This window comes from Ochotona princeps, chromosome 2 (genome assembly GCF_030435755.1).
Source record: "Ochotona princeps isolate mOchPri1 chromosome 2, mOchPri1.hap1, whole genome shotgun sequence".
Classification (NCBI taxonomy): domain Eukaryota; kingdom Metazoa; phylum Chordata; class Mammalia; order Lagomorpha; family Ochotonidae; genus Ochotona; species Ochotona princeps.
In genome coordinates, this window is record NC_080833.1 from 26,022,944 (window position 1) to 26,083,891 (window position 60,948).

The 60,948-nt window shown below is 44.6% G+C and overlaps 2 protein-coding genes and 1 long non-coding RNA gene across 3 annotated transcripts; 1 reads left to right on the forward strand and 2 right to left on the reverse strand.

Moving 5' to 3' along the window:
* Nucleotides 1–3,531: 3,531 nt before the first annotated feature.
* On the forward strand, nucleotides 3,532–31,762 carry ZMYM1 (zinc finger MYM-type containing 1). Its single transcript, XM_058678678.1, has 10 exons — nucleotides 3,532–3,554; nucleotides 11,078–11,246; nucleotides 14,289–14,358; nucleotides 14,904–15,135; nucleotides 22,265–22,439; nucleotides 22,543–22,755; nucleotides 25,684–25,837; nucleotides 28,625–28,762; nucleotides 28,927–28,964; nucleotides 29,341–31,762. Exons 2-10 carry the CDS (start codon nucleotides 11,151–11,153, stop codon nucleotides 31,651–31,653), a joined length of 3,429 nt encoding a protein of 1,142 aa, XP_058534661.1. The 5' UTR covers nucleotides 3,532–3,554; nucleotides 11,078–11,150; the 3' UTR covers nucleotides 31,654–31,762.
* Nucleotides 31,763–40,174: 8,412 nt separating this feature from the next.
* Nucleotides 40,175–41,032, reverse strand: LOC105942168 (uncharacterized). Its single transcript, XR_001168351.3, has 3 exons — nucleotides 41,020–41,032; nucleotides 40,471–40,557; nucleotides 40,175–40,250 (listed from the first exon to the last, which is right to left on the reverse strand). It is a non-coding gene; the product is annotated as an uncharacterized LOC105942168 (long non-coding RNA).
* A 4,991-nt stretch (nucleotides 41,033–46,023) lies between these two features.
* SFPQ (splicing factor proline and glutamine rich) lies at nucleotides 46,024–55,354 on the reverse strand. Its single transcript, XM_058678689.1, has 10 exons — nucleotides 54,401–55,354; nucleotides 53,629–53,817; nucleotides 53,094–53,395; nucleotides 52,901–52,996; nucleotides 51,964–52,160; nucleotides 51,799–51,883; nucleotides 49,989–50,106; nucleotides 49,480–49,528; nucleotides 49,278–49,399; nucleotides 46,024–47,010 (listed from the first exon to the last, which is right to left on the reverse strand). Exons 1-10 carry the CDS (start codon nucleotides 55,235–55,237, stop codon nucleotides 46,873–46,875), a joined length of 2,133 nt encoding a protein of 710 aa, XP_058534672.1. The 5' UTR covers nucleotides 55,238–55,354; the 3' UTR covers nucleotides 46,024–46,872.
* Between the last annotated feature and the right edge of the window lie 5,594 nt (nucleotides 55,355–60,948).

A 60,948-nucleotide genomic window follows, 5' to 3' on the forward strand; every position in this document is an offset into this window, starting at 1 on the left:
TCAGGAGCAGACCAGGCTGAATCAGTCCGTATCACCCACTGGCAAATCCGATCACCAGATCAGAGTGCGGGATGAGCCGGGTTTGGTCGCGACAAAACCAGTACACATTATGGAATGCCAGGGTGAGGTTGCCTGTACTGGATATGAATGCAGCACCCAACCAGCACGTGTGAGATCCAGGAAGGAAGGGAGGGGCAGAACTGGCGGGGGGATTAAGGGGCTGGTTCCCGCGCCGGACAGCTACTCCCAATGGAGAGCGTGGGCTGGGATAGAGACAGACTAGACTATGCAAGGCTACAACACCTGTGCACTGCATGTGGACTAGATCAGGGAAAAGCCAGGCTGGGCTGATTATTCATGCTGGTGCAAGCATAAATTAGAGAGGGTGAGGGATGTTTGGGCATAGCCGCAGAAGCTGGCACTGGGGACTAATTCTGTCAAGTCAAATCACAGAACCACCTAAAGAGTGCATAAACCGGGACAGAGAGACCTGGGAGGGAAAAAGTGGGTTCCCCCTTCTTGGGTCACTATTCCCGTGGGAGGGCATGAAGACTGGGACGGGGGCTGGGATGGCTAGATAGAGAGGCACTCAACAACACCCGTGAGGGCTGGATGGTTGAGTTGGTTAGATAGAACTAAGCTTTAATACCCATTGACACGTACAAGAGCCAAATGGGATGGGGGACAGACTGGTCTTCTGCTACACATACTGGCAAACCAGGGTAGGGGGCGGGCCTGGTGGGGGTTATTGTGGGTCGCCCCGACTAGGCTGCAGCTCCCACTGGTTTGTGTGAGGGCCAAGTACGTGCTGGGCAGAACCAGACTGGACTGCAACACCCATTGGTTCCAGTGCAACTCGGGACTGAAAACAGACCCAACCCAGCAATTGCAACCACCAGCTGATCGGGGTGATGGACTGTGCCGGGCCCTGTGCTTGCTAGAACATACAAGAAACTAGTCTGGGAATACCTCAAAGTTTCTTTGGAGATCTCCCTAATCAAACTGCTGGACTCAGAACTCTAATCAAGAAAAGACAGAAGACAGAGCAGATCAATCATTCATCTCAGCTATATGTTGGCAGCGAAATACTGGGCAAACGGAGACTTTATGATGGAGCATATCAATCAGTGGACGACCTCATCGAGCGAAACTGGCAGCGATTCATAACCGGAGAACTATTAACACCACTCGAGCACATATCTTAAAGCATGCCCCACATCCGGGACTCGGGGTGGGCGGGAAACCGGGTGGGGCTTCCCCCTCAATATCTCCATTTACCTCAGATACAAGATGGAAACAATGTGGACATAATAGTATTACCCACTTCCCTATCCCCCTGAACCTTTTTTTTTTCTTTTCTTTTTCTTTCTTTAACTGTAATGAACTATGTAAAGATTGTCAACAACACAATAAAATAGATTATAAAAAAAATAGCAAATCAGTTTTCATTCAGATAGGTTATTGTTTTTCCTCTGTAAAAAAAAAAAAAAAAAAAAGAATTTATGTTCAGGGCTGGCACTGTGACAGTAACATCGCTGCCAGCTCCGCTTCCCATCCAGCTCCCTGCAAATGGCCTGTGCAAGCAGAAGGCCCAAGCCCTGGGGCCCCTCGCCCAGGTGGGAGACCAGGAAGACACTCCTAGCACCTCGGCTTCCCACCTGGCCTAGCCATGGCTGTGGCAACCATGAGGGCAGTGAAGCAGTGGATCAAAGATCTTTCTCTGTAACTCTACCTTTCAGCTAACTCAATATGTATGTTTTAAATTTTATGTTCAATGACAAGACTACAATAAACTCACGGTGTAACAACATATGTACTTTACAAAGAGCTGCAAAACAACTAAAATGTCAAAACAAACAAGCCACTCAAGAAATGGGCACGGGAAATGCGCAGACACTTCACAAAGGAACAAACCCAAATGGCAAATAAACATATGAAAAAATGCTCAAGTTCCCTGGCAATAAGGGAAATCCAAATTAAAACATCAATGAGGTACCACCTAACGCCAGTAAGACTGGCCCACATGCATAAAAGCACCAACAACACTTGTTGGCGAGGTTGCGGGGAAAAGGGAACCCTACTCCACTGCTGGTGGGGCTGCAGGCTGGTACAGCCTCTATGAAATCAGTATGGAGAACATTCAAACAACTCAAATTCAACATACCGTATGATCCAGCAATAGCACTCCTAGGAATATATCCAGAACAATTGTTTTATGAAAAACCAACATGCACTCCTATGTTCATAGCAGCACAATCAGTAATTACAAAAACATGGAAGCAGCCAAAATGCCCATCAACAGAGGATTGGATAAGAAAGCTATGGTTCATCTACTCCATGGAATACTACTCAGCTATTAAAAAAAACAAAATGCAGTTCTTTGTGGCCAAATGGGCCAAACTGGAAACCATAATGCTAAGGGAAATGAGCCAATCCCAAAAGGTTAAATACCACATGTTCGCCTTAATTTAAGATGATATGATGTTATGTATAACATGTTATGTTATGTAATATGTTGTGTATAAACTAAAATTGAAATGTCAATGAGGTGGTCACAGAAGGTGGTTAAGAACTCGCATTTACTTTTAACATATTGGTTACTCATTACTATGTCAATTAATTCCAAAATGATGTAAATTTTTGCTGATTGTATGTTGGAGCTTTTAATTGATCGGGATGCTACTCTGCTGGCTCTGTCTTCAGACCAGAGAGGGTATACCTAAGAAGCCGTTGAACTTGACTGGACAATAAGATGCTGGACTCTATGTTTGGTATATGCTTGCAATGGGGGAATCTCAACTGAACTTGAACTGTGGTTATGCAACAAGGTGGAGGAATCCACCATGGTGGGAGGGTTTGGGGAGGGGTGGGGGGAATCCCAGTACCTATGAAACTGTGTCACATAATACAATGAAATTCATGAATTAAAAAAAACGAATTAAAAAAACAACATATGTACTTTAATCTTATGATGACTTTGTGGACTAGCACGATTACTTGATCTTTCTGTAGCTTTTCAAAGTGTTCATATGTAAAATATGCTAGCATTTTTACCACACAGTTTTGGGTGTTTTGGGTGTTACCTTAATTTTAATGTATTAAGAGCTCTCCTACATGAATGATACTCCTATTTGGGCAGACCATTTAGCCTGCCCTTAGAACTTGACTAAAATGCCCCAATCTTCCCAAATGGTTTATGAAGATACACTATTCCTAATCATTCCTACGTCATAGAAAAGTGAGGATTCACAGAAGCCACATCACTCAGCCGTTCACGGCTACTAAGCCCTAGAGACAGAGCTAGATACCCAGACACTCTGAGGTATCTATCTGCGGGCGGCCGGTCTGACGGCAGACCCGGGGCGCACAGCCGCTCCTACTCCAACCCCTCCCCCGCGGCCGCGAGGTCCGACAACGCCGCGCCGGCCGCACTGCGCAGGCTCGGCCGCGGAGCACGGCGGGAAAGGGGCGGGGCCAGAGGCTCCGTTCGCATCGATGGTCTTTTGAGAAGCTGCGCGCGGGGAACGCGCGGGGAGCGTCCGGCAGAGAAACCCGTAAGCGTCTCGGTGCGGCTGCGGGTCCTACCCACTCGTGCGCGTTGGCGGAAGGCGGCCGGGGCAGGCGGTTTCTCCTCAGCGGGAGGTTGACGCGCCGGGTGGCGCCGGGCTCCCGGGGCTGGGTCTCCGAGCGCGGCGTTGGGGCCGGGGGCTTGGGGCCAAGCCCGGTCCGGGATGAGGATGGAGTTTGGCGCCTCCTTCCTCAGCACTGAGGGACTCACTGCCCGCCCCAGCCCCCGCGTTGTCGCCGTTGGGTTAAACACCCGTTGCTCTCCTTCCAAGTAAAGGGAATTTTTCTTTTGCAAATCAAAGAACGATGAACTTATTTGGCAAATGAAACTGGACGTGGGGTCCCTAAATAGTCTGCCTTGCTAGTTTCGGGTGTGAAGTCGAGATCATTGGAGGGTGCGGGGTTTTTTTGCATTCGTGGACGGGATTGAGTGTCTTGGTTTACCTGGAGTGGTGCTTGCAAACGGCGACTTAACCCTTTTCCCCAGGGTTAGCATGACTCTATGTTACATTAAAACCGTCTGGCAGTAACTTGTATTCACCAGACGTGTGAGATGGGGAGCCTCCCTGACATTTGCAACAAGAATTTTCCTGCAGAATCTCAGATTGAGCCAGGAGCCTTCTAAGGAGTAGATTTTTTTTTTTTTTGCCTAATGAGTATATCTGCTCTTGGGTTTGTATACAAGCCCAAATACCCAAAAAAAGATCAGTGCAAATGGGAAGCCTTTCCCCAGATGGTAGAAAAAGCTGTTTGCTGACATCTGTGTTCATGTAATGCAAAGAATAGGTTTTGGACCATGAATAGGCAGAAGACAGAACAAGTCAGTCAACTACATCAGTCATATGTTGGCAGTGAAAAACTGGGCAAACGGAGACTCTAAGATGGATTATATCAATCGGTGGATTCTTCAGCGACCTCATCATGCTTGGAACAGCGAGATTGGCAGCAATTCATAATTGTTGAACTATCAAAGCCACTTGAGCAAGACTCTCAGAGCATGCCCCACATCAGGGACCTGGGATGGGTGGGAGACTTCTCCCTTTACCTCCCCTTTCACCCCAGATACAGGAAAAATACAGTGTGGAGATGATAGTCTTGCCCACTTTCCTGTAGCCCTTGAACCTTTTTGCCCTAACTGTATAAAGATTGCAAAAAAAAAAAAAAAATAGGTTTTGGAGGGTTCCGTTAACCCCTGGTATACATAGTATAGTGGAATGTAGCTACCGATTTTTTTTGTGTGTGTTTTTTTAGTAACCATTAGTATTGAAATAGAAATGAAATGTTTGCTGAACCCCAGAAGCACGATTTGAACACGACCAAGTTCAAGTGTTTGGTGTTGAGGGCTCCACTGATGGCAGCCCTGTCTGCGTTCCGGGCACCCTGTCCTTCCCCTAGCATTCTTGTTTTTGTATTCCATGATAACTTTACTCCTCATACTTCTCAAAGATGTGTTTTTTTTGTTTTATCTTAAGACTATTTATTCTTTTATTGGAAAGGCAGATTTACAGAGAGCGAGACCGAGAGATCTTCCATCCTTTGGTTCACCCTCCATATGGTCCTAACGGCCTGAGCTGAGCCGCTCCAAAGTCAGGAGCCACCTCCGGGTCTCCCGCACTAGTACAGGGTTCCAAAGGTTTCCCAGGCCACAAGCAGGGAACTGAATCTGAAATGGAGCTGGAATTCATATGGGATCCTAGCAACCACAGGGGGAGGATTAGCCAAAATTGAACCATTGAAGCAGCCTCTGTCATTGGGCTTTTTTGCATGCGGTCAATATACTAGAAATTTGCTCCTCATTGCCTGGTAGATAGCGACTTTAAAAGCTACTTCAGGGCCCAACGCAGTAGCCTAGCGGGTAAAGTCCTTGCCTTGCACGCACTGGGATGCCATTTGGGGTCCGGTTATAATCGTGACAGCCCCGCTTCCCATCTAGCTCCCTGCTTGTGGTCTGGAAAGGCAGTCAAGGACAGCTTAGAGCCATGGGACCCTGCACCTGTGTGGGAGACCAGGAAGAGGTTCCAGGCTCCTGGCTTCCGATGGGTTCAGCTCTGGCCATTGAGGCTGCTTGGGGAGTGAATCAACGGACAGAAAATCTTCCTTTCTGTCTCTCCTCTGTATATCTGCCTTTCCAATAAATGAATCTTTTTTTTTTTTTTTTTTAAACAAAGTCAGATATACAGAGAGGAGGAGAGACAGAGAGGAAGATCTTCTGTCCATTGATTCACTCCCCAAGTGAGCAGCAACGGCCGGTGCTGCGCCGATCCAATGCCCGGAACCAGGAACCTCTTCCAGGTCTCCCACACGGGTGCAGGGTCCCAAAGCCTTGGGCCATCCTCGACTGCTTTCTCAGGCCACAAGCAGGGAGCTGGATGGGAAGTGGAGCTGCCGGGATTAGAACTGGAGCCTATATGGTATCCCGGGGCGTTCAAGGCGAGGACTTTAGCCACTAGGCCACGCTGCTGGGCCCTTTTTTTTTTTTTTAAAGACTACGGATTTTTTCTGACAGTGGATTTTGACCAGCTGGCTTCTCGGCTTTTTTTGTGCTTTGTGCCTTGTTTGTGTTTGCTGTGAGGGTGAGAAGACCCTGGCTTCTCCCGGGTCCTTCAGGAGTGATGGCTTCCCATTGCCTGTAGAATCCTATGTGAGCATGTAGATTTAATCTAAGAAGCATTTTGCCTTTTGCCTCCACCTCCCTGGGGAGCCGTCAGACATCTTACGGTATTGAACTGAGTCAAACCAATTTTTGCAAATGTTAAAATATAAACAACAGAAAAACATGCAAAGAAGTAACATGTGGGGCCCGGCGGCGTGGCCTAGTGGCTAAAGTCCTCGCCTTGAAAGCCCCGGGATCCTATATGGGCTCCGGTTCTAATCCCGGCAGCTCCACTTCCCATCCAGCTCCCTGCTTGTGGCCTGGGAAAGCAGTCGAGGACGGCCCAGTGCATTGGGACCCTGTACCCATGTGGGAGACCCGGAAGAGGTTCCAGGTTCCCGGCATCGGATCGGCGCGTACCGGCCCGTTGTGGCTCACTTGGGGAGTGAATCATCGGACGGAAGATCTTCCTCTCTGTCTCTCCTCCTCTGTGTATATCTGGCTGTAATAAAATGAATAAATCTTTAAAAAAAAAATAAAAAAGAAGTAACATGTAGGAACAGATCTGCTTCTGAACTCTGCTTAATTTACTCATTAGCTTTTGCTTTCATCCAAATAACACTATATTTAAAAGCCCGCTTTTTTTTTTTTTAATTGTCTTGGTTAGTATAGCTTCTGCATACATTCTTCACATGTTAAGATTATCTCCTGCAGGTTTAGGTTCTACTAAAAACGCTTATTGGGTTTTGATCCTCAGCTCGAGTCTGTGAGTGAGCATCCGGTCTGTTCCTGGGTACTTAGGTTATCTTTATTGTCTCTGAGGAATGTTGTCAGTGGAGAGGGTCTGTCTCTTTCATTAGAATTATTCCTGACTCGTGTTGATTATGCTGTAGCAATTGATTAGTTTTGTCTGTTTTCTGATTTTAATGTAAAGGGATATAATTGATTTTTTTAAATATTTACCTTGCAAAGCTTACTTAGCAATTTGGACAGCTTTTTTTTAAGATTTATTTTATTTTTATTGGAAAGGCAGATTCACAGAGGAGGGAGAGAGAAAGATCTTCCATCCCTTGCATTCCAAGGGAGCAGAGCCTATCTGAAGCCAGGAGCCAGTAGTTTCTTCCGGGTCTCCCACGTGGGTACAGGGTTCCAAGACCTTGAGCCATCCCCGAAAAAAAAAAAGCAGCTTTTTTGGCTTCTCTCTGGCATATCTGAATTGCCAACATTTTTTTAAAGATTTATTTATTTTTATTACAAAGTCAGATATACAGACAGGAGGAGAGACAGAGAGGAAGATCTTCCGTCCGATGATTCACTCCCCAAGTGAGCCGCAATGGGCCGATGCGCGCCGATCTGAAGCCGGGAACCTGGAACCTCTTCCGGGTCTCCCACGCGGGTGCAGGATCCCAAGGCTTTGGGCCATCCTCTCCTGCTTTCCCAGGCCACAAGCAGGGAGCTGGATGGGAAGTGGAGCTGCTGGGATTAGAACTGGCACCCATATGGGATCCCGGGGCTTTCAAGGCGAGGACTTTAGCCACTAGGCCACGCTGCTAGCCCATGGGTGCTTTTTTTTTTTTAATTTAATTTTTGTTGGAAAGTCAGATATACAAAGAGGAGGAAAGGCAGAGAGGAAGATCTTCCATCCACTAGTTCACTCCCCAAGTGAGCTGCAACAGCCAGCTGAGCTGATCCAAAGCCAGAAGCCTCTTCCAGGTCTCCCACATAGGTGCAGGGTCCAAGGGTTTGGGCCATCCTCTGCTGCTTTCCCAGACCACAAGCAGGGAGCTGAATGGGAGGCCGGGTTGCTGGGATTAGAACTGGTGCCCATATGGGATCTCAGTGTGTACAAGATGAGGACTTCAGTCACTAGGCTACCTCGCTGAGCCCTCTGGATGCTTTCTGTTATGTTCCCACTTGTGATGGGGTTAATGCAGCCCCAGAATTCCTAAGCTCCTGAGGCATTGTCTGTCTGTCTTTCTTTCTTTCTTTCTTTCTTTCTTTCTTTCTTTCTTTCTTTCTTTCTTTCTTTCTTTCTTTCTTAATTGGGAAGTGAAATATACAGAGAGGAAGAGAGACTAAGAGGAAGATCTTCGTCTGGTGATTCACTCCCTAAGTGGCCGCAACAGCCAGTACTGAGCCTGTCTGAAGCCGGGAACCAGGAACCTCTTCCAGGTCTCCCACGCTGGTGCAGGGTCCCAAGGGTTTAGCCATTCCTCTTCAACTGCTTTCTCAGGCCATACCGCGCCTGGCCAGAGGTGTTGTCTTTGATTAAAGGTGTTTGGATTTGCACAGCATTCTTCTGCTGATGGGAATCTGCAAAATGGCAATAGTTAATCTCTAGTGAATTTTGCTCTTCTGGTTGTAGCTAAGGCTCTAATGGGCTGGATTAGTGACCATAAGAACTATTCTGTACGTCATCATTAGACCTTATTTAGTTATATTGAATTTTCTGGTTTGGAATAAAAGCTTTAATTACAGTTGAATTGAAGATGGGGATGAGTGTGTTTGACCCCCATCCTCACATATAGGAGGCACTGGGAGGAGCACTTGGGTGTGTCATGTACTAATTCAAACTAAAACCACAGCCCTGAGATCATTTCTGTAAGAACTTTAACTGGAATGTACTTGGTGTTAATTAACTCCAGCCTGCTGTAATGATTAGTTCTTAGGCCATTTGAGAATTTAAAAAGGATAATCTGTTTGGAAGGGAGGATTAAAAAAAAAAAGCAACACAGCCCAGGATAGCACTAGATTTGCAGTGTGCCAGGATAAAGGACTTAGAATCAGAGTTGGTCACCGCAAGCAAGGTAGAGAAGAGGTCTCCAGCAGGGACAGAGCAGTGCGCTGGCTACTCCTAGATTTCTGAATTGGGAACGTTTACACATGACAGTGCCATTTACTAAGGAGAGGCATATGTGTAGAGCTAGTGTGGACTATAATATGAGAATGTATTGCAAATCTCTTGTGCTGGATTAGACCTGCAGAATAGTTAAGAGGCATTTGAAGTATCTAGACTCAGGAATGTGGGGAGAATCAGCCTTAATTTGGGTGGTCTTTGAATCTAATGTGCCTGTAAAGCAAGCTAGAATACTGAGTAATTGCTTTGAAAAAAAAAAAAAAATACAGATCTTTGTGGCCCAGCACGATAGCATAATAGTTAAGGTCCTCGCCTTGAATGTGCCGGGATCGCATGTGGGTGCCAGTTCTAAACCCGGCAGCTCCACTTCCCATCCAGCTCCCTGCTTGTGGCCTGGGAAAGCAGTCAAGGACAGCCCAAAGCCTTGGGACCCTGCACCTATATGGGAGACGCGGAAAGAAGTTCCTGGCTCCTGGCTTCAGATCGGCGCAGCACCGGCCATTGCGGCCATTTAGGGAGTGAATCATCGGATGGAAGATCTTCCTCTCTGTCTCTCCTCCTCTCTGTATATCTGCCTGTCCAATAAAAATAAATGAATCTTTTTAAAAAGAAAAATACGGATCTTTTGTTCTTTTAAAAGATCTATTTGTTTTATTTGAAAGACAGAGTAACAAAGGGACAGAGAGGGAAAAACAGATATTCTCTCTGCTGATTTATGCCCCAGAATTGGTACCATGGCTGGGTATGGTCTGAGCCAAAGTCAGGAGCATAGAACTGCATCCAGGTCTCCTGCGTGGGTGGCTGTGGCCCAAACACTTCAACCATCATCTGTTGCTTCTAACATGCATTAGCAGGGAGCTGAATAGGAAGCAAAACTTCGGGACTTGAGCTGCTACTAGGATATGGGATGCTAGTGCTTCAAGCAGCTCCTGTGCCACAGAGCCGGCCCACACAGATATTTTAGAAGCAGATAGGAAAAAAATTTTGAAAAGTCTGCCAAAAAGAAGTAGAAAGTCTTGGAGTGCTAGAATTTAAAGAAAGAGTGAATTTCAAGGAAGGAAGGAAGGAATGGCTTTGGCCCTGGGTTGGGTTGGTCTATCTGTGTGCATGTGTAACTTGGCCTTTCAAATAAATAAGCGTAAAAAAAAAAAAGATTTGATTTTGTTGGAAAGGCAGATTTACAGAAAGAAGGAGAGACAGAAAGATCTTCCATCTGCTGGTTCACTCCCCATATGTCTGCAATAGCCAGAGCTGAGCTGAACTGAGCCAAGATGATCCTATCCAAACCAAAGCCAGAAACCAAGAGATTCTTGTGGGTTTCCCATGTGGTTTCGGGGTCCTAAGACTTTGGGCCATCCTCTGTTGCTTTCCTAGGCCAAAAGCAGGGAGCTGGCTGGGAAGTAGAGCAGCTAGTACACAAACTGGTGCCTATATGGGGTCCCAGTGCTTGCAAAGGGAGGATTTAGCCATTGAGCCATCACAGTGGGCCCGCAAATAAATAAATCTCAATGAGGATAAAACTAAATTATGTTGAGGGTTAGTGGATGAAGGAAAGGAAACCAGTGTTGATGTTGTGGAAAAGCATTGATGCCAAGTTACTGAAAATTTTTGTGGTACTAGAGAATTAGCATATTTTAAAAGACTAATCTTTATTTTTTAAAAGTTTATTATATATTTATTAGAAAGGAGAGACAGATCTTCCATGTGCTGGTTTGCCTCTCAGATTGTTGCAACAGCTAGGACTGGTCCAGGCCAAAGCCAGGAGCCTTGAACTCCAAGTCTCCCATATGGATGGCAGGGACCTATCCAAAGAAAAGCTAAACCAAGAGCTCCTTGCAGGTCTCTGACATGGGTGCAGGGTCCCCAGGCTTTGGGCCATCTCTGCTGCTTTCCCAGGCACATGAGCAAGGAGCCGGATCAGAAGTGAAGCAATTGGAACTTGAACTCACACTCCAGCTGGGTCCACTGGCATCACAGTCGGTGTCTTAACATGCTGCGCTGTAACGCTGGCTCCAAAAAGATCAAGTTTAAAATTAGACTCTGCCAATATTTTATTTTAGGAATCAGGAAGCTGTTCCCCAGGAAGAAACTATTACTTTGGAACCTGAGGACCCCTTTGCATCAGGCAAGAAGATGAAAGAACCACCGTTAAATGGTGAATGTGATAAGGCCGTGGCACCACAGCTGGGACGCCTGGATGAAATTAAGACAGAACCCGACAATGCTCAAGTAAATATTTTCTAAATTTTCGTTTTTCTAAAACAACATTTAATTATACATTTTACTTATGATGGTACTAATTTATTTTTTTTAGAAATAATACATATTTATTAAAAATTCAAATACAGAAATAAAAGCACAATATCCCACCCAGTATACAGACAGCCACATAAATCCTCTTCCCTCTAATCCCATTCCCCAGAGGTTATCACTGTGAACAAGTTAAAAAGTACGTCCTTTGAAACATTTTCCTTTGTATATACAAGTATATATAAACACACATAAATGCACTTTTGCCTTTTACAAAAATGAAATCATATAAATGTACATATTAATCTTCAATTTCTATCTTCATTCATTCAACATACAGAAAATTCACAACAAATATTATCAGTCCTCTTGGGTTCGTTTTCCATTATATAAAATTCATATTCAAGCATTAATTACAAAACTCTTGATAATATACTTCCTGCCATCTTTGAGTCTCATCTCTAACCACTCCGCTTTGAAAAGACTGGAACATAAATTACCTTAAATTCTTCCTGAAACAAAGGCAGTACAATCAAACAAACAAACAAACTAGGAACACACTCTGTCATTCCTAGATTTTGGCCTTTTCACTTTGTGTTACATTCTGCCTGGACTTTTCCATCTGGCAAGTCCCTAATTCTTCCAACAATCAGCTTAAAAATGATCTCTAGAAGACAAGACTTCCCAACTTTTTTCAAGACATAATCACTTCTCTGTTTACCCCTATACTTTATAGCTAGCTTCTTAATTGTACTTATCTCACAGTACTGCAGTAATTCATTTACATATTTTGAGTTACCTTTCCATCCAAAGGATCTGATGGAGTGTTTATCTTGGAGCAGGTACTCAGTAATTTAACTGTTGAGGAACCAATGCTTTAGGAACATTTGCTGAGTACCTACTATGCACAGAACCATATCCCAAGCATGAAAAGAAACTTACCATTTTGTCCTAAGGAACTTACCATTTTCCTATTATTTCCCCTGGGTGGATGGGGGAGGGATAGAACACATTTATTTTAAGATGATGGTACTAATTTAAACTTGCATGTTTAACTTAAAGCAGTGGATTAAATAATGCAAAGTATTCCATGTTGCATGCCAATCATATACTAGAAAATAATTGTAGAGATAAATGTATTATTGGGATATGGCTTGAATTGCTTAGGATTATTTCACTTATTCAAAATGCCTGTAACAGCCAGGGCGGAAGCAAGCCAAATCCAGAAGCCCAAAACCCTAGATGGGTTTCCCCCATGTATTGCAAGGCCCCCAGAACTCTGGCCTCTCGGGGTTTGCTAAGGCAGGAAGCTGGAGGTGGATCCAGGATTAAAAGCCAGGCACTAACATGGAATATGGATATCCTAAGTAGAACCTTTTTTTTTTTTTAAGATTTATTTATTTGAAAAGTAGGGTTTAATGGAGAGCTCTCATTCACTAGTTTTTTCCCCCAAATCGCACAGTGGCTTAGAATGGGCCAGGCCAGAAGCTTCGTCCAGGCTTTCCCATATGATTGCAGGGGCCCAAGGACTGCAACCATCTTCTGCTGCTTTCTCAGGCGCATTCGCAGGGAGCTGGGTTGAAAGTAAAGTACTCTAGGACCCAGCGCAGTAGCATAGCAGCTTAAAGTCCTCACCTTGAATGCACCAGGATCCCATATGGACATCAGTTCTAATCCTAGCAGCCCTGCTTCCCATCCAGCTCCCTGCTTGTGGCCTGGAAATGAAGTCGAGGATGGCCCAAAGCCTTGGGACCCTGCAGTCGCATGGGAGACCCAGAAGAGCTCCTGACTCCTGGCTTTGGATTGGCACAGCTCCAGCCATTGAGGCTACTTGGGGAGTGAATCAACAGAGGGAAGATCTTCCTCGCTGTCTCTCCTCTCTGTATATCTGACTTTACAATAAAAATGAATAAATCTTTAAGAATACATTGACTAGAGCTGTGTTTTGTAAGGAGGATTGAATTTCCTCAAGAGTGCTTTCATATGCACCACCTGCAGATTTCTAGGAAAACAAAAATTGGAGAATTGTGTTATCTAGTACTTGTATAAAGTACTTTAGTAATCAAGTAATTAAAGAAAGGTGTGTCACTGGGAAAAAGTATTCGTGTGGGAATTATCTCTCTTGTTTTTTCAGCACCTGGATATTTATACACATAGATTACTTTCAGATCTGTGGTGGCCTGGAGATGGCTTGCTGCTCTGAAAGAAAAAAAGCCTCCTCTGTGAGACTTATCAGCTCCACCAAGTAATTCTCGGTTTAATGAAGACAGCCACTGATATGACCAGGTAGCAAAGTAGTCTCTGCGCATACCTGCTCTCTTTTGGGAGTGGCAATTCTTAAGTGAAAGGTTACTGCAAGCCACTGTTTTGGACTAAGCTCCTGCACTAGGCCCCAGCAGCCCAGACTGAAAACCACAGTGGAGTTCCATATCGGCCAGTTGAAGGGGAGCTGTTGATTTTACTTGTAAACATCCGGGTCAGAGGATTAACAGCCAAATTTCCCAAATTGCAGACTTCGATTGGGGTGATAGTGGAGTTGGCTCAACCTTAATCCTGCCACAGAAAAATGGTGACCTGATGTTAGGCTCTTGGTTGTGTTTCTGTCCTTCTGCCTCCTTGCCAGCCTTACAAAGAGATTAACTTGTTTATTTTTTGTGGGAGTTTTTGAGTTTTGTTGTGTTTCCTTCAGTCTTTTTCTGTCAAACCAATCCCTTCTACTCTTGCTCATCAGAAGACTTACTCTGTTTTAATCCATTGCAGTAATTCCTATTTCTGGAATAAAAAATAAAGCCATGTTGTCCTTTAAACTCTAGAAAGAATGTGTTGAGAGATTTAGAGTTGCATTTGTTCCTGCAGAGAGAAAATGCGGTTGAGTGAGTCCCCAGGCCAGGGACATGAAGAGGGCCGTGCTGGCCTCCGCTCCTTGGCCAGCGTGAACTTCATTTACCACATGCTGGTGACTGACTTGTTGTCATAAATACTTGACATTTATCAGATTTATTGTTTTCAACTTTTCTTTAGGAATATTCTCAAGCCCAGCAGCCCAGACCTCAGGAGAATGAACTGAAAATGAACACCACATTTTCTCACAGTGGTAATGAAATTATTTAAGTCCGTTGTTTATTTGAACCAGTATAGTAATTTATTTTACTTTCGAAAATATCCTTCACTTTATTTGTATCTGATGTTGAGTCCAAAAGAAAGAATCTCTTTTATTTTTTTAAAGATTTATTTATTTTTATTACAAAGTCAGATATACAGAGAGGAGGAGAGACAGAGAGGAAGAACTTCCGTCCAATGATTCACTCCCCAAGTGAGCCGCAACTGTCGGTGCTGCGCCAAACCGAAGCCAGGAACCTGGAACCTCCTCCAGGTCTCCCACACGGGTGCAGGAGCCCAAGGCTTTGGGCCGTCCTCTCCTGCTTTCCCAGGCCACAAGCAGGGAGCTGGATGGGAAGTGGAGCTGCCAGGATTAGAACCGGCGCCCATATGGGATCCCGGGCGTTCATGGCGAGGACTTTAGCCGTTAGGCCACGCCGCCAGGCCCAGAAAGAATCTCTAAAATGAAGGGATGTATACTTAAATTGATGAAAATACTGATACATTTTTTTTTTTGTGGTGTTTTGTTGACCACAGGCCTTCCACTTTCTCTGGCATCGTCCGGCATGAATAAAATGCTTCCTTCAATTTCAACCACAGCTGTTCGAGTTTCCTGTTCTGGTTGTAAGAAAACTCTCCAGAAGGGGCAGACTGCGTATCAGAGGAAGGGGTCTACTCAGCTCTTCTGCTCCATCGACTGCATCACCGAGTACATCTCGTCGGCCAACTGCGCGGCTCCCGCCAAGAGGACTTGTTCTAACTGCTCCAAGTACATCATTCCAAATTATGCCTTTTACTTCCCATGCAGATCCTAGGCAGAGTTTTGGTTATAATTTTCTACACTTTTCACTTTTTGTTTTAAGATGTGTCACCTTGGTTTAGTGAAAAGAAACTGGTTCTGCCTTTATTCCCTCTAGTAGATCTTCAGAAATAGGGTGTTGTTTTAAGGAAAAGACTTTTTGGAAATTTTCATGGGAGGAGTTCTGTTTCTCTTCAGCTGTAAATAATGTGACTTTCAAAACTTACTTTCCTACTCTTTCATTGGAAATCCTTCGTAAGAAAGATTCTTATGTCCATTCTGTTCTGTCGTTGACTTGCGTAGGGAGCAGGTGACCGGAAGTAATCATATAACCATAATTTCTAGTAGTTGAAGATGTAGAAAGGTACTGTTTGTCTTACAGTGGTAAATGAACTTATTTAATTCATTTGAGTAAGTAGTAACCATAGATAAACAGGCATGAATAAATGTCATCTCAGACGTCTCTTAGGGTAAGGGAGAGTCTGTGGCATTTTGGCTGTGAGCGTCCCCAGGCGTTCCTGGGTTGGTAGCATTGACCATATGTTCATGACAAGATTTTAGCGTTTCAGAATGAAAAAACAGACCCTAACCACATTGGCTTCTACATATAAATTACTTTTACATGTTGTCTTGGAATCAGAATCCCATAGTTGGAGATTAGCTTCCTGAATTTTCAGGTGACTTTGTTGCTACTCCCAATACAATCCCTGGGCGGCTGTTCTCATCGCCATCCAAATTTGTTAGAACCATGGCCGCTCCAACTTCACGCAGACCCAGTGCGGCGGGACAGCATTCGTGCCAGGGACTCATGGACATGCTGGTGTCTGAGAGGCACTGTGAAGTTGTTTCTGACACTGCCATCTGTTTTGATACATGTTTGTAAGAATCATGAGCTTGAGGTGCCATCTGAACCGTCCTTAACATGTAATAAGCAGCCATCGTGAATTCTCTCTGTTAGTAATAAGCTCTTAACTCCTGGACAGCCGTGGTGGGGGGCGTCAGCTCCTGAGTTGGCTGCTGCTTTATGTGTCGTCAGGTGTTTCAGAGCCTACTCCCTGGAGCTCTGCTCGCCCTGTTTGCTTGTGCTTGCAGCCCTGCAGTGCCGGCTGCTGTGGTGTCTCGTGTGGTTTCTGCCTCGGGCTGTGTGCACTGTCTTCAGGCTGCTTTCTCTCCCTGCAGAATAAGGGACCGTAGGCATTATCCAAATTATCCAGTACAAACCTTTTCTTTTGGTTTTGAGAAAACTGAGGCTGGAGGAAGTGAAGGTATCTGTTGCTGTGTTTCTAGTATACTTGTTAAACTTAAACAAAAAATTATGTAAAAAGCACTTAGGTTGGGAGAGGTAGATATTCTCTCTGCTGATTTACTCCCCAAAGAGCCGCAATGGCCAGTGCTGGGCCAGGCCAACTAGGAAACAGGGACTTCATCCGACCTTCCATGTGGCTGGCAAGAACAGTTAATTGGGGCATCTTCCACTGCTTTCTCATGTGCATTAGCAGGAAGCTGGATTCGAAGTAGACACCCAGGACTCAAACTGATGCTCATGTGGTGCCAGCATTGCAGTTAGTGGCTTAACCACAGTGCTGACCCCTACTCATTACCTTCATCAGCAGCAAGTTAACATGCCTCATACAAATTGAAAAGGCTGTAACAAGAAGGGTTCAGTGTATACATTCTCTGAGCTGTAGAGACCCAAGTGAGCACATACCAAAATGTTATTTCTTGGGATAAAATTAATTTTTTTTAGATTTATTTATTTTTATTGGAAAGGCAGATTATACAGAGAGGAGGAGAGACAGAGAGGAAGATCTTCCAGCCAATGATTTACTCCCGAAGCAGCCGCAACAACCACAATTGCACTGAAACGAAGCCAAGAGCCAGGAGCCTCTTTCAGGTCTCCCACGTGGGTGCAGGATCCCAAGGCCTTGGGCCATCCTTTACTGCTTTCTCAGGCTACAAGCAGGGAGCTGGATGGGAAAGTGGAGCTGCTGGTATTAGAACTGGCGCCCATGTCAGATGTCAACATCACAGAAAATGGCTAAACCCACTGCTACAACTCTGGCCCAAAAATGTGATTTTTGTCCTTTAGTGTTCTAGCTGGAATAAACACAAAATTCTGAAAACAAGCAATGGAATATATAATGGACCTGAACATGAATCCTTGATACTCAGGCCGGTCCTCAGTTTATTTAAGCTAGTTTTAGTCACTTCTAACACAATTTTTTTTTTTTAAGATTTATTTATTTTTATTACAAAGTCAGATATAGAGAGAGGAGGATCTTCCGTGCATTGATTCACTCCCCAAGCGAACAGCAACGGCCGGTGCTGCACCGATCCGAAGCTGGGAACCAGGAACCTCTTCCGGGTCTCCTATGTGGGTGCAGGGTCCCAAAGCATTGGACCGTCCTCAACTGCTTTCCCAGGCCACAAGCAGGGAGCTGGATGGGAAGTGGAGCTGCCGGGATTAGAACTGGCGCCCATATGGGATCCTGGCGTGTTCAAGTTGAGGACTTAAGCCACTAGGCCACGTTGCCGGGCCTTAACACAATTTTTTTTTTAAGTAATATTGATTTGAGAGGCAGAGAAAGGGAGAGCGTGACCCGTGGAGAGAGAGCTCCTGTCTGCTGCTTTGCTCCAAAATGCCCAGAATCTCAGATAGCAGGAATCAGGAGCCAGGAACCTTCCACAGGGAAAACGAGGACCCAGGCATTGGAGCCAGCGTTTCCTGCCGTGCAGCGTCCTCAGTGGCAGCAAGCTGGAATCAAACCCAAGCATTCTGATACGGGGTGTGGATGTCTTAACCAATGTTTTAACTATTGAGAAAAAATCCTTACCCCACAGTATCATTTTTAAGTTTTATGTTGGTTAGGATTTGGTAGGTTAGAAACCAGCAATCTAGTATAATAATAGCAACAACAACTAGTCATATTTTCAGACTTTGTACCTCTGCTGATGGAATTTCTTTAGCCTGCCTTCACATCTGGCTAATTTCTTTTTTATATAGTGTGCCTCAAATATCTTGCCCTTTTATCACACTATTTTCCTTGACTCCTACACCACCACTTCCCCCTATTGATTGTTTCATAGTATGTATTTAAGATTGATGTGTGTGAAAGACAGTGACAGGGCCTGACAGTGTGGCCTAGCGGCTAAAGTCGCCGCCCTGAACCCTCCAGGATCCCATATGGACACCGGTTCTAATCCCGGTTGCTCCACTTCCCATCCAGCTCCTTCTTGTGGGCCTGGGAAAGCAGTGGAGGACGGCCCAAAGCCTTGGGACCCTGCACCCGTGTGGGAGACCTGGAGGAGGTTCCTGGCTCCTGGTTTTGGACTGGCATAGCACTGGCAATTGTGCTCACTTGGGGAGTGAATCATCAGATGGAAGATCTTCCTTTCTGTCTTTCCTCCTCTCTGTATATCTGCCTTTCCAATAAAAATAAATAAATCTTAAAAAAAAAAGAAAGACAGTGACAGAGAAGAAGATCTTCAACCTGCTGATTCCTGCTCTAGATAGCCCAAGCAGTCAAGCCTGGGTCAGACCCAGTCCAGAAACTCTGTCTCAGTTCCCTGTGCGGGTGACAGGGGCGCAATACTTGATGCATTCTCCACTGTCTTCTCAAGCAAGTTAGCAGGAAGCTCAGTCAGAAGCCGCAGAGCCGTGCCCAAACCACCCTCCTACAGGACTGCACACAGCTCAAACGGCAAGTTAGCAGGAAGCTCAGTCAGAAGCCGCACAGCCGTGCCCAAACCACCCTCCTACAGGACTGCACACAGCTCAAACGGCAAGTTAGCAGGAAGCTCAGTCAGAAGCCGCACAGCCGTGCCCAAACCACCCTCCTACAGGACTGCACACAGCTCAAACGGCAAGTTAGCAGGAAGCTCAGTCAGAAGCCGCACAGCCAGGCCCAAACCACCCTCCTACAGGACTGCACACAGCTCAAACGGCAAGTTAGCTTGCTGTTCCTCAAAGAACTGTTTTGGCAAATGAGGTACAAGGATAGTACTACGTATAGAGATATACTTTAAACCAGTACAATGATGCAGAAAGTTCATAATATGCTCAATTGAAAATGTTTAAATGTTGAAGTGGTGTTGATTTCGGGTATAATTCCTCTTAAATTTTCTTATCATTAAGATTAAATCTCTAAAGGTTCATGGGTAGACAGGTATCCCGGTATTTCCTATAGTTGTAGTTTTTTGGTTTTTTGGGGGGGTTTGTTTGTTTGTTTGTTAAGATTTATTTATTTTTATTAGAAAGACAGATTAATAGAGAGAAAGAAAGACAGAAAGATCTTCCATCTAGTGGTTCACTCCCCTAATGGCCACAATGGCCAGAGGTGAGGTAATCTGAGGCCAGGAGCCAGCAGCTTCCTCCAGACCTCCCATGCTTCGCAGGGTCCCAAGGCTTTGGGCTTTCCTCTACTGCTTTCCCAGGCTGCAAGCAGGGAGCTGGAAGGGCAGTGGAGCAGCCAGGACACAAACTGGTGCTCATATGGGATCCTGGCACGTGCAAGGCAAGAATTAATTCCTGGGTCTGGCGCTGTGGCCTACTGGCTAAAGTCCTCGCCTTGAACGTGCCAGGATCCCAATTGGGTGCCAGTTCTAATACCAGCAGCTCCACTTCCCATCCAGCTCCCTGCTTGTGGCCTGGGAAAGCAGTCGAGGACGGCCCAGTGCTTTGGGACCCTGCACCTGCGTGGGAGACCTGGAAGAAACTCCTGGCTACCGGCTCCAGATCGGCACAGCACCGGTGATTGTGGTTACTTGGGTAATGAACTTCGGACGGAAGATCTTCCTGTGTCTCCTCCTCTCTGTATATCTGACTTTGTAATAAAAATAAATAAATCTTAAAAAAAAATTAATTACTGAGTCATTGCACCAGACTAAGTTGTAGTGTTCTACTTGAATCTCAAGAATCCTTTACATTCTCAGAAATTATTAAACACAAACAAGAAAATACTTTAGTTCTGTAGCTTTATCAATGTATACATCTAATACATCAATGTATACATAAATGTATTAGACATTAAATGTCTTTTAAAGGAAAATAGCTGGGCCTGGCACAGTGGCTCAGTGGCTCAATCCTCTGCTTTCACACCTGGAATTCCATGTCAATACCAGTTCGTGTCTTGGATGCTCTACTGCCCCTCCAAGTTCCCTGCTTGTGGCCTGGGAAGGCAGTAGAGAATGACCTGAGGCCTCCAGACCTTGCACCCCAGTGGGAGACCCACAGAAGGCTTCTGGCTCCAGGCTTTGGATTGGCTCAGCTGTGGACATTGCAGCCACTTGTGAAGTGAACCAGTAGAAGGAAGATCTTTCTCTCTGTCTCTATATATTTGCTTTTCCAATAAAAACAAATAAATTAAAACAAAAAAGAGGGCCCGGCGGCGTGGCCTAGCGGCTAAAGTCCTCGACATGAAAGCCTCGGGATCCCATATGGGCGCCGGTTCTAATCCCGGCAGCTCCACTTCCCATCCAGCTCCCTGCTTGTGGCCTGGGAAAGCAGTCGAGGACGGCCCAAAGCTTTGGGACCCTGCACCCTCATGGGAGACCTGGAAGAGGTTCCAGGTTCCCGGCATCGGATCGGCGCGCATCGGCCCGTTGCGGCTCACTTGGGGAGTGAATCATCAGACGGAAGATCTTCCTCTCTGTCTCTCCTCCTCTGTGTATATCTGGCTGTAATAAAAATGAATAAATCTTTAAAAAAAAAAAAAAAAGAAGAAAGAAGAAAGAAAAAAGGAAGGGTCCAACATAATAGCCTAGTAGCTAAACCCTCACCTTGCATCTGCCAGGATCCCATAAGCCTTAAGAAGCTCTTGAGAGTGTCTCTCCCTCCTCTTTCGAGAGGCACCCCACCTCCCGGCTTTTTGGAGGTGCTTTCCCCTTCCTCTCCCTTCCCTGCTCACCTTCACAAGTAAACTTTTCTGTTTGCAACAGAAAAAAAAAAAAAAAAGAAGAAGAAGCTCTTGACTCCTGGGGCCCGGCGGCGTGGTCTAGCGGCTAAAGTCCTCGCCTTGAAAGCCCCGGGATCCCATATGGGCGCCGGTTCTAATCCCGGCAGCTCCACTTCCCATCCAGCTCCCTGCTTGTGGCCTGGGAAAGCAGTCGAGGACGGCCCAATGCTTTGGGACCCTGCACCCGTGTGGGAGACCCGGAAGAGGTTCCTGGTTCCTGGCATGAGATTGGCGCGTACCGGCCCGTTGTGGCTCACTTGGGGAGTGAATCATGGGAGGGAAGATCTTCCTCTCTGTCTCTCCTCCTCTCTGTATATCTGACTTTGTAACGTTACTGCGTCGATTTGTTCTAAGAGTGAGGCAGTTGTGCCCATCATTACATTCTTTCTCCAATTTGAGACGAAATTCACGTTACAAAAAGTTAACCATTTCATGAGCAGTTAGCACATAGTGTGATTCTGTTTGTGCAGCTTGCTCATCCCATCACGGAAGGGACCTGCTCGTGAAGCAGAATCTCCTCTGCCCGCCGCCTGTGACCATTTCTGTTCTTCATCCTGTGTATGACTTTGTCTATTCTGAGCATTGCGTTTATAACTGGGATCATAGAAGATGTGAGAACTTTGGGCCTGACTTTTATCAGCACAATGTTTTCAGAGCTTGTCTGTGTTGTAGCATGTATCAGAACTTTATTACTTCTCGTAGCTGAATCTTGTGGATGGATAGACCTCAGTTTTATTTATCCATTCACTCCTTGGCATGTAGACCGTTTCTATCTTCCGGCTACTGTGAATAGTGTTATTATGAACCTATGTGTACAAGTGGTTTGAACGCTTGTTTCGGTTCTTTGGGTTTACAACTAGAAGTAAGGTCCCATTGTTGGCATTGCCCCATCAGCGCAGTGGGAGAAAAGCACACAGCATATTAATAGTGTCATGACGGTAGCTTAGCTCTGCGTTTCCATATGATTTCAGTGTCTGGAGGGCCCCAAGGATTTGCACACCATACTCTTACTATTACTTCACAGTTCTTCATGCAAGTGAAATAGCAGGGGAAGGACTGTTTGAGAGAGTCCTTTAGTTTTGAATCAATAGAAACAATCATTTTTATTTACTTCTTTAACGATGTCTCTGTTTTTTGCTTTTTAGAGACATTTTACATCCAAAGGATATGCTCAGTGTTCAGCTGGAGGATAGTGTCCCCAGCAAACATTTCTGTAACCAGTCCTGTCTTTCATCCTATGAAGAAAAAAGAAAACCGTTTGTTACCATCTGCACAAATGACATTTTGAGCAAGTGTAGCATGTGTCAGAAGACTGTTGTCGTGAGTTCCAGGGCTTTTATTTTTCAACCTTCGGAGGGAGTCTGATGGCTGTGTTTCTCCAACATTGGAATATTTACCAGATCGTTGTCTTTTTTGATCCTAGATTCAGTATGAAGTGAAATATCAGAACGTGAAATTCAGCGTGTGTAGTAACACCTGCTTCTCCAAGTTTCACTCTGTGAATAACTTCATCATGAACTGCTGTGAGAACTGTGGCATTTACTGCTACACCAGCTCTAGCCTGCACCACATCCATCACATGGAAGGGCCGCCTCAGCTCTTGGGCAATTCGCAGAATATTGCAGCCTACAGGCAGGTATGAATGAGCTGTCATTTCTGTGAGGTGTGTGTGTGTGTGTGTGTGTGAATGGTTCCTCCATAGGAGAGTGTGAAGATGTTGTTTTGTAGTACTAGTGGGGTTCATTGCTGTTGGTGAGTTGATGAAGGAGAAACAGTAGCTTCAATAGTCCCTTCTTGCATAGATTCCCGACAAAGTCAGGTAGATCTTCTGACCTTGAAGAAAAGGCAGGCATGTGGGAGCCTGCTTGTACACAAACAGCAATCACAAAGCTAAATAACACTAATGTTCTGGTCAGTAAGGCTCAAACAGAAAGAGGTTGGTTTACTTTAGTTTTGTTTAGCTCTCATACCTGCTCACTTAGCCTATTTAATGCGGTGAGACCAAATTATATAAACTGTTCTTTTTTTTTTTTTTAAGGCTTGTTTATTTTTATCTGAAATGCAGGTTATTTACAGAAAGAAAGAGAAGGTCTTCCATCCACTGTTTCACTCCCCAAATGGCCTCAGTGGGCAGAGGTGAGCTAATCTGAAGCTGGGAGCCAGGAGCTTCTTTCATGTCTCCCACATGGTTGCAGGGTGCCAAGGACATGGGCATCCTCTGCGCTTTCTCAGCCCGTAAGCAGAGGACCGGATTGAAAGTAGAATGGCCGGTGGCCAGCACGATGGCTCAGTAGCTAACTGTTCCCTTGCACACGCTGGATCCCTTATGGTTGCCAGTTCATGTCCTGACTGCTCTACTTCCCTTCCAGATTCCTGCTTGTGACCTGGGAAAGCAGTAGAGGATGCTCCAAATCCTTGGGACCCTCCACCCATGTGGGAAACCTAGAGGAAACCTATGGCTTTTGGTTTCAGATAGCTCAGCTCTAGCTGTTGCAGCCACTTGAAGAGTGAACCAGTGGATAGAAGATCTTTGTGTCTCCTTCTGTATATCTGCCTTTCCAGTAAAAAATAAAGAAATCTTAAATAAATAAGGTACAGTGACTGAGACACAATCTGGCACCCATATGGGATGCCAGCACCACATGACAGAGGATTAGCCTAGTGTGCTATTATGCCAGCCCCCAGATAAACTTTTTTGTTAAAACTAACACTATGGGGCCCGGCGCAGTAGTGTAGTGGTTAAGGTCCTCGCCTTGCATGTGCCAAGATCCCATATGGGCGCCGGTTCTAATCCCGGCAGCCCTGCTTCCCATCCAGTTCCCCACTTGTGGCCTGGGAAAGTAGTCGAAAATAGCCCAAGGCTTCGGGACCCTTCACCTATGTGGGAGACCTGGAAGAGGCTCCTGGCTCATAGCTTCGGATTGGATCAGCTCCAGCCGTTGCGGTCACTTGGGGAGTGAACCATATGACGGAAGATCTTCCTCTCTGTCTCTCGTCCTCTCTGTATATCTGCCTTTCCAATAAAAATAAATACATCTTTAAAAAAACCCTAATACTATGTGTGTTAGGTGGTGGGTGATAGTGATAATGGAGACAGCTTATATTGTTAGTGAATATAATAATCAGAAAAAGATTCCAATATAGAAATCTAAGAAGATGCTTATTTGTGAGACAGAGCTCTCATTTACAGCTTTACCCCTGAAAGTGCCCACAGTGGCTGGTATTGGACAGACAGAAGGCACAGACTCACCCAGGTTTCCTCTGTAACACTTGAATCATCCAGCACCTGTTACCTCCCAGATGGTAACAGCGTCTAAATGCCGAGCAGGGTGCAGGTCACGTCCCATCTCTGCCTCCTCTCCACATTGCTGCTCGGTTACACCAAGGGCAGTAGTCGGTGATGGCTCAAGGACCCGGGTTCCTGCAGCCGTCTGGGAGACCTGGATGGAGTGCCTGGCTTCAGTCTCACCCAGCCCTGGCTGGTACAGGCATTTAGGGAGTAAGCTGATAGATTAAAGAGCTCTCTTTCTTTTCTCTCCTATCTATCTCTGTTTCTACATTTCAAATAGCTGTGTTTGGTTGGATTGGTTTGTTTGTTTTTTTTTTTTTTTAAAGATTTATTTTATTTTTATTACAAAGTCAGATATACTGAGAGGAGGAGAGATAGAGAGGAAGTGGAGCCGCAGGGACCAGAACCAGCGGCCATATGGGATCAAGGTGAGGACCTTAGCCACTAGGCCACGCCACCGAGCCCGGTTTGTTTGTTTTTTAATGGAGCACAGGTTGGACTCCTTTTTCGGAGCCTCAGGAAGCCCTGGAGGGAGACGCCGTGGCCCTGTGTCTGAAGCGCGGCATCCCCGGGGGCTGGAGCACGCAGGCTTGTCCTTCTGCTCTGCTCCTTGGAAAGCACGCTGTCTTCAACACAGTAATTTATATTTTAAGAACAAGATGGAATAAAACGTACAGCTGAGATTACTTGATGAATGGTACAAAACTAAAACTAAAAACACATCTTTATATAAAAATTATATTAAAGCGTGAAATAGGCATTTTCACAGTTATTCTCAGTGTTTGGCTGTTCTGGTGCCAGTGTTCTGTCCTTTCGATAAGATATTTCCATTTGTCTTTGTTTCTGTGCTCCCGGGAGCAATCCTGTTCTGTTGGATCCATTAGTATGCATGTAAGAATGATGGTTCCAATTTCCCAAGAAAGAATGGAGTTTTGTCTAATTCCTGGATGGTAATTGAATTTCCTGTGCTATATGTTTCTTTCTAGAAAGTTTAGTAGGAAAACTCATTCTCACAGTGTTTTGTAATGTGTGTTCAGCCCTCTCTGTAAGCCCCTTTTTAGCACCAGAGGAAGGTTTCTAGAATTGACACTCAGGATGTCAGGAAGGGGATACTTTTGTTTGTGTAACTAGGAGGCCTGGAATGAGGAGCATTTCCTGTAACCATTTCATCATTTCTTGCACGTGTATTATTGTTGTTACTGTCATTACTCATAGTTTTCGTTTGTTGATGCATGTCCTATCAGAAATATGAATATTATTTTAATCTCCATACAGAAACCAACCAAAACACTTCCATCTTTTTCCTGTAAATCAGTGAAGCCCTCAGATGAAATGATTGAGACCACCAATGACTTGGGGAAAACAGAGATTTTCTGCTGTATGAATTGTTTCTCTGCGTACAATAAAAGTAAAATGGAGTCCTCTGCAGGTAATAGTTACTTAGAAGTTTCAGAAGTTAGCTCACTGTGGACAAAACTACTGTATAACCTTGATTTATTTCTAATATATTTTGTGTAAAAAAAAAAAAAAAAAAAAAGAAGGCTGGGGGCCAGTGTGGTTGCATAACAGGCTAATTTCAGCCTGCAAGAGCCTGCAGATACCTGCTGCTCCACTTCCCTCCAGCCCCTGCTTGTGGCCTGGGAAGCAGTGGAGGACGACTGAAGTCCTTAGCACTATGCACCCGCATGGGAGACCTGAAAGAAGCTCCTAGCTTCAGATCAGCTCAGCTTTGGCTGTTGAGGCCACTTGGGGAGTGAATCAGCAGATGGAAGACTTGTCTTTGTCTCTCAACTCTCTAGAAAAGTCTGCCTTTCAAATAAAAATAAATCTTTTAAAAATAGAATAAAAGCAAGAAGAAGCAAAAGGCGGCCAGAGCAGCCATGTGGCAGTGTTGAGTCATTACTTACTTACAACAACTGTGTCCCATGTTAAGCGTACCAGCTCAAGGCCTGCGCTCTGCTTCCAGGCTCGCTTCCTGCCGGTGGGCTCTGGCTGACGACAGACAGTGGCTTTAGGGCCGGAGCCGTTCCCACCTGCATGGAGACCTGGGTGAGTTCCAGGTTTCTGGCTGTCGCAGGCATTTAGGTCGTGAATGAGTAGATAGGTATCTTGCTTTCACCCTCTCACTGTACCTTTCATGGAGATATATTTCTTTACGAAGAAGAAAGCCATTTCAACACCAAAGATGTAATATTTATTTTCAGCGATTATTGTGTTGAATTATATAAATACTCCTGTTTTAAATTTTCGCTCTTGTGAGGAACAGAGAGAGCTTCCATTTGCTATTTCGCTTCCCAAGTGCCAGCTGAGGCCAAGGCTGGGAGCCAGGATGGGGTGAACACAGTGGAGCCCTCACTACTGCCAAACCACATACTCTGATATGGGACGTTGGGATTTTTTTTAAGATTTATTTATTTTTATTGGAAAGTCAGATATACAGAGAGGAGGACAGAGAAGATCTTCCGTCCGATTATTTACTCCCCAAGTGAGCAGAATGGCCAGTGCTGCGCCAGTCCAAAGCCATGAGCCTGGAACCTCCTCCAGGTCTCCCAGGTGGATGCAGGGTCCCAAGGATTTGGGCCGTCCTCGACTGCTTTCCCAGGCCACAAGCAGGGAGCTGGATGGGAAGCGAAGTTGCCGGGTTTAGAACCGGCACCCATATGGGATCCTGACATGTTACAGGCGGGTTCAAGGACCTTAACCTCTAGGCCATTGCGCCAGGCCCTTAAATAAAATCTTATGTTAAGATGAAAAGATAGAGGGCCTGGCGTCGTGGCCTAGTGCCCAATGTCCTTGCCTTCAACGCGCTGGGATCCTATATGGGTGCCGGTTCTAATCCCAGCAGCCCGCTCGCCATCCAGCTCCCTGCTTGTGGCCTGGGAAAGCAGTCGAGGACGGCCGCTTGGGGAATGTACCAGCAGATTTAAGATCTTTTTCTCTCCTTCTCTCTAAATCTTACTTTCCAATAAAAATAAACAAATCATTTAAAAAAAAACACAGCTTAATGTTTTGAGAAAAGCACTCAGAGCCAGCCAAGTATTAATTTGCTTGCAAATCTGGCTATCTTTAAGCCATAATAAGTATTACAATAGCCAGCAGTACTGTAGGTTATAAATTATTTGCGGGCCAGGCGCAATGGCCTAACAACTAAAGTCCTCACCTTGAATGTGCCTGGATCCCTTGTGGGCACTTGTTCTAGCCCCAGCGGCTCCACTTCCCATCCAGTTCCCTGCTTGTGGCCTGAGAAAGCAGTCGAGGACAGCCCAAAGCCTTAGGACCCTGCGCCTGTGTGGGAGACCTGGAGGAAGTTCATAGCACTTGCTTTAGATCGGCGCAGCACTGGCTGTTGCGGCTCATTGGGGAGTGAATCATCAGATGGAAGATCTTCCTGTCTGTCCTCCTCTCTGTATATCTGAGTTTGCAATAAAAATAAATAAATCTTAAAAAAAATTATTTGCATTGTTCTTTTATTATAAGTAATACATATTTATTAAAAATTCAAATACAGAAATAAAAGCACAATATCCCACCCAGTATACAGACAGCCACATAAATCCCCTTCCCTCTAATCCCAGTCCCCAGAGGTTGTCACTGTGAACAAGTTAAAGTATATCCTTTGAAACATTTTCCTTTGTATATACAAGTATATATAAACACACATAAATGCACTTTTGCCTTTTACAAAAATGAAATCATGTAAATGTACATATTAATCTTCAATTTCTATCTTCATTCATTCAATATACAGAAAATTCACAACAAATCTGATTATTAGTTGTTGTAATAGTTGTTCTTGTAATAGTTCTTATTAATTAGTGTTTTTGATCTATTGATTCTGGTTAGTTTATAAGAAAAAAGTTTACTTTTTTTTTTTAATATTGGAAAGTTAGATAGAGAGGAAGAGAGACAGAGAGGAAGATTCTCTGTCTGCTGCTTTACTTCCCACGTAGCTGTAATGGCCTGAGCTGAGCCCATCTGAAGCCAGGAGCCGGGAGTGTCTTCTGGTTCTTCCATGCAGGTGCAGTGTTCCAAGACTTTGGGTCATCTTCAACTGCTTTTCTAAAGCACAATCAGGGAGTTGGATGGGAAGTGGAGCAGCCAGGACACAAACCAGTGCCCATATGGCATCCTGGCACATGCCATGCGAAGAGTTTAGCCATTAGGCTACCTCTCCTGGCCCATAAGCAATATTTTCATTTATTTATTTATTTTTTAGTGAATGTTTCTGTGATCCAGGGTTCTTCAGCAGAGCTGCTTTCTCCAAAGACAGACTCAATTCCAGTTATAAGTAATATAGTGTCACTGGCGGATACTCCTGCTGCCCTGCCCATCATGACTACTGATGTCCTACAAGGTATTAAGTTGATATAAAGGCATTTGATACAAGTACTCTTCTGTCATACTTCATAAATCGACGTTAAATTTGCTTTTTGTGATATTGCCTGTGTAATTTCTTTATATTATACTCTCATATGTAGTGTAAGATCTCACCATGTATGTTCTGCTTTATTCTAACAGGTACAGTTTCTTCCATAACAGAAAATGTCGTTGTGGATGTAAGTTTTATTTTGAGGTGGTTTTTTTTGTTTTGTTTTTTTGCTACTGTCTTTATATTCAGAAGAATATTTAAACAAAACTCTCAGTTATTTTCTCCTGGGTTCCTCTTTTTTAAAAAATACTAAGCAGTTAGAGTCATATGAGCCATAAAAATTATTTTTATTATGATCACCTATCAAAATACCTTGTTAATATTTAGTGTTGGGTCTAGATTGCAAATAAGTAAGTTATAATTGTTAGCGTTTCCCCCTAGTGGAGCTCATACTGTATGACTCACCCATTTGTTTCACTGTTACTAAAATAGAATTACAGTTAGTATTTTGATTATTTGAGAACTGTTAAAGACAATTGTAACTTTATCATTTTCTCCCAAAGATCTCCAAGAGCTCACCCAGTGAATCCAGCCAAGACGTTGCTGATGGTGTGGAGCCGCCAGACGTTTCACTGTCCTCAGCCATACTTGGTCAGCACACAGGCGATTCCAGTGTGGGAGTACAGAATGAGAACGTGCCAGACCAAAGTCCTGCATGCAGTATAAAATCTACAGAAATCAGTGATGAACTCCTTCACCCAAAATGCACACCCAGAATACCGAAAGTAAAAATTAAAACACGAAATCTTAAAAAGCCTTGGTGTCCCAACTTGCAGCGTTTGGAGTACAGTATTAAAAAAGATGTAACATTCTGTTACTCATGCCAGTTGTTCTACCAGAAGAGCTTCAGCTATGCGCGAGAGTCATGTGCCAGCCAAGAAATTGCCAATTGGAAAAAAATTCTGGAAAAATTCAGAAAGCATGAAAAAAGTGAGATGCATTTGAAGTCACTGCAGTTTTGGAGGGAATACCAATTTTGTGATGAAGCGGTCAGTGATAATTTATCCATCCATTCAAAACAGATTGAAGGAAATAAAAAATACCTAAAGCTTATCATTGAAAATATTTTATTTCTTGGGAAACAGTGTTTACCCTTGGGAGGAAACGACCAATCCATTTCATCTGTAAATAAAGGCAATTTTTTAGAGTTGTTGGAAATCCGAGCCAAAGATAAAGGAGAAGAAATATTTCGGCTTATAAATTCACAAATTGATTTCTATAATAGTGCACAAATTCAGAATGATATTATTGAGATAATAAAGACTGAAATGTTACAGGATATTGTGAGTGAGATCAACGTCTCTTCAGCTTTTTCAATAATATGTGACGAGACAACTGATAGTACCACTAAAGAGCAGCTGTCTGTCTGTATCAGATACCCCCAGAAGACAGCAAAGACTATTGTGGTTAAAGAAAGATTCTTGGGTTTTGTTGATATTGAAGAGATGAATGGACCCAACTTACATAGGACCATCAAAACTTACCTGCAGCATATCGGAGTTGATTTGAATAAAATATGTGGCCAGGCCTATGATAGTACGATAAATTTGAGGGTAAAATTTAATAAAATTGCAGCAGAATTCAAGAAGGAAGAGCCAAGAGCCTTATATATGCATTGCTACGCACATTTTTTGGATTTATCAGTAATTAGGTTTTGTAAAGAAGTGAAAGAACTTCGAAGTGCTCTGAAAACTCTAAATTCTCTATTCCGCACTATGTATAGGTCTGGGGAAATGCTGGCAAATTTTCGAAATCTTTGTAAGCTGAGTCAGAGCAAAACATGCAAAAAACACATATCACAGTCCTGCTGGGCCGCCCATGACCGCACGTTGTTGTCTGTGATGGACGGGCTTCCAGAGATTATAGAGACGCTGGAAACGCTGGTGTCCAGCCATTCTTCAGACATGAGTGTGAGTGATGAACTGAGTGATTTGTTGGCCTCAGTTTCCAAATTTGAATTCATCTTTTGCCTGAAGTTTCTTTATCGAGTGCTCAGTGTGACAGGAATTCTTTCCAAAGAACTTCAGAGTGATACTATAGACATTTTTTCTTTGTCCTCAAAACTAGAGGCAATTTTGGAATGTTTATCATCTGAAAGAGGTGATGTATACTTCAAGACCATCTGGGATGGAGCGGAGGAGATATGTCAGAAAATAACCTCTCGAGGTTTTGAAGTTGAGAAGCCCTGTCTTCAGAAAAGAAGAAAAATTCAGAAAACAATAGATCTGGACAATTCAGATAGTGTGTTCTTTCCTGCTTCAACGGAAGAACATTATAAGGTCACGATTTATTACCAAGGGTTGGATACTATAGTACAAAATTTAAAATTATATTTCTCAGAATTTGATTATTGCAAGATGAAACAGATTTCAGAACTGTTGTTTAAATGGAATGAACCATTAAATGAGGCAACAGCCAAGCATGTTCAAGAGTATTATAAACTTGATGCAGACATTATCCCAGAACTTAGATTTTATCGGCATTATGCAAAGCTCAACTTTGTCATTGATCACGACTGCATCAATTTCGTCAATCTGGGCTGTTTGTTTATTCAGCACGGCCTGCACAATAACATCCCTGGCCTCTGCAAGCTGGTGTATATCGCTCTGTCTTGGCCGATTACGTCCGCCAATGCCGAGAACTCGTACTCGACCCTGCCTCATTTGAAAACCTACTTATTTCGTACCATGGGTCAAGAGCGACTTAGTGGCCTGGCACTCATGGCTGTGGAGCAAGAATTGGTAAATAAACTGATGGAGCCTGAACGACTCAATGGAATTGTAGAAAGGTTTATCAATCAGATGAAGGACATATAACGCCTGCTCACTTGAGCCCTTGTAATCCCGCTGAAATGCTAGCTGAACAAATAGCCATTTTCAACATGAAGCACGTTCACATGGTTCAAAATTCAAAAGACGTAGAATGATAACGTTTGTTTCTTCCATTGCCTATTGGCTCCCTCCTGAAGTAGTACCTGTTTTCTAAATAACTTCCTATCGATAGTACTGCACGGTGCACTCAGTTCTTGAGCATGTATGCTCTGTGAATGCCATGGTAATTGTGAGATAGTCCCTTATCCATCCAAAAAGTGTCTTCCTTTTCTCAAAACGAAAGACTTCATTTTCTGGGTGCACCACAATATATTTGAGCAGTGCCTTCTGACACTTTCATGTGTTCTAGTCTTTTGCTGTTATTAATAACACTTCATTTCTTAACTTTGTACATAAGTCATATTGCACATGAATGAGTTACTGTAAAAATGCCAGCTGAGTTCGTAGGTCAGGAGATCTGTGTATTTTTATATTTGATGCTGGCACAGTGCTTTCTGTAAGCACAGTGCCAGTTACAGTCCCACAGTACATGAGAGTGCCTACTGCAATTTCCTCAAAATTTTTTTAATAAAGATTTATTTTATTTTCATTACAAAGTCAGTTATACAGAGAGAAGGAGAGACAGAGAGGAAGATCATCCGTGTGAAGATTCACTCCCCAAGTGAGTGCAACGGCCGGTGCTGAGTGGATCCGAAGCCAGGAGTGTCTTCTGGTTCTTCCACACAGGTGCAGGGTCCCAAGGCTCTGGGCCGTCCTCAACTGCTTTCCCAGGCCACAAGCAGGGAGCTGGGTGGGAAGTGGAGCTGCTGGGATTAGAACTGGCACCCATATGGGATCCTGGTGCTTTCAAGACGAGGACTTTAGCCACTAGGCCACGCCGCCGGGCCCTATTTCCTCAAATTTTTATAAACTGTTATCAGAGGTTTAATCATTACCAATCTGTTATCAAAGGTTTGATCATTACCAAAAAAAAAAAATCAGATGTTGATTCAATAGAAGTTTGTATTTCCTCTCAAGCATAGGATTGAGTATGTGCTTATTAAGCCATTTGTATTTCCTTTTCTGTGAATTTTAACATTAATACTAAATATTGCTATATTTGGTTTGTACATTCCAACAATATATATTCAACATGAAAGTGTTTCATGAAAATATGAATGTTTTTCAAATAGCCTACAAAAGAGATTCTTCTTTTGTTATACTTTAAGGTTTGGAACAGTGTTAGCCGGGTTTGGTCCTAGATTTTTGCATGTGTTGGAGGTTTGTTTCTGCGGCACCTTTCTCTAGCTATTTGTCAGTCTGCCTCATCAATTTATGTAATTTTTGTTTTACTATTAAGGGCATTGGTGAAATACTTTCCTTCAGATTTATTTACGTTGTTGTGGAAGTATTTTTTATGTGGGAGTGTTTTTTTATTACAAAGCCAAACTTACAGAGAAGAGAGACAAAGATCTTCCATCCAGTGGTTCACTCCCCAAGTGGCCGCAGTGGCTGGAACTGAGCTGGCTTCTGGCTTCGGATTGGCTCAGCTCTGGCTGCTGTAGCTACTTGGGGAGTGAATCAACAGACAGAAGATCTTCCTCTCCTCCTCTCTGTATATCTGCCTTTCCAATAAAAATAAATAAATCTTTAAAAAAAAAAGTGAGGCAACCAGATTTGAATCTGGCATCACAGGTTGTGGCTTAAGCCGCTGTGCTTCCACACTGGGTTGGTGAACAACCGGGCACGAAGGCCTGAGGGGGGAGCAGCCTTTACTGATACTGTTACTACTACTCTGTTGGATTCATGAGCAAAATGCACAACCTCCAAAGGGACATTTCTTTATATTTCTTTTTTAGCTTTGTCTGCCATAAATGGTGACACATCTTTTTTATTGTCTTGCTGCTACTACATGGCAGCTATAGTTACTGACAGAAAGCTACACATGGGGGTAGTTACTGGTTGAACTAATTTCCCTTAACATATCCAATAGTCTCTGTGCACACACTGACTGAGCTGACTGCTGTTTTGGCATTGGCTAACACCATTGGCTAAAATAGTTACAAGCAAATAGATAAAAGATAATAGATCATCTATTATCTTTCTGAACTTGTGCTGCTCATACTAATCCCTCATTGTTGCTGCGTGAATCCAGGGTGGCAGGGGTTGTTCTGTTTGTTTCATTGTTTGAAGTTACTATTTTGTGGCTTTTCACAGGTTCGAGGTAGTTGGTAGAATTCTGAGAATATAGCAGTTCCATTTTTCCCTCCACTACTCCCTCCTCTTCCTCTCATCGCCTTCCCTCTCTCCCATTTCTCTCCTTCACTTTGGAGCTAACGTTGACTTAATTTGTAATATAGCCAAGGGCTTCATGGTTCAAGTTAAAAGCAAGAAGACCCTAGTTTAAGGGAAATACAGGAAGGGCTATAATCGATCAAATGGGAAAAGTGTACCCATATACAATTAATTTTATAGTAAATACAGATCAGTAAAGTTGCAGTAATTTCTTTTTTTTTATTTATTTATTTTCTATTGTACTTTTTTTTTCTTTTAATTATTATTTTACTTCATTAATTACATTGTATTATGTGACACAGTTTCATAGGTACTTGGGTTCTCCCCACCCCTCCCCAAACCCTCCCACCATGGTGGATTCCTCCACCTTGTTGCATAACCACAGCTCAAGTTCAGTTGAGATTCCCCCATTGCAAGCGTATACCAAACATAGAGTCCAGCATCTTATTGTCCAGTCAAGTTCAACAGCATCTTAGGTATACCCTCTCTGGTCTGAAGACAGAGCCAGCAGAGTATCATCCCAGTCAATTGAAAGCTCCAACATACCATCAGCAAAAATTTACATCATTATGGAATTAATTGACATAGTAATGAGTAACCAACATGTTGAAAGTAAATGCGAGTTCCCAGCCACCTTCTGTGACCACCTCACCTACACTTCAATTTTAGTTTATACACAACATATAACATTCATAACATAACATGTTATACATAACATCATATCATCTTAAATTAAGGCAAACGTGGTATTTAACCTTTTGGGATTGGCTCATTTCCCTTAGCATTATGGTTTCCAGTTTGGCCCATTTGGCCACAAAGAACTGCATTTTGTTTTTTTTAATAGCTGAGTAGTATTCCATGGAGTAGATGAACCATAGCTTTCTTATCCAATCCTCTGTTGATGGGCATTTTGGTTGCTTCCATGTTTTTGCAATTACTGATTGTGCTGCTATGAACATAGGAGTGCATGTTGGTTTCTCATAAAACAATTGTTCTGGATATATTCCTAGGAGTGCTATTGCTGTAATGTTCTTTTTAAAAATATAATTTATGTGTATTATAAAGGTGTATTTGCAGAGAAGGGAGACAAAGATCTTTGTCCACTGATTCATTCCCCAAAGGGATGCGATGGTAGGAGCTGAGCCAATCCCAAGTCTCCCACATGCATACAGGGACCTGACTTGGGGCCATCCTCTTCTGTGCAAGTGTTAAAACACATAAGAATTGCGGCCCGGCGGCGTGGCCTAGCGGCTAAAGTCCTCGCCTTGGAGGCCCCGGGATCCCATATGGGTGCCGGTTCTAATCCCGGCGGCTCCACTTCCCCTCCAGCTCCCTGCTTGTGGCCTGGGACGGCAGTCGAGGACGGCCCAATGCTTTGGGACCCTGCACCCGCGTGGGAGACCCGGAAGAGGTTCCTGGTTCCCGGCATCGGATTGGCGCGCATCGGCCGTTGTGCTCACTTGGGGAGTGAATCATCGGACGGAAGATCTTCCTCTCTGTCTCTCCTCCTCTCTTTATATCTGACTTTGTAATAAAATGAATAAATCTTTAAAAAAAAAAAAAGAAAATTTCTAAGAATGGCAGTGAGAAGTTTAAAAAAACACACTTAAGAATTGTTTAACAAAGATATAACAAAGTTTGACAAGATTGTATTTTGTTTGTTTTTAAAGATTTATTTATGCTTATTGGAAAGTCAGATACACAGAAAGGAGAGAGAGGAAGATCCTCCTTCCGATGATTCACTCCCCAAAAGACCACAGCAGCTGGAGCTGAGCTGATCCAAAGCCAGAAGCTAGGAACTTCCTCTGGGTCTCCCACATGGGTGCAGGTTCCCAAGGCTTTGGGTTGTCTTCCACTGCTTTTCCAGGACACAAGCAGGGAGCTGTATGGGAAGCGGGGCTGCCACGATACGAACTGGTACCCATATGGGATCCCAGTGTGTGCAAGGCAAGGACTTTAGCTGCTACGCTATTGTACTGACAAGACTGTTTTTGCAAAATACTGATACAAATATTTTTATCTTTGAAGATGCTCACATAGTTGATTAGGGTGGGAAGGGTCAAACATAAGGGGAAAGTGGGTGAGACCAGTTTTCAAATTCTTCCCTGATAGAGGTATTTCTTTGTATTTATTTTTAATTTTAGCTCCCACTTGTGAGAGAACATGGCTATATTTGTCTTTCTGACTTAATTCACTTGACAAGTCCTCCGGTTGTGTCCGTTGTGCTGTAGATGGTATAATTTCATTCATTTACTATCTGAATAGTATTCCATTGTGGGCATAGACCACATTTCCTTTATCCTTTCTTCTGACAACAGACACCATGCTTTATTCCGTGTTTCAGCTGTTGAGAACAGTACTGTTATAAATGTGCGAGTGCAGGTGTCACTTCATACAGTATATTCCTGTCTTACATATAGACTCAGTGGTGGCATTGCTGCAGGAGCAGCTCTATGGTGCCATGCCTCCACCCAGTCCCCCGCACCAATCCCCCAGCCAGCGCACCATTTTCAGGAATTTAGATCCTAGAAAGATCTGACACTCAAGGACCAGCACCAGGACCCATCGAACGCTAACTTTCGACTTTGTTGAGGCCTCTTTCAACTTAAACCTCATTTCTTTGTTCCTTCAGAATTGTACCTGTTCCCTCCAAGACAATTTGGTGGGCTTTTCAAGATTTTTTTTAACTCTTCCAATAATCTAATCAAGTTTATATTGAGCCTGATGTGTTTTCTTTGTTCCAATAGTTAGTATTATTTTTATTTCCTAACCAGCCCCTAGCTACTGCACTCTGATTTAAGAGAACTTGCTTGAAACTAAAAAGACATGAAACCATGCATTACAAAGACACATTATCTGCTTAGGAACATTGACTCAGTACAGATTCAGACCTAAAATATTTAAAATTGAATGTTGCTTTATTTCTAAGATATATTTATTGCAGTCACATATATAGAAAGGAGGAGAGACAGAGAGGAAGCTCTTCCATCCGATGATTCATTCCCCAAGTGGCCACATTGGCTAGAGCTGAGCCAGTCAGGAGCCAGGAGTTCTTCCAGGTTTCCCATGCGGGTGCAGGAACCCAAGGATTTGGGCTGTCCTCCACTGTTTTCCCAGGCCACAAGCAGGGAGCTGAATGGGAAGCATGGCCATTGAGATTAGAACTGGCACCCATGTGAGATCCCGGTGTGCAATGCAAGGACTTAGCTGCTAGGCCACTACACCAGGCCCTATTGCTTTTTCTTTCAGAATTTATTTTTATCTGCAAGGCACAGTTAAGGAGAGAAGACAAAGCTTCCATCTGCTGGCTCACTCCCTAAATGGCTAGAGCTGAGCCAATCTAAATCCCAGAGCCAGGAGCTTCTTCCAGGTCTCCTACATGGGTACGAAGGTCCCAAGGCTTCAGGCCATCCTAACTGCATCCCACGGTCACAAGCAAAGAGCTAGATGGACAGTGAAGCAGCTGGGATATGAACTGGCACCCATGTGCAATCTTGGCACTTGCAAGTTGAGGATTTAATCATTAAGCAGTCGCAAGCAGGCCCCAAATGTTGCTTTTTCAAAAAGCAAAAACTAGGAGGCCAGAATCGCAGCACACTAGATTAAGCCACCACCTGCAACAACAGCACTTATAGGGCCTGGCGGCGTGGCCTAGTGGCTAACGTCCTCGCCTTGAACGCACCAGGATCCCATATGGGCGCCGGTTCTAATCCCGGCAGCTCCACTTCCCATCCAGCTCCCTGCTTGTGGCCTGGGAAAGCAGTTGAGGACGGCCCAATGCTTTGGGACCCTGCACCCATGTGGGAGACCCGGAAGAGGTTCCTGGTTCCCGGATTAGGATCAGCGCAGTACCGGCCGTTGCGGTCACTTGGGGAGTGAATCATTGGATGGAAGATCTTCCTCTCTGTCTCTCCTCCTCTCTGTATATCTGACTTTGTAGTAAAATAAATTAAAAAAAAAAAAAAAAAACCAGCACTTATTGGTGGTGGTTCGAGTCCTAATGATACACTTCCGTCTAGCTCCTGGCTACTATGCCTGGAAAGGCAGAGTATGTCTCAGGTATCACCTGCCATGTGGAGATCAGATGGCTCTGACCAAGCAGCCCTCTGAGGAGCCAGTGCTTTTCTCTCTCCAATTCTGCCTTTCAAGTGGAAAAAAATTCCACTGATAAATGTGGTTGCTTTCATATTTTATCATCATGAGATTGAATGACAAAGCAATGAGATTACTCTAGAGTTTGCATTCCACTCAAAGGTGACTGAAGTATAAAAGTCACAACCTCACAATCAACTTATGAACATTGCCTCCATGACCCGTCTACGAAATCCAGACGATGAAAACTGCTAACTAGATTGGCCAAAGAGCCGTTGCTGTAAGGCAAGATCAAATACAGGAACTCAGTGAAGGAGAGAAGTTGGACTCTGTGTTTGAATTACATCAAGGCAAGGCTCATCAAGGCAGCAGTGTCATTAAAAGGCAGTTCCACACTGTGCACTCTGATGGGGCTGGTCTGGGCGAGCAGAAATCGCCTGCTCAGAGATGGGACTGGAGTCCCACGGCAGCAGTGGATTAGGCTTCAAAGCTCTGCCAGATCCTCCCTGCTCCACACGACCCTGGTTCTAGGAGCTCCTGCAGTTGATGCTTCTGAAGCCGTTTTAGCTGTGTAATATCCAGTTAACTAGGCTGTCTGTTGAGATAACTTACATGATTTCCGTCTCCAGACTGGACTCTGATAGAATACCACACCCACAAACCATGCAAGGTGAGTTTACCAAGTCAGACAGAGAGGAATATCTTCCCTCCGATGTTTCACTCCCGGGAACCAGGAACCTCTTCCAGGTCTCCCACACAGGTGCAGGGTCCCAAAGGCTTTGAGCTGTGCTGGACTGCTTTCCCAGGCCACAAGCAGGGAGCTGGATGGGAAGTGGAGCTGCAGGGATTAGAACCGGCGCCCATATGGGATCACAGCACATTAAAGGCGAGGACTTTAGCCGCTAAGATATCACACCAGGCCCTCAGTAAGTCACTTAAAAATAATTTTTAAAATTTTGTACACTTTTACTTTTGTTGAAGCAGAGATCTACAGAAACAGAAAGACATTGTCTGCCGTTTCACTCCCCAAGCAGCTGCAATGGACAGAGCCAAGTTGACCCAAAGTCAGGAGCCAGAAGCTTGATCTTTCCATGCAGGTGCAGGGTTCCAAGGCTTTGGGTTTTCTCTACTCTTTCCAGGTCAGAAGCACGGGGTTGAACAGGAAGTGGAGCAGCCAGGTTATGGACCAACTCCCATATGGGATCTTGGTGGACATGATTTAGCCACTAGTTTACAGCACTGGGCCCAATGTTAAGCACTTTATTTACTGATTTTTAAACATCTATTTTTATTGGAAAGTTAGATATAAGAGGACAGAGGAAGGTCTTCCATTCGCTGGCTCCACAAATGGCTGCAATGGCTGGAGCTGTGCCAATTTAAAGCCAGGAGCCTCTTCTGAGTCCCCAACGTGGGTGCAGAGTCCCAAAGTTTTGTGCCATCCTCAAATGCTTTCCCAGGCCACAAGCAGGGAGCAGGATGGGAAGCGGGGCGGTTGGGATTAGGACAAGCACCCATATGGAATCCTGGCACATGCAAGACTAGCCGCTAGGGTACTGCATTGGGGCCCTAATTAAATGCACCGGAGAAGTTGAGACTCAAATGGACACTTACAGGACAGGGAGTTTGCAGGCTCAATGTATTTGAGGCACATGACAGCCAGCTCAATGGGGCATAATGGAAGGCAAAACAGACTGGCCATCTTTTTCATGGGCAAGCTTCTTCAAGTACCTGGTGGAGCAGAAATAATAATGTGGACTGTCAGCCAACAGACCCTTGAAGCACCAAAACCAATGGTTTGTCACAACTATTGAAACCACTTAAACAATACTCTCCACACTGAGGATCCTAGGATGACACCAAGTGGCCAACCCCATCCTGGGATCCTGATGTAGCTTAGCACTGGAGGCAGCCACTTCCCCACCAAGATACGGGAGAGTGAAAATGTTAAAACCATTTGTCTCAGATGTCCCCGTGCTGCTACCTTCCCAACCATAAATCAGCATACACCCTTCTGACATGTCACATCAAAAATAATTGTAAAAATAGGGTCCTGAATTTTGTCTAAAGAATATCTTTTGTGTCACTCATTGAATATACATGGAAAAATTTCGAAGTCTTAAAGAAAAGCAAAACAGACAAAATTTTTAAAGTCTTTATTGCTGAAACGTTGATTCCTCCTTGCATTCTTCATTTGTTCTGACACAGCTCACCAGATCCTGCCAATTGAAAAACACAATTATTTCCAAATGAAACCCTTCAAATTCAACATTACTTAAAAGCACCAAGGGAATTTCTTGGGCACAAAAGACTATTAATCTAATATATAATATATTCCTTATATATGATACACATTAATATATAGTATACTATGTTAATACGTAGGTGAATTATATTACAATTGACTTTTGTATCATCCAAAAGCAAAATTCAGCTTACCTAAAATTTTTCGGTTGTTGGCACTTTATGGCTTTCCTTAACTTGGCTCCCGCTCTGTAGCAGGTCTTGGAAAAATTGCTTATCCACCTGCAAAATAGTATTTTCTTCACTATAAGTTCTGGTTATGCTTACTATTTTAGTAGCACATACATTCGGAGAAGAGGGTGCATGTTTTGGCAGGGGTTCCCCCAGGGTTCAGTTAGGAAGATGGATGGCCAAGGTACGAGTCCCATGACACTCAGTGAGACCCAAGCCGGAGTCCTTCTAGCTGTTGCTCTACCAAGCTCTCTTGTTCCTCTACCTTCTAACTAACCTTCCAAGAATATGGAATAGCACTGGATAAAAAAAAAAATCGGCACTTCCATTAACTCAACCTTCCTTTCTAGTTCTGATTCCCACTGCTTAAATAGTGCACTTTAAAATGACATTTTTATAATGCCCTATTGTACATCAATGTTCAAATCAAATTAAATCAAATTATTTTGGCTATTAAATAGCTAACTGAAGCTCCAAGGTCACTAAAGGTGAAGGGTTTTTACAGAGACTTACCTTCAAGTGAGAGAGTCCTCCAGCATCAGCCAACATCAATCATTCTCACCTAAAGAATAACAAGAGAAAGTTAACACAGAAGACAGGGGCATAAAGCAGAGGTTTGAAAATGCTAGTCAACTTCAAAATTTAAGGAGTAAATATTCCAGAGACAAAGAGTGGGGTCAGTTACAGCTTTAAAAAAAGAGAAACTTCATGGGGGGGAAAACAAAAATCTATAAGTGTTCTTAAAGTAGCAGACACCTTGAGTTAGAAAGAAAACTTTCTTTAAAATACCAAAGCCTAACTGTTTCACCAGTCTGAGCACAATGAAGCTTGACTGCAACCCAAAATATACTATCCCTTATGTGGAGGTATGTGACAACGGTTACCTTACCAATCGAGTTTATCAGCTCTCAGAGAAGCACACACCCTGCTGCTCCCATTCAAGCAGGTCTTCCCTTCTCAAGCGGGCTGACCACCTAAGCAGGAGCCCTCCCCTTCCCCCAGTACACAACACTGCAGTTGTTACCCTGCAATCCTATGATGTGCCCTGTTTGTCCCCCTCCATGTCCTCACTGAATTTTAAGTAGGGCAGGGAAGCTATGCCTTACTAGGACAGCAAGGAACTCGAGTGTGTCTGAGGGAGAAAACATCCACCTTCACTAGAATGCCTGGCAGGCCACAGAGCACAGATTAACCTTAGTTCAAGCTCAGGTTTTTCTTCCTCCCTGTACCAGTACAGCCACAGGCATCTAAACAGTCCCCTGTTGCACATGTACCATCCATAAGGGATACTATATCGTTTTGCATTCTTCCCTCACTCTCCAGATTATCCCTAACCTGTTCTACATTCAACTCTTTCACCCTCCCTTCCCCCCCTAAAATCTCCTCAGCACTGGTGTGTTCAAAAGCAAAATTTTTATGGTTGTTACCAGCAACTGTGAAATGTCCACAGTTGATTCTTAAAAATTGCCAATCATTATCTAGCAGCAATGACAGATGGTTAGCAGCAGTCAATCCTCTGAAGAGTAAGCAGCCACTGAGAACTGCACTAGCTGACAGCACTGGAACATTATCAGCCAAAGCCAAAACCAAGTAAAGGCCCAGAACATACATCCTGGCTCTAAAACCTGTCCACAATCATTGAGGGAGAGGCAGTAAGTGCAGGACTGTGATCATGTCACTGCAGCTGACAATGATTAACAATAAGGAGACATGCAACCCCGAAAGTCCAAAGCTAGTCACACGCATCTCTACTGGGGAGAGTGAACTATGCATTATCTGCAGGTTTGTGGCCTTCTGTGCAGAGTACCCATTTCATCCCTTTCATCGTTCAAAAAGCACCAGTACCTGTTCCAAGGACCTAGCAGTACGAAAACGCATTCTGGCATCACACCTCTGATCTCAGACTGCTCTCAGCAACGATTTTTAGTTTGGTTTGCAATTAAAAAATTATGAAATACAATGCAAGCACCTTGGCGTAGCATTGCTACTGAAACCCATTTAATGTCCACTTTTTGACTGAGTGCTTTAAGAATAAACCCCCCACTCTACTGAGATTCACAATTTCAAACTGCATACGAGAATCAACTTAAGTCACAGGTTTCTCATTCTAAAGTGCAAAAGTCTAACCATGTGAAAGCAGAATAAAGCAAAATTAACCCCCCACCCCAATGATATGTCTGAGGTCCATGTTATACCAAAGTACATTCTTTGAATATTCTGTTAAGTTAAACCTGAACTTTTATTTCTGGACATCAACCACTAGAAACCATGGTGGTCAGCACTGGCCACTGATTAGTAGGCTGACACAGGAGCCCATCGGGGTCCTGTGTGTGATGTTTGATCTGCATTTTATTATATGTATGGAGGAGCTGAGCTAGTCACGAGTTATTTGCCTGATTGGACTACACATGAACACCAATCTGTCCCCATTCTGAATCGCTTGCTGAAGAGCAAGTAAGCTGTTCTGACACAATGAAGGAAAATTTAGTCATGTATGGAGTTTTCACCAGCATTTATGCATACTAAGCCCAACTTTCCAGTCACAAAGGAGAAAGCACTGCATCTAAAAGGTTGTTTTTCATGCGTAATTGACAAAAAACCAGGTCAGAGACCAAAAGACTTCTAAGTTGAATTGAGGTCTGGAACAGTTGATACAAGTCCTGAACAACAAGGAAGGTGGTTTTGAAGTTTTTTTCTTGTAATTATAATTAAACAGTCTGGACTGTGATATCACATCTCTCAAAGCTAAGGGAGACAAATTCAAAAGGCTGAACACATGCAGTCATCCTACAGAGCACGACGGAGCCTTAGGACGGGAATGACCAACACGTCCAGCTGCAGCTCCTTAGTTGCTGTGGCACACCCTTTACCCCAGGTCAGAGTTGTGGCAGTTAGACCAATCGCGTAACTTCAGCTAGTCACATCAGGTTCCCATCTAAGCCCAAGTTAGTAACAAAGGGGTTCCCAAGGAGCTCATGTGTTTTGAAAACCTTCAATCACGTTACAAAAACAAAAAAGACTGTACCTTTAGTCTTGATCCACTGAATTAGCAGAATAATCACCAAGGTTGCATACTGAAACTACTGATATTGCCAACCTAAGGGCAGGTCAGTTTGCTACAACAGAGACTAGCCATCACGTGTGTTGTCTATAGTCCGTGTCAAGGTGCCAAGATTTAGCACCCTAGTTTCCAAGTATGATTTGGTTCCCTTCCCCCCCCCGCACCACTAGTGTTCCATGTTATTGCCAGTTACAATACAGCTAGAGAAAACCACACAACTGAATCAGATATACCAAATAATCAAGTTTGCACTTTTTATCTGAGAACTGCAACAGCACTGAATTCTGACAAATTACAGCTCTAACCCCAAACCCACACGGCTTTGATACAAGTGTTAGGTGCTGCACTGTAATTTCATTGTCAGAAATGTGATGTCAGAATGCCCACGGAATAAAAGCACATAGCAAGTCACCAAGTTAGATTATATTGCTTTTTACCTACCTGTATGCAGTCGGCAATGAGAATCTTGGAGCAAGCAGGAATACTACATCCGGGTCCTAATGTCCATTGCCATTTGCGGTACTACGTTCCTCACAGTTACGCACTGCAGAAATGCTGGCTAAACGCAGTTATGTAGCAGGCCACTACTTTAATAGTGCATAATTGCAGTCCAAGAACACCAGAAAACATTCCGCCACAACTTGGTGGCTCGCCCAAGAAAAGCCAAGTTCCTAAATTTTTATCTGCCATAATATGCCACTTATAAAGATTGCACAGGTGTAACATTACGGCTCCCCAAATTATCTGATTAGTGGTATAATACAGTACATCTAACAGGAGTGGTGGGGTTTACATGTCTTCTCTCTCTGTCATGAACAGGCAGGATTAAGGTTTTAAGTAATGTGAGCCAATGGGTTAAGATTACAGATTATCAAATGAATATACTGGGATCTTAAAGAATGTAGTATATAAAGATTTGCAGAAACAAGTTTTTAAAAAACCAATGTTCCTCTTAAAATTCTGAGAATAAAGTGGAGAAGAGGAAATGGGGGCAGTCTTCCTAAAATGAGAAAAATGGCTACAATACTTCAAAAAAATCATTACTTTCCCCTTCCCACCCATAGTTTCAGATGACTTAAATTCACATTAGGCTAGAATCTATCATACATTCCCAAACTTACTCAAACATATGAGTCTCTTACAACCCTTGGTACACTGCTCAAGCAGTGATGGCGAGTCAAAGGTCAGTGGTCACTAAGCACATTAATTGCTAAACATCCTTTAGCAATTCTACAGCCCACAGCAAGGGTCTCAAAGCCACAACTTCCAGGAGATAATCCATTAGCATCCTTCACCACTCTTCAAAGGTACAGTACTACCAAAAGTTTAATTTAGGGGGGTCTGTGCCAGCATCCCTTATAAAGAAAGGCATGTAATCTGAAAAATAAACTGAAACATTAATTTTATAGGCAGATTTTCCCACTTCCCCACCAACCCCCACCCACACATTACTCACGTCCACCCTCTGTGGGTGTCACATGAACACCCCTTATTTTCTTGTCATTAGTAGAGTCCCTGCTGTACAATTCAACCAAATTGTAACGGACTCCTTTTAAATCAAGTCCCTTGTTTCCACAAAAAGGAATCTCATATTTACCACCACTTAAAACACCCTCCCTCAATTTATTTATCGTAGGGCTATCCCTACCCACTTCCAGTGGGTCAGTGAATAAACGAACATGTCACTTTCTGCCTCAATTAGCACCAGAAGTTGGTAATATGCGTTTATACTCCACTGGTGTTTTAATGCTATCCTGTTTCCAATAGACAGAGTGCTGAATTAACAATGGATCTCCTTATAGCCTCAGGCACAATACTAAACTTCAACATGTTTGAAAGGCTTGATTTAGAATTTCTTTTACCAATTAGCACCAAGAACAGAGGTAAAAGGCAGACACATTCCATAGTGAAAGTACTATAATGTACAGATTTGAATGGATTCAACTAAGAACAAAGCCGACCATTCAATTGCTTTACTTAGGGTTAGCAAGTTGCTTCTCTAGCATGTTTACACTGGGAAATCAGCCCCTGCTGTACTAGTAGACAACAGGAAACCATCTGCAATATTGAGTCGGATTCAATGAAGTTGACAATTGACTGACAACACCATCGCAACACTCCAAAGCTTTATGGTGGGAAGATTTGTAGCATAAGCAATTCTCTCAATTCAGTGCTACATTAAAAGCAAACTATATCAAACTGGTTAACAAATTTACAGTTAAGAATTGTTATCTGCAACCCTATTAGTCAACAGTCACCACTCGCTCTTAGAAAAGAGGACCAATAGATTTTTATAGTCCTACAGATCTGCCCAACAAAAGTAGCACAAGGAGATTTAAGTTACAGAGCACACCATGTGTGTATACAGCTAGCTGTACTTTAGGGTAACTAGCTTTCAAGTTGTTTCAAACTAAATCCCATCTTTATAAATCACTTGAAGTAATACATGAAAAGGCTTCATGTTTAACAATCTTTAATTCAAATGTAAAAGTTCAATACAAGCCATTTGAAGGGCTTGGGATTCTGCTGTTTCTTTAAAAACAAGAATGGGGAAAGGCAACAAAAATCTTTCCATTTTTCAAAACCTTTCAACAAAGAGATAGATCATGGGGCCATGAAAGAGCCATAACCAAACCCGGTCTCTCCTCTACCAAGGGTCTTACATCCATTCCACAATCTTCATTACATATTCCTGAATGAAAGATTTACAGTTCAGCTTTGCTTACATAACCATTTAAAAAATACTCAGCACCAAAGCTTGCTTCCTATAATGCCAAATAAATCATGAAACTACTTCAGTCTTCATCTCTTCGTTTTAAAACAAGGGGGCACTGATCTTTGGAAAGCAGTACTTAGCCTCCACATACATCTAGAAATGGCACTTGCCATTCGAGGTCTAGACACGTCCATGCTTTCAAAGTGGACTTCTCAGCCTAATGTGCAGAAGCATGAATGGCAAAGTTGAAGATCATATTAACTATTTTTTTTCTATTTATTTGAAGCACAGTAAAAAAAATTGGTACACTTCGGAAATTCAGTGGCACAGGTACACTGCCATAACTTGAGGGACATTATACAGTTAAAAAAAATTAAAAAGGAAATAAAAAGAAAATTTTTTTCTCCTGTTTCAAACACTGCATTACATAATTTTACCTGCCCAAACAGACCATTTACAAATAACCGGTCAATAAGCTGCTAACATCCATAAAAAGATAGCTTTCTTACTAAAATGCAAGAATTTAAAAGATCAGTATCTAAACAAGAAAGGACAAAAACAAACTGGAATGAAAGCCTAGATATCACACCTAAAAGCGGGGCTTTTTGTTGGGGCCTTCATACTCTTCTCTGCCTCTACCATATCCTGCTGGAGTTCCAGGCCCCATTCCTCTAGGACCCTGTCCACCCACAGGCCCCGCACCTCCCTGCCCAAAGCGCTCAGTACGCTATTGGAACAGTAATTAACAGTTCATTATATGTAGTTGATGTCCATGTGTGTTAAGTAAATATTTTAGAAGGTTCCGTAGTCAACGTTCGTCGATACAATCACCAATGAGTCGATCCACAGGTACCGGGAACATAGAAAGGAAAAAAGGGTAATTTGAAAATTAGTTTACGATAATACATGCCTTGTGGTATGTTCCCACTTGAGCCATTCTCATACACCTGTTTCAAAGAATAGATCACCTTCTCTGAAGTGCTAAAAAATTTAAAAATTAGTGCAGATGTGAAAATCCATTCCAAAATGACTTCTAAGAAATTTCACATCAGAGTAACCCACTGAGAAGCTTGCAAACTGACTTTCCAGGTCTGAACAGAAAATTAAATCTCCAAGTAAGCCTAGCAAGTAAGCTCGGACAGAACCAACTCACTCCATGAAGTGACGAAGACCTACTCACCAGTTAGTGGCATGTGCTGCATAAGAAAGCTCGTGCGTTTCAAGATCTTAAGACACATCTGCTAAGTTGCAGAAATCTTAAAAGGTTGAATGTTTTAACAAAATGCTACCAGACTACAAAAAGAAAAAGCATAAGGACTAATAGATTCATTACCGGCACAGTTGTGTTGCATATTCTCACAGGGATACCACTTCAGCACCATCACTAATAACCAGAAACAATCATGTTTCACAGAATTAATCTGTGATTTTGCAAACTGAACATACAGCCCACCTGCAAATACCCAACTTTTCCCTGAGGTCTCTGGTAAGTGCACTGTTACAATTCCCTATTGTAGGCAGGTGTCTCCCAAACAGCATGACACCAAGCTAAAGTGATTGCGATAAAGCAGTGACATCATCACTAACTACAGGTACCTGTAGACTGGAAACAACAGAAACCTACAGGAATCAAGCCCAAGGCCATGTCTCTCCAACTTCATTGATAATTACTGAGAATATTTCTCCAAAGAACCTCAAGTTGCAAGACAGATGAGCTATTCCATGTATAATTTGGTGGATTTTACAAACACTATTGACTACTGGAAAAGCCTAAACTGCAATCCTTTGTTTAAAGTCTTAATTAAAACCTTTGTGGTTTCATCATGTACTTTAAAGGCTAGCTGGAGGTTTCATGATTACAACAGCTCATAGTGCCTAACAGCTAGCTACCGGTTTTCTAACATGTAAACTACAGGAACATGACAGATTAATCCTACAAATTTGATACATACCTAACAATGTCTTTAGCAAAGATATAAACCCAACTGTTAGCCACATAGTTTGAAAATTCAATTTGAAGAACGCTAACAGCATTGCATTTAACCCAGCCACTTAGAAACTCCTTTTAATTCTCAAGAAGCCAAGGGTAGATTTTAATTAGGTGAGGCCCCATACTATATCCTTACATTTCTATTTACAAAATCAGTCTTATGAGCTACACACCGCAGCTCCCCCTTTTACCCAATGCCTGCCTATAGGGTGAACTACTCAAATTCAAGGCAGCTATAAAAATGCACTGAAACCCACCAAAACTCAGTACTGAAGATCTGTAAAGCCCTAATGCAGCCAGTCACACCAATTCACTGATTGTGGTGAAGGATCTACCAGGCTATCTGTATAGCTAAAACAGGATAGCATGAAGAAGGGTCAGATCAAACGCATACAATTAGTATGCCAGGTTTTTTTTATTTTGCTATCTTGTAGCAAAACAGAGATGTCAGTTATTTTTAGATGTACCTACAGACAGGCCCAACAGGCGGAAAAACGACGAGTCAAAACACTAAACAATTCCCCAATGGGACAGAAGCCACAGCAAATAGAGATCAAAGTCCTACATGTCATAAAACAGGTCTAGACCTACAGAGCTCAAGTCTGACTCCTACTTATGGCAAATACCAGCTTGAATGAGTTTGCCATTTAATGATGTTCACTTGGGTGTAGAATAATCAGATATGTTATCTAACCTCTAGATTTAGATTTGCAGTGCACTGGAAGTTCAAGAGCGCACCAGCAATAACACAGTGGAAAGCACCTCAACCTACTAATTGCCAACAGTAACTCCACATACTAACAACATCGGCTCCTCAGTGGTCACCATATTTTTAGGTCACCACACACTGAGTTCTACATTGCCAAAGTATCTCTCAGCATTACATGTTCACCATGTGGTAAGAGGGGAACTAAGAGGTCCAAGTCAGAACCTACTTAAAAAAAATAAGCAGATTCAGTTTTGGAAATAATTTCCTTTGTATTACGTCCCACAGGATACATTACCATGTCGCTTCCCATCATGGAACCACTCATGGTTGCTGGTGGAACTCCAGGGTTAGCTTCGTAACCTATGCCACCACCACCACCTAGAGGTGGAAATTTCTGGCCTCCTGAACCATAGGGATCTGGGAAACAGAAACACTGGTTACATCTCCACCAGAATGCAGCTTCCAGTAGCTACTGTTGATTTAGTTTTCACACCTACCTCCCATGTTCATTGCTCCTCCACCTCCCATTCTCATGTCTCTTTCTCTCTAGAAGAAATAAAACATCCTTTTATTCACCTGTACAAGGAAGGTAAGCTCCTAAAGGCATTTGTGCCACCATCTAATATATTTTTAAATTGGCACTATGAATTAATCATACTCCAATCCCAACACTCCACGAGAAGTCCAATTTGTCCTGTGCGAATAGTGCAAAGAGTGAAATCAGAGCAAACACTTCTTCAAAGTCCAGTTTCCTCCTAAGCTATGCCCTTGGAGACAGATGGCACCTCCTGGTTCCCGGGCTTCAGCCTGACCCAGGCCGGGGCCAATGCAGGTACTGGGGGAAGTCTCTCAAACGAAAATTGCTGTCTCTCAAAAGGAAAATTATCTTGAAAATATTTTGGAATACATGTGTACTTTATGCAAAATGCTCATTTTCCACAGCTGTTTTTGGGAATACTTCTGTATTTAAATGGTAAAAATAACCTACAAATTTTAGTTGACTTACTGGGTCCATGTAACCCATACGGCTGTAACTTTCCTCTCTTTGGCGTCTCATTTGTTCTTCCATCTCCCGTTGACGGATCATCATCTCCTCTTCCCTTCTACGTCGTTCTTCCTCTTGCCTACAAATATTAAACTTATAAACCATCTTTCAATATTTAATTTGAAGAAAACTAGCAGTTTTCCTAAGAAGGTTAAAGTCTAGATTAGAAGGACAAAGGGGTCAGAAAAATAGCTCAACTGGCTAATCGTGTGCCTCAAACTGCCAGCAATACCATATAGCCGCTGGTTCATGTCCCCACAGCTCTACTTCCCCATGCAGTTCCCAGATTATGGCCTGGGAAAGCAGCTGAGGATGGACCAAAGCCTTGGGACCCTGCACCCATGTGGGAGACCTGGAAGATGCTCCTGCTTTTTGATCAACTCATTTTTGGCTACTTGGGGGTGGGGGGTGGTTAACCAGACAAATCCTTCTCTGTACATCTACCTTTCCAATAACAGTAGTCTTAAAAAAAGAAAACAGAAATAGCAAAGCATTATCTCCTGGCAAGCAAAGTATTTCATTAGTGAAAAACCTTCCATTTGAGTATACAAGGTTCATAAAAACTGTATTTTACATTGAATGTTGAAATACATGCTTAATGAAACAATCTCAACTGAATTTGAACTGTGGTAATGCAACAAGGCGGAGGAATCCACCATGGTGGGGAGAAGGATGGGGGGAACCCAGTGCCTATAAAACTGTGTCACATAATGCATTATAATCAGTAAGAAATTTAAAAATACATGCTTCCCAGCAGCTCCACTTCCCATCCAGCTCCCTGCTTGTGGCCTGGGGAAAGCAGTTGAGGATGGCCCAAAGCCTTTGGGACCCTGCACCCGTGTGGGAGACCTGGAGGAAGTTCCTGGTTCCCGGCTTCGGATTGGTGCAGCACCGGCTGTTGCGCTCACGTGGGGAGTGAATCATGGGACGGAAGATCTTCCTCTCTGTATATCTGACTTTGTAATAAAAAAAAAAGTGGGCCAATACTGTGGCACAGTGGGTAAAGCTACCATCCGCCATAGTGGGTCCTGTATGGTCATGCCAGTTCAACTCCCAGCTGCTCTACTTCCAATCCAGCTCCCACGTGGCCAGCAAAAGCAGCAGAGGACAGTCCAAGTGCTTGGGCTCCTATACTAGTGGGAAACTGTGACAAAACTCCTGGCTACTGTTTCCTGCAGCCAACTGGGGAGTCCAACCAGTAGGCAGATGACCTTCCTTAAATAATTTATTTATTTGTAAGGCAGTTACAGAGACCAAGAGAAAAAAGGTCTTCTATCTCCTGACTAATTTCATAAGTGGTCACACCAGTTGGGGCTGGGTCAGCCAAAGCCAGACGCCTGGAACTCCTTCCCAGTGTCACTAGTGTGACAGAGCCCTAAGCACTTTGGTCCTCATTTCAACACCCAGTCACAAGCAGTAAGCGGTTTCAGAAGCGGTGCCCCTGAGCAATCAAACTATTATTCACGTGGAATGTAGTATTAACCAGAAACACTGGCATCTGAACTTTTATTTCCCTTTCCACAAACTTTGACAATCTCCCAACTGGAACAATTGTGCCGTTATGTCTGCCATGGTGTGCCTGCAACGTACTGAAAGGAAAAATGTGGGCTGCACACATCTTACGTGCAGGGCCAGATATCTGCCTCCCAATGAACTGAGTGCTAAAACCAACACAGGATCTGAGGAGAGCATGGAAGTGAGAACGTATCCCCCCATGTCCTAAATAGCAGAGATTTTCAGTGCAGAGAAGTTTCAAAGGAACGAACTTTACCTCAATTGCATTTCTTTACGCTTCTGCATTTCTTGATTGTGAAGCTCTTCCATACGTCTTAATTCTTCCTGGCGTCTCATTAGATCTAAACAGCAGGAAACGTTGTTTTGGCTACACATACAATAAGGCTCTCATGTTCAAAAGGCAAATTGGGAGAATTTTTACCTTGGCGCAAAAGATTCGCCTGATGCTCATGGTAAGCATCTTCCATCTCACTCTCCAATTTATCCTTTGCATCCTTCATATTTTTTTCAACTTGTTCTCTCTGCTGTTTCTCCATTTCATCCAGAGACTTCCATCGCTGGGAGTACTCATACTCAAATGTGCCATGCTGAGCAAAGCGAGGAGGAGTTTCTCTCTCCCTGAAAATACATGGAATTTTAAACTGGATGCATACTAGAAAGAATGGTCTTCCAGGGCTAACACTTGTAAGGAATGTAAGAAACACACAGGTGCACATAAAATGCACACGGAAAAACACACAACAATACATAACGTAGCATTCAAGTTATCTCGTTGTATAAGATTCCCTGACATCGGGCCCAGCAGCGTGGCCTAGTGGCTAAGGTCTTCGCCTTGAACGCTCCGGGATCCCATATGGGTGCCGGTTCTAATCCCAGCAGCTCCACTTCCCATCCAGCTCCCTGCTTGTGGCCTGGGAAAGCAGTCGAGGATGGCCCAAAGCTTTGGGACCCTGCACCCGTGTGGGAGACCCAGAAGAGGTTCCTGGTTCCTGGCATCGGATTGGCGCAGCACCGGCTCATTGCAGCTCACTTGGGGAGTGAATCATGGGACAGAAGATCTTCCTCTCTGTCTCTCCTCCTCCTCTCTACATCTGACTTCCCAATAAAAATCAAATAAATCTTAAAAAAGAAAGCAAGCAAACAAGCACAAAGGGCTCCAAAGCAATGACCAAACAATCCCAGGCGCACTCACAAAAGCACTGCTAGCTGCTTTCCAAGCCCAAACACGGTCTCTGCCCGACAGCCTCACAATCTCACTAAACGAGCAATGTCAGAGAGTAACCCAGTACTAAATAACTGTTACCCTTCTAAACAAAACTGGAAAATCAGAGCAAATAAGTTATTTTCATCAGCCTTACTTTTGATACATGGGATTCTTCTGAGCCAGCTTCTCGGGAAGGCCGTCCTCATCGTCTAACTGTTCCAGTGGCTCCACAATGACTGGACGCGGAGTCCTAACGACAGAAAGCAGTTCCATCTTAGCCGTCTCATGGCGACCTCCTCTGCCAACAAGTTAACACGCTCAGAACATGAACACACGGGGACACTTACGTTGTCAGCAGGAACACCCCTTCGCTGCATCGTTCGAAGGCTTTTCTTGCTGCTGGCTTTGAAGCAAATTCCACGATACCTTTCCCTGTAGATCTTCCACGATCATCCACAATTACAACAGCCCTCTCAATCGGCCCAAACTGGCTAAAGGCTTCTTCCAACAGTTCATTGGAAACATACGGAGACAGATTACGAACAGAAAGGGCGGCAGCATGTGTGGCAAAGCGAACCCGAAGCTGTCTACCCCTCATGGGCGTATCATCAAGTTCAGCTTTGGCAATCTCGGCCAGAGCTCTAGATTCCTGTAAGTATTAGGGAAACTCGTGTCAACGACCCAAACTGCTGGTAATCCATCTCCAGCCATTCCCCCACCTCCAACCAACCCCGCCCCCCCTTTTCCTGAGCACCAAGTTATCTCCTGGGCAGGTGAGATGTAACCAACTCCATCTTTCCCGATTAAAAAAACATTCGCAAAGGGCAAAAGCCAGCCCCTCCCATTTCCAAACACTATTCGAAATCAAGCAGTTACACTCACAAGTTTAATAAATCCGAATCCTTTGCCTTTGTTGATAAAAACTTCTCCAGGCTCTCCGTATTTAGCAAACAACCTTTTGAACTCGTCCTCAGTGATATCAGCGGGTAGGTTCCCAACGAACAATCGACAACGCTGAGTGTAAGTTTTCTCTCCAGGCCTCCTCAGCAGAGACAAGTTAGCTTTGAACCCCTAAGGAAACAGGGAGAGAATGTTTCGAACGCCAGGCAGGAAAATCCCCGACTGGGCTTTTCTCTTCGGGTTAATATCAAAACGGAGCTTCTCCCAACACTAGGAAGAGATACTGGAAAGCAATCCCCGCCTAGGCGGCACTAAGAAACCCTTCTCAACTGTTTACTGTCCCCGATACGCACGCAGCCGGCGGAGCGCCCAGACTCCCTCGGCCAGCGACCTCAAACATACCCCGTACAGCCGAGCCGGGCCCAGGACGGCCCGCCGGGCGCCCCCCTGCCAGCGACCTCAAAGACACCCCCATACAACCCACCAGGTCCACGACGGCTCGCTTTCAGGGCCCTGGTCCCGCCGAGCGCCCCCGGCCACCCATTTCAAACGCAGCCCATACATTCTACCAGGTCCCGCGGCCTCCGACCTCCAAGACACCCAGACAGCCCACCAGTCCACGCCGGCCCGCCCCCAGGGTCCCGCCGGCCGGGCCCGCCCCGTTGCGCACGCGCCCCTCGCGCCGCCGACAAAATGGAGGCCTGGCGTGGCGCGGAGAGCCGAGGGGGCCGCCGCCATCTTAGGAGCGTCTCACCTCCGAGTCCGAGATTTTCTCCTCGCTGCGGCCGCCGGGCCCGCCGGGCGGAGGCCCCTGGTGGTGCTGCTGGTGGTAGGGCGGGTGATGCTGGCGGCCCCCGCGAGGCTCCCCGCCGCCCCGGTGCGGAGGCTTCGGGTGCACGCCGGGCGTGCTCAGGCCAGGGCCGCCGCCGGGCTTGGGGCCTCCGGGCATCTTGCCGCCTTTCGGGCCTCCGGGTCCGGGACCCGGCTTGGGCCCTGGCCCCGGGACAGGGCCGGCGGCCGGCGGGGGTGGCGGCGGCGGGCCCCCGGTCTGCGGGGGAGTGGTCGGGACGCCGCTGGTCGGCGGGGCCGGCGGGGGCGCCCCCGGCGGGGCGGCGGTCACGGCGGGCGGCGGCGTCGGGGTGGGCCCCGGCCCCGGAGGGGCGCCGGTGGCTGGCGGCGTGGCCGGTGGAGCCGTGCCCGAGGCCGGCGGCGCCGTCCCGACCCCGGGAGCCGGCCCGGGTCCCTGCGGCACGACGGGCTTGGACGAGTCCTGCTGCTGCGGCGGCGGCGGCGGCTGCTGCTGCGGATGCGCTTGTGGATGCGGCGGCGGAGGCTGCTGTGGAGGAGGTTGCTGCTGCGGCGGGGGCTGGGGCTGCGGCTGCGGCGGCTGCTGCTGCTGGTGCGGAGGCGGCGGCGGGATCGGGGGCTTAGGGCCGCCAGGGCCGGGACCCATCGGACCACGGTTCTGGTTGAGGCCCATGCCGGGCGGCGGGGAGCGGAAGTCGTGGAGGCCACCGCGGCCACCGCCTCCTCCGCGCCGGTGGAAGCCGCCACCGCCGCCGCCGCGACTCCGGAACCGGTCCCGAGACATTGGTGCGGTCAAGGGGCGGTCGAGGCAGAAGCGCAGAAGACGCTCGGGGAACGTGGAGGCCACCTTGCTTCGCACAAAATGGCGGATGACACAGGCGGCGCGCCGCCTTTGTCCTCTTCTTATATAGCCCAGGTTCGCACAGACCCGCCTACTGCTTGATGGGCAGGTTACAACGACCAATGGCAGACGCGGTAACAGATGACACTGAGTGACGAAGAGCGAATCTTTCCAATTGGCTTCCGGTAAGAGGCGGGACGAATACGTGCTTGGGGTGGGGGCTCTAAAGTTTCCGGTTGGCCAATGAACGAGAGGAAGCTGGCTGTCGGCCGCTGTGATTTGCTAGGGGGAAATTTGAATGGTTCTACTGGAGCGATTTTCCGGGGAAAGCCATTACCCAGGTCCTTAACCAGCCATGGATTTCTCGGGCTTGATTGCTCCTGGGAGTACTTGGGTGATATCTTTGCTTGGAAAACCAAATGCTCTACGGGTTCTGAGTCACAAACTGAGTGCCTATTACCAATTCTAGCTCAGGCGGGGCCAGTAAAGTTGGAGAAATAAAATCTTTGCAATTGTAAGCACACCACACCTATAGGAATTTCAGCTTGGAACCTTGTAGAAATACAGGGTTGCTGGGCCAGACGCGATAGTTCAGTTGATTAATCTCATGCAAACGTCGGGATCCATATGGGCGGCGGTTCATGTCCCAGCTGCCCCACTTAGCTTCTAGCTCCCTGCTTGCGGTCTGGGAAAGCAGTAGACCCTTGGGACCCTGCACCCATGAGGAAGGCCCAGAAGAAGCTCCTGACTTCCTGTCACTGAGCTTTGACCTTTCCGGCCATTTGAGGAGTGAACCAGCGCGTGGGAGATCTTTCTGTCTGTGTTTCCTTCTCTCTGTAAATCTGCCTTTCCAATAAAAGTAAATATATATATATACATACACATATATATTTTAAGTAGGCCTTTGTTCTAGTGGCACCTGCTGCCTTTATGGGACTGCCCAGGTTCCACCTTTCTGCTAAGGCACGTCCCGGGCAGCAGCAGTGATGCCTCAAGTACTTGGCTCTGTACCACTCTCGTGGGGAGCCTGCCCTGATGTCCTAGCTCCAGGGTCTTGTCCTACCCCAACCCTGCCCGGAGCTGCATTTAGGGAATGAACCAGCGGATGGGAGATCTCCCTCACTGTGTCAGTCTCTTTCTGTCTCTCTGCCTTTCAAATACTGTTTTCTTTTTTTCCAAGTGCTTACTTTGGAAAAACAAATAAAAAATGCAAAATCTATATGGAACCAGTCAGTAGGACACTTCAAAATCCGTAGCTCCTTTGAAGCCCGCCAGCTGCGGCTCTTAGCCCCACTCCCCAGGGTGCTGCCATCCTCCGACGCTGGACCACTGCTCCCTTCCACTTCTGTCCATCTTTCACCAGTCCTTTGGATAGCCCACCTGGCGCTGTCAGATTCCCACCCACAACAGTCATTCCTATGTTAGCCATCCACACCTCCATAATTCCCCACCAAGGTCATGATTTTGTTGGCTATTGCTACTAACTACACTCATTATCTCTGGAATCTCTGATTCAAACACCCTCCCACCCCACCCCCACACCCCACCCCCGCTGACCATGTTTCTGTTCCTGATGGCTCCCCAATGTAGCCTCATGATTCTCTGAGCTCCGTAAAACCTTCAAACCAAGAGCTGGTTTTGACCTGGTGGGAGAAACGTTGGTCAGCATGCCCAAATTCCACATGGGAATATCTGGGTTGGAGTCCAGGTTCCATCTCCTGACCCCACCTTACTGTTACTGCAGAACCCGCAAGGTGCTGGTGATGTCTCGGTAGTTGGATTCCTGCCTACTGCATGGAAAACTGGGGTTTAATTATATCCTGCCTTCAGGTCAGCCCCTGCAGGACCAGTAAATGGGAATGGTCACTCCATGTCTATATCAATCTGCCTCTCAAAATAATTTTTTATTAATTTATTTGAAAGGCAAAGTTATACAGAGAGAAGGAGAGACAGAGATGACTTCCACCTGCTGATTCATTCCCTAACTAGCTGCAACAGCAAGAGCTGAACTGATATAAAATCTGGAGCCAGGGGCCCGGTGGCATGGCCTAGCAGCTGAAGTCCTCGCCTTGAATGCCCGGGGATCCCATATGGGCGCCGGTTCTAATCCTGGCAGCTCCACTTCCCATCCAGCTCCCTGCTTTTGGCCTGGGAAAGCAGTCGAGGATAGCCCAATGCATTGGGACCCTGCATCCGCGTGGGAGGCCCGGAAGAGGTTCCTGGTTCCCGGCATCGGATCGGTGCAGCATCGGACCGTTGCGGCTCACTTGGGGAGTGAAACATCAGATGGAAGATCTTCCTCTCTGTCTCTCCTCCTCTCTGTATATCCGGCTTTCCAATAATAATAATAAAAAAAATCTTTACAAAAAAAATCTGGAGCCAGGGGCCTCTTTCAGGTCTCCCATGTGAGTGCAGCAACTCAAGGCTTTGGGCCACCCTCTGCTGCTTTCCCAGGCCATGAGTACAGAGCTAAATAAAAAATGAAGTGGAGGGGTGGTGGTGGCGCGATAACATAGTGGTTAAAGTCCTTGCCTTTCACATGCTGGGGGCGCAGCACCAGTGGCACAGCACCGGCCGTTGCGGTCACTTGGGGAGTGAATCATCGGACGGAAGATCTTCCTCTCTGTCTCTCCTCCTCTCTGTATGTCTGACTTTCCGATAAGAATAAATAAATCTTAAAAAAAAAATGAAGCAGCCAAGACTTGAACTGGCACCCAGATACTGGCACTGCTGGGCTTAACCTACTAAGGCAACTGTCCCAAAATAACTTTTTTTTATTGCAAAGTCAGATATACAGAGAGGAGGAGAGATAGAGAGGAAGATCTTCTGTCCAATGACTCACTCCCCAAGGGACCACAACGGCCAGTATGCAGCCAATCCAAAGCCAGCAGCCAGGAACCTCCTCCAGGTCTCCCACGTGGTTGCAGGGTCCCAAGGCTTTGGGCCATCCTCAACTGCTTTTCCAGGCCACAAGCAGGGAGCTGGATGGGAAGCGGAGCTGCTGGGATTAAAACCAGTGCCATATGGGATCCTGGCAGTGCCAGGTGAGGACTTTAGCCACTATGCCACTGTGCCGGCCCCCACAAAATAACTTTAGCAAAAGACTTGTTTATTTGTAATTGGAAAGGCAGAGGACAGAGAGAAAGATTATCTGTCTACTGGTTCACTCAAGTGGCCATAATAGCTATAGCTGAGTATACCTGAAGCCAGAGGCCAGAAGTTTCCTCCAGGTCTCGTACACAGGTAGGGTCCCAAGGCTTTAGGCCTTTCTCTACTGCTTTTCCAGGCCACAAGCAGGGAGCTGGATGGGAAGTCAAACAGCTGGGATATGAACCAGTGCCCATATGGGATCCCAGTACATGCAAGACAAAGACTTTAGCCACTATGCCACCATGCCAGGTCTCCAAAATAAAAATTTTAAGATGTATTTATTTTTATTGGAAAGTCAGATGTACATAGAGGAAGAGAGACAGAGAGGAAGATCTTCTGTCCCATGTTTCATTCCCCAAGTGGTCACATTGGCTAAAACTGAGTTCATCCGAAGCCAGGAGCCAGGAGCTTCTTTCAGGTCTCCCACGTGGGTGCAGGGTGCTAAGGGTCCTCGACTGCTTACCCAGGCCACAGGCAGGGAGCTGGATTGTAAGCGGGCCACTGGCACATGAACTGTGACCATATGGGATTCCAGTGCGTGCAAGGCAAGGACTTTACTTACTAGGCTGCTACCTACGCTGGGCCATAAAGAAGTATTTGAAGAAAAAAAGTAGTATCAAGTCTCAGGTCCGCAAACATCTTTTTGTTTTGCTTTGTTTTTAATGTCAAATAGGATTTTCTCTTTTTTTTAGTATTACTACCATTTTATGATACAGTTCTATAGCCCCTAGGCTTTCCCTTATTTCCTGTCCAAGGCCCTTTCCACTCACCCCCACTGAGTTCCCACATATTATTACTATAGTATGATTTTTCATAAACAGGTATAGTTCCATCATTGTGGGCATGGAAAATGGCAGAAAGTTCGACATCTGATTGTCGAGATGTAGTTAACAATTTCATTGGGAGTCCATCTTTGATCTGCAGGTAGAGATTCATACTGGGTAGCCTCACATCTGGATATGATAGTCTCCATTACACAGTTACTGAACACCCCCTTAAATGAAAAACCACAAAACAAAATCAACAACAGGAAGAAAAAAGAAGAAATTAAAAATGCCATGAAGTTAAATAACATGCAACTGAATGACTAATGTGTTGCTGTAGAAAGGAAAATCAAGAACCTTTTTGAAGAAACGATGCTACTGTAGGATCTATGAGTCAGTGAAGAATTTAATGAGAAGAAAGTTTTTTTGAAAACATGAAACTCAAAAGGTGCCAAAGTCCTCATCTTGCCTGCCTACTGGGTCAACTCCGGCCACTTGGGGAGTGAATCAATGGACAGATCTTCCTCTCTGTAAATCTGACTTTGGAATAAAAATAAATAAATATCTTTTTATTATGTATTTTTTCCTTTTTCTTTAATAAATACATCTTTTTTAAAAAAAGCAAAACATCAAAATCCATGAGATATCATTTCAGCTGATCTTTGTTGGTGAAATGTGCCTTCTGGGGCTCGGTGGCGTGGCCTAGTGGTTAAGGTCCTTGCCTTGATCCCATATGGCCGCTGGTTCTAATCCCAGCAGCTCCATTTCCTCTCTATCTCTCCTCCTCTCAGTAAAATAAATCTTAAAAAAAAAAAATGTGCCTTCTGTAGGCAACAAATAGATTGGTTTTTTCTTAAATCCAGTCTACTAATCAATGACATTTGATTGATGAGTTTAAGCCATTTACATTCAGGATTATTATGAATAGGTGGTAACTTGGTCCTGTCATTTTAGCAATGGGTTTTTCATTGATTTAGTCTTCTGCTGTTATTTTTCTGGGATGTTCTTCGCATTTGCCTTGGTTTGGGTTGGTGCTGTTCCTGTTCTCTGTCAAGAGAACATCTTTAAGTATCCTTTGTAGGGCAGGTTTGGAAGAGCATATTGTTTTAACTTTTCTTTACTGTGGAAGAATTTTATTTCCTTTTCAAAGTCAAAGGAAAGCTTTGCTGGGTACGTTATCCTGGGCCGACAATTCTTTGCTTTTAGCAGTTGGAATATGTCGCTTCATTCCCTTCTGGCCTGGAGAGTTTCCTGTGAGAGGTCTCCCGTGAGTTTAACTGGCATTCCTTTATATGTCAGTTGATTTTTTTCATGTGCATATTTAAGGATCTTCTCCTTATGTTCAATTGGGGAGAGCTTGATGATCATGTGTTGTGGTGAAGATCGCTTCTGTTCAAGCCTGTCCTGGAGTTCTGTGCCCCCTCCTGGATGTTGTTTCCCAATTCTTTCTTTAGATTAGGGAAATTTTCCTTATTTTTTCTTTAAATACATTTTTAAACCCAGCTTCTCTTTCTGCACCTTCTAGGACTCCCATAACTCTTACATTTGGCCTTTTTATAGTGTCTTTCAATTCTCAAATTTTTTTTTTTAAGCTTGACCCAGCTCTGCTTCCAGTTTTTTGTTTCTTTCCCACTGGTGACAGGAAATATCTTCTAATTCTGAGATTCTTTCTTCTGCCTCCTTCATTCTATTTTGGAAGTTCTCTACTGTACTTTTTTTTTTTTTTAAGATTTATTTATT

Bases quoted from the DNA above. Each gene is read 5' to 3' on its own strand.
- ZMYM1 (XM_058678678.1), top strand. From the start codon at position 11,151: ATGAAAGAACCACCGTTAAATGGTGAATGTGATAAGGCCGTGGCACCA. The intron at 14,359-14,903 runs GTGGTAATGAAA...TGTTGACCACAG, and splicing joins GAACACCACATTTTCTCACA to GCCTTCCACTTTCTCTGGCA. The intron at 25,838-28,624 runs GTAATAGTTACT...TTTATTTTTTAG, and splicing joins TAAAATGGAGTCCTCTGCAG to TGAATGTTTCTGTGATCCAG.
- SFPQ (XM_058678689.1), bottom strand. From the start codon at position 55,237: ATGTCTCGGGACCGGTTCCGGAGTCGCGGCGGCGGCGGTGGCGGCTTC. The intron at 53,396-53,628 runs GTGAGTGTAACT...TAATACTTACAG, and splicing joins GATTCGGATTTATTAAACTT to GAATCTAGAGCTCTGGCCGA. The intron at 49,400-49,479 runs GTAGGTGTGAAA...TCTGTTTCCCAG, and splicing joins AGGAGCAATGAACATGGGAG to ATCCCTATGGTTCAGGAGGC.